Here is a 69575-nt window from a genome sequence, read left to right as displayed (position 1 = left end):
GGATTTTTTCGGATTTTTTGGGGATTTTTTTTTTAATTTTTTGGGAATTATTTTCAATTTTTTCGGGATTTTTTGAGGATTTTTTAGGGATTTTTTGAGGATTTTTTAGGGATTTTTTGGGGATTTTTTGAGGATTTTTTGGGGATTTTTTGGGGATTTTTTGATGATTTTTTGGGGATTTTTTGATGATATTTTGGGAATTTTTTGGGGATTTTTTGAGGATTTTTTTGGGATTTTTTGGGGATTTTTTGAGGATATTTTGGGAACTTTTTGAGGATTTTTTTTGGGTATTTGGGGTCTGGATCCTGCACAACGACACCGCCGCAGGCGTGGCCGCCAGCGCCCAGGTGAGTCCAGGGGGGACAGGTGAGACACGGGGGATACCTTTGGAGCAGGTTTGGGGCGATCTCTGGGGTTTAAAGGGAATTTTTGGGAATTTTTGGGGATTTTTTGGGGATTTTATGAGGATTTTTTGAGGATTTTTTGGGTGATTTTTTGAGGATTTTTTGAAGATTTTTAGGGATTTTTTGGGGATTTTTTGAGGATTTTTTGAGGATTTTTTGGGGATTTTTTGAGGATTTTTTGAGGATTTTTTTGAGGATTTTTTGAGGATTTTTGGGGATTTTTTGGGAATTATTTTCAATTTTTTCTGGATTTTTTGAGGATTTTTTGAGGATTTTTTGGGGATTTTTGGGGGATTTTTTGGGGATTTTTGGGGATTTTTTGGGGATTTTTTGGGGGTTTTTTTGAGCATTTTTTGAGGATTTTTTGGGGATTTTTTGAGGATTTTTTGAGGATTTTTTGAGGAGTTCTTGAGGATTTTTTTTTATTTTTTTGAGGATTTTTTGAGGATTTTTGAGGATTTTTTGGGGATTTTTTTGGAATTTTTGAAGGATTTTTTGGGGATTTTTTTAGGATTTTTTGGGGATTTTTTGAGGAGTTTTTGAGCATTTTTTGAGGATTTTTTTAGGATTTTTTGAGGATTTTTTGGAGATTTTTTGGGGATTTTTTGAGGATTTTTTTTATTTTTTAGAGGATTTTTTGAGGATTTTTTGGGGATTTTTTGGGGATTTTTTTGGAATTTTTGAAGGATTTTTTTGGGGATTTTTTGGGGCTTTTTTGAGGATTTTTTGAGGAATTTTTGAGGATTTTTTGGGGATTTTTTGGAATTTTTGAAGGATTTTTTGGGGGATTTTTTGGGATTTTTTGAGGATTTTTTGAGGATGTTTTGAGGATTTTTGGGGATTTTTAGAGGATTTTTTTGGGATTTTTTTGGGATTTTTTGAGGATTTCTTGAGGATTTCTTGGGGATTTTTGGGGGATTTTTTGAGGATTTTTTGAGGATTTTTTGGGATTTTTTGGGAATTATTTTCAAATTTTTTAGGGATTTTTTGAGGATTTTTTGAGGATTTTTTGAGGATTTTTTCAGGATTTTTTGGGGATTTTTTGGGGATTTTTTGCGGATTTTTTGGGGTATTCGGGGTCTGGAACCTGCACAACGACACCGCCGCAGGCGTGGCCGCCAGCGCCCAGGTGAGTCCAGGGGGGACAGGTGACACACGGGGGATACGTTTGGAGCAGGTTTGGGGCGATCTCTGGGGTCTAAAGGGAATTTTTGGGAATTTTTGGGGTTTTTTTGGAAATTTTTTGGGGATTTTTGGGGATTTTTTGGGGATTTTTTGAGGATTTTTGGAGGATTTTTTGAGCATTTTTTGGGGGATTTTTTGAGGATTTTTTGGGGATTTTTTGAGGATTTTATGGGGTTTTTTGGGGATTTTTTGAGCATTTTTTGAGGATTTTTTTAGGGATTTTTTGGAATTTTTGAAGGATTTTTTGGGATTTTTTTGGGATTTTTGAGGATTTTTTTGAGGATTTTTTGGGGTTTTTTTAAGGATTTTTGGGGGATTTTTTGAGGATTTTTTGGGATTTTTGAGGATTTTATGGGGTTTTTTAGGGATTTTTTGAGCATTTTTTGAGGATTTTTTTGGGATTTTTTGAGGATTTTTTGAGGATTTTTTGAGGATTTTTGGGGATTTTTTGGGGATTTTTTTTAGGATTTTTTCAGGATTTTTTCAGGATTTTTTGAGGATTTTTTGAGGATTTTTGAGGATTTTTTGGGGATTTTTTGAGGATTTTTTGAGGATTTTTTTGGGATTTTTTTGGGGATTTTTTGGGGGTTTTTTTGGGGATTTTTGTGGATTTTTTGGGGATTTTTTGAGGATTTTTTGGGGATTTTTTGAGGAATTATTGTTAATTTTTTGAAGATTTTTTGGGGATTTTTTGAAGATTTTTTGGGGATTTTTTGGGGATTTTTTGAGGATATTTTTGGGGATTTTTTGAGGATTTTTTTGGGGTATTTGGGGTGTGGAACCTGCACAACGACACCGCCGCAGGCGTGGCCGCCAGCGCCCAGGTGAGTCCAGGGGGGACAGGTGAGTCCAGGGGGGACAGGTGAGTCCAGGGGGGACAGGTGAGACACGGGGGATACCTTTGGAGCAGGTTCGGGGCGATTTCTGGGGTTTAAAGGGAATTTTTGGGGATTTTTGGGGATTTTTTGAGGATTTTTTGGGGGTTTTTTAAGGATTTTTTTGGGATTTTTTGAGGATTTTTAGGGATTTTTTTGGGGATTTTTTTGAGGTTTTTTGAGGCGTTTTTGAGAATTTTTTGGGATTTTTTGAGCATTTTTTGGGGATTTTTTGAGGATTTTTTGGAATTTTTTGAGGATTTTTTGGGAATTTTTTGGGGATTTTTTCAGGATTTTTTCAGGATTTTTTGAGGATTTTTAGGGATTTTTTTGGGGATTTTTTTGAGGTTTTTTGAGGCGTTTTTGAGAATTTTTTGGGATTTTTTGAGCATTTTTTGGGGATTTTTTGAGGATTTTTTGGAATTTTTTGAGGATTTTTTGGGAATTTTTTGGGGATTTTTTCAGGATTTTTTCAGGATTTTTTGAGGATTTTTTGAGGATTTTTTTGGGATTTTTGGGGGATTTTTTGGGATTTTTTGAGGATTTCTTGGGGATTTTTTGGGGATTTTTTGGGGATTTTTTGGAATTTTTGAAGGATTTTTTGAGAATTTTTTTGAGGATTTTTAGGGATTTTTTGGGGATTTTTTGTGATTTTTTTGGGATTTTTTGAGCATTTTTTGGGGATTTTTGAGGATTTTTTTGGGAATTTTTGGGGATTTTTAGGGGATTTTTTGAGAATTTTTTGAGAATTTTTTTAGGATTTTTTTGGGATTTTTAGATGATTTTTTAGGATTTTTTGATGATTTTGGGGGGATTTTTTGGGGATTTTTTCAGGATTTTTTCTGGATTTTTTGAGGGATTTTTTGAGGATTTTTTGGGGATTATTTGGGGATTTTTTGGGGTATTTGGGGTCTGGAACCTGCACAACGACACCGCCGCAGGCGTGGCCGCCAGCGCCCAGGTGAGTCCAGGGGGGACAGGTGAGACACGGGGGATACCTTTGGAGCAGGTTTGGGGCGATCTCTGGGGTTTAAAGGGAATTTTTGGGCATTTTTGGGGATTTTTGGGGTTTTTTTGAGGATTTTTTGGGGGATTTTTTGAGGATTTTTTGGGGAATTTTTTGGGGATTTTTTGGGATTTTTTAGGATTTTTGAGGATTTTTTTTAGGATTTTTTTGGTATTTTTTGGGGAATTTTTGAGGAACTTTTGGGGATTATTTGGGATTTTTTTTGAGGATTTTTAGAGGATTTTTTTGGGATTTTTTGAGCATTTTTTGGGGATTTTTGAGGATTTTTAAAGATTTTTTGGGATTTTTTTTAGGATTTTTTGGGGATTTTTTGAGGATTTTTTTAGGATTTTTTGGGGATTTTTTGAGGATTTTTTGAGGATTTTTTGGGGATTTTCTGAGGATTTTTTGGGGATTTTTTGAGGGTTTTTTGGGGATTTTTTGGAATTTTTGAAGGATTTTTTGAGGATTTTTTCGGGATTTTTTGAGGATTTTTTGAGGATTTTTTTGAGGATTTTTAGGGATTTTTTTGGGATTTTTGGGGATTTTTTGAGGATTTTTTGGGTATTTTTTGGGGATTTTTTTTTTTTTTAATTTTTTTGGAATTTTTTGAAGATTTTTTGAGAATTTTTTTGGGTTTTTTTTGGGGATTTTTTGGGATTTTTTTTAGGATATTTTGGGGATTTTTGGGGGATTTTTGGGGGGGTTTTTTGGGATTTTTTCGGGGAATTTGGGGGATTTTTTCGGGGAATTTTGGGGATTTTTTTGGGGATTTTTTTGGGATTTTTTTTGGATTTTTTGGGGATTTTTGGGGGATTTTTTGGGGGGTTTTTTGGGATTTTTTTGGGGAATTTTGGGGATTTTTTTTGGGATTTTTGGGATTTTTTGGGGATTTTTGGGGGATTTTTGGGGATTTGTGCTCAGGAACCTGCACAAGGATCCCGCCCAGGTGAGTCCAGGTGAGACAGGTGAGACAGGTGAGAAATTTGGAATAAATTTGGAGCAGTTTTGGGCTGATTTGGGGGGGTTCCAACGAGATTTTTGGGGGGATTTTTTGGGAATTAAAGTGAATTTTTATGGCGGAATTTTGGGTTAAATTTGGGCGATTTTGGGTTAAATTTGGGAGATTTGGGGTGAAATTTTGGGGGGATTTTGAGGATTTTGGGTTAAATTTGGGGATTTGGGGTTAAATTTTGGGGATTTTGGTGAATTTGGGGTTCAATTTGGGGAGTTTGGGTTCAATTTTGGGTTAAATTTGGGGCATTTCGGGGTTAAATTTTGAGTATTTTGGGGAATTTTGGGTCAATTTTTGGGTTTTGGGGTTAAATTTTGAGGATTTTGGGGAATTTTGGGTCAATTTTGGGGAATTTTGTGTTAAATTTGGGGATTTTTTTTAAAATTTGGGTTGGATTTGGGGGATTTGGGGTTAAATTTTGAGGATTTTGGGTTAAATTTTGAGGATTTTGGTGGATTTGGGGTTCAATTTGGGGATTTTGGGTGAAATTCTGGGTTAAATTTGGGGAATTTTGGGTGAAATTTGGGGGATTTTGGGGATTTGGGGTTAAATTTTGTAGATTTTAAGGTTTTGACGTTCAATTTGGGGGATTTTTTTGGATTTTGGGTTAAAATTGGGGGATTTTGGGTTTACATTTTGAGGATTTGGGGGAATTTTGGTTGAAATTTTGGGATTTTGGGTGAAATTTTGGGTTAAATTTGGGGGTTTGGGGGTAAATTTGGGGGATTTGGGGGATTTGGGGTAAAATTTTGTAGATTTTGAGGATTTGGGGTTCAATTTGGGGGATTTTTTTTTTATTTTGGGTTAAAATTGGGGGATTTGGGGGTTTAATTTTGAGGATTTGGGGAATTTTGGTTGAAATTTTGGGATTTTGGGTGAAATTTTGGGTTAAATTTGGGGAATTTTGGGGATTTGGGGTTAAATTTTGAGGATTTGGGGGAATTTTGGGGGAAATTTGGGGGATTTGGGGTTAAATTTTGTAGATTTTAAGGATTTAGGGTTCAATTTGGGGGATTTTTTTTTATTTTGGGTTAAAATTGGGGGATTTTGGGGTTAAATTTTGAGGATTTTGGTGAATTTGGGGTTCAATATTGGGGATTTTGGGTGAAATTCTGGGTTAAATTTGGGGAATTTTGGGTGAAATTTGGGGGATTTTGGGGATTTGGGGTAAAATTTTGTAGATTTTAAGGATTTGGGGTTCAATTTGGGGGATTTTTTTTGGATTTTGGGTTGAAATTGGGGGATTTGGGGGTTAAATTTGAGGATTTGGGGGAATTTTGGTTGAAATTTTGGGATTTTGGGTGAAATTTTGGGTTAAATTTGGGGGTAAATTTGGGGGATTTTGGGGATTTGGGGTTAAATTTTGTAGATTTTAAGGTTTTGGGGTTCAATTTGGGGGATTTTTTTTGGATTTTGGGTTAAAATTGGGGGATTTTGGGGTTAAATTTTGAGGATTTGGGGGAATTTTGGTTGAAATTTTGGGATTTTGGGTGAAATTTTGGGTTAAATTTGGAGAATTTTGTGTGAAATTTGGGGGATTTTGGGGATTTGGGGTTAAATTTTGTAGATTTTAAGGATTTGGGGTTCAATTTGGGGGATTTTTTTGGATTTTGGGTTAAATTTGGGGGATTTTGGGGTTAAATTTTGAGGATTTGTGGGAATTTTGGTTGAAATTTTGGGATTTTGGGTGAAATTTTGTGTGAAATTTGGGGGGTTTTGGGGATTTGGGGTTAAATTTTGTAGATTTTAAGGATTTGGGGTTCAATTCGGGGGATTTTTTTTGGATTCTGGGTTAAAATTGGGGGATTTTGAGGTTAAATTTTGAGGATTTGGGGGAATTTTGGTTGAAATTTTGGGATTTTGGGTGAAATTTTGGGTTAAATTTGGGGAATTTTGGGTGAAATTTGGGGGATTTGGGGTTAAATTTTGTAGATTTTAAGGATTTGGGGTTCAATTTGGGGGATTTTTTTTGGATTCTGGGTTAAAATTGGGGGATTTGGGGGTTAAATTTTGAGGATTTGGGGTATTTTGGGTGAAATTTTGGGGATTTTGGGTCAAATTTTGTAGATTTTAAGGTTTTGGGGTTCAATTTGGGGGATTTTTTTTTGATTTTGGGTTAAAATTGGGGGATTTGGGGGTTACATTTTGAGGATTTGGGGGAATTTTGGGTGAAATTTGGGGGATTTGGGGTTAAATTTTGAGGATTTGGGGGAATTTTGGTTGAAATTTTGGGATTTTGGGTGAAATTCTGGGTTAAATTTGGGGGATTTTGGGTGAAATTTGGGGGATTTTGGGGATTTGGGGTTAAATTTTGTAGATTTTAAGGTTTTGGGGTTCAATTTGGGGGATTTTTTGGGATTCTGGGTTAAAATTGGGGGATTTTGGGGTTAAATTTTGAGGATTTGGGGAATTTTGGTTGAAATTTTGGGATTTTGGGTGAAATTTTGGTTTAAATTTGGGGGTTTGGGGGTGAAATTTGGGGGATTTTGGGGATTTGGGGTTAAATTTTGTAGATTTTAAGGTTTTGGGGTTCAATTTGGGGGATTTTTTTTGGATTTTGGGTTAAAATTGGGGGATTTTGGGGTTAAATTTTGAGGATTTGGGGGAATTTTGGTTGAAATTTTGGGATTTTGGGTGAAATTTTGGGTTAAATTTGGAGAATTTTGTGTGAAATTTGGGGGATTTTGGGGATTTGGGGTTAAATTTTGTAGATTTTAAGGTTTTGGGGTTCAATTTGGGGGATTTTTTTTGGATTTTGGGTTAAAATTGGGGGATTTTGGGGTTAAATTTTGAGGATTTGGGGGAATTTTGGTTGAAATTTTGGGATTTTGGGTGAAATTTTGGGTTAAATTTGGAGAATTTTGTGTGAAATTTGGGGGATTTTGGGGATTTGGGGTCAAATTTTGTAGATTTTAAGGATTTGGGGTTCAATTTGGGGGATTTTTTTTGGATTTTGGGTTAAAATTGGGGGATTTGGGGGTTAAATTTTGAGGATTTGGGGGAATTTTGGTTGAAATTTTGGGATTTTGGGTGAAATTTTGGGTTAAATTTGGGGGATTTTGCGTGAAATTTGGGGGATTTTGGGGATTTGGGGTTAAATTTTGTAGATTTTAAGGATTTGGGGTTCAATTTGGTGGATTTTTTTGGATTCTGGGTTAAAATTGGGGGATTTTGGGGTTAAATTTTGAGGATTTTGGGGAATTTTGGTTGAAATTTGGGGGATTTGGGGTTAAATTTTGTACATTTTAAGGTTTTGGGGTTCAATTTGGGGGATTTTTTTTGGATTTTGGGTTAACATTGAGGGATTTGGGGGTTAAATTTTGAGGATTTGGGGGAATTTTGGTTGAAATTTTGGGATTTTAGGTGAAATTTTGGGTTAAATTTGGGGGATTTTGGGGATTTGGGGTTAAATTTTGTAGATTTTAAGGATTTGGGGTTCAATTTGGGGGATTTTTTTTGGATTCTGGGTTAAAATTGGGGGATTTTGGTGTTAAATTTTGAGGATTTGGGGGAATTTTGGTTGAAATTTTGGGATTTTGAGTGAAATTTTGGGTTAAATTTGGGGAATTTTGGGTGAAATTTGGGGGATTTGGGGTCAAATTTTGTAGATTTTACGGATTTGGGGTTCAATTTGGGGGATTTTTTTTGGATTTTGGGTTAAAATTGGGGGATTTTGGGTTAAATTTTGAGGATTTGGGGGAATTTTGGGTGAAATTTGGGGGATTTGGGGTCAAATTTTGTAGATTTTAAGGTTTTGGGGTTCAATTTGGGGTTTTTTTTTGGATTTTGGGTTGGATTTGGGGGATTTGGGGGATAGATGTTGAGGATTTGGGGGAATTTTGGTTGAAATTTTGGGATTTTGGGTGAAATTTTGGGTTAAATTTGGGGGATTTGGGGGATTTGGGGTCAAATTTTGTAGATTTTAAGGATTTGGGGTTCAATTTGGGTTTTTTTTTGATTTTGGGTTAAAATTGGGGGATTTGGGGGTTAAATTTTGAGGATTTGGGGGAATTTTGGTTGAAATTTTGGGATTTTGGGTGAAATTTTGGGTTAAATTTGGGGGTTTGGGGGTAAATTTGGGGGATTTTGGGGATTTGGGGTCAAATTTTGTAGATTTTAAGGATTTGGGGTTCAATTTGGGGGATTTTTTTTGGATTTTGGTTAAAATTGGGGGATTTTGGGGGTTAAATTTTGAGGATTTGGGGGAATTTTGGGTGAAATTTGGGGGATTTGGGGTTAAATGTTGAGGATTTGGGGGAATTTTGGGGGAAATTTGGGGGATTTGGGGTTAAATTTTGTAGATTTTAAGGATTTGGGGTTCAATTTGGGGGATTTTTTTTGGATTTTGGGTTAAAATTGGGGGATTTTGGGGTTAAATTTTGAGGATTTGGGGGAATTTTGGTTGAAATTTTGGGATTTTGGGTGAAATTTTGGGTTAAATTTGGGGGTAAATTTGGGGGATTTTGGGGATTTGGGGTTAAATTTTGTAGATTTTAAGGATTTGGGGTTCAATTTGGGGGATTTTTTTTGGATTTTGGGTTAAAATTGGGGGATTTGGGGGTTAAATTTTGAGGATTGGGGGAATTTTGGTTGAAATTTTGGGATTTTGGGTGAAAATTTGGGTTAAATTTGGGGAATTTTGGGGATTTGGGGTTAAATTTTGTAGATTTTAAGGTTTTGGGGTTCAATTTGGGGGATTTTTTTTGGATTTTGGGTTAAAATTGGGGGATTTTGGGGTTAAATTTTGAGGATTTGGGGGAATTTTGGTTGAAATTTTGGGATTTTGGGTGAAATTTTGGGTTAAATTTGGGGAATTTTGGGTGAAATTTGGGGGATTTGGGGTTAAATTTTGTAGATTTTAAGGTTTTGGGGTTCAATTTGGGAGTTTTTTTTTGGATTTTGGGTTAAAATTGGGGGATTTGGGTTTAAATTTTGCGGATTTGGGGGAATTTTGGTTGAAATTTGGGGGATTTTGGGGGTTTGGGGTTAAATTTGGGGTGAAATTTGGAGGATTTGGGTGTCTCTGAGCCCGCCCCTCCCCCCAGGTGATCGACATCCTGCGGGGAAAAGCCTCGAGACCCCCCCAGGACCCCCCAAAATCCCCCCGGGACCCCCCCCACGGTGAGACCCCGGGTTGGGGGGGGGGGTCCTGGCTGGGAATTCCCAAATTTTGGGGGGAAAATTCCCAAATTTTGGGGGGAAAATTCACAAATTTTGGGGGGTCCTGGGTGAAAATTCCCAAATTTTGGGGGGGGAAAATTCCCAAATTTTGAGGTCCTTGGGGAAAATTTGGGGGATCCAGGGTGAAAATTCCCAAATTTGGGGGAGTCCTTGGTGGGAATTCCCAAATTTTGGGGTAAAAATCCCAAATTTGGGGGGCCTGGGGGGATTTTGGGGGGTCCTGGGGGGGAAATTCCCAAATTTTGGGGTGAAAATCCCAAATTTTGGGTTCCCTGAGGGGTTTTGGGGGGTCCTGGGTGGGATTTCCCATATTTGGGGGGAAAATTTCTCAAATTTTGGGGGAAAATTCCCAAATTTTGGGGGGTCCTGGGAGGGAAATTCCCAAAATTTTGGGGGTCCTGGGGGGAAAATCCCCAAATTTTGGGACCCTGGGGGTAAAATTCCCAAATTTTGGGGCCCTGGGGGGAAAAATTCCCAAATTTTGGGGGGATATTCCCAAATTTTGGGGTCCTGGGGAGGATTTTGGGGGGTTCTGGGGGGAAATTCCCCAATTTTGGGGTGAAATTCCCCAATTTTGGGGCTCCCGGCTGGGAAAAAAAAACCCAATTTTGGTTTCTCTGGCCCCGCCCCCTTTTTCAGGCAGTTCCTCCGAAGCCCCGCCCACTTCCGCATCCGCAGCCAATAGGCTGGAAGGGGCGGGGCTTTCCGGCACATTGATGGGTGCGCAGGGAAGCTCCGCCCAGCAGCAGAGCAGGGACCAATCAGAGGCGGCGACGGGGAGGCCCCGCCCCGCGGCCCCTCAGAGGCTCCGCCCACGAGAGGGGCGGGGCCAGGGTAGCATTAATGGCGCGCCGCCAGGGGGCGCCAACAGCGAATAAACCAATCGGAATCGGTGCAAAATGGACTGGGAGGGACTGGGACAGACTGGGAGGGACTGGGATCAAACTGGGAGGGACTGGGATCAAACTGGGAGGGACTGAGAGGGACTGGGATCAAACTGGGAGGGACTGGGAGGGACTGGGAGGGACTGGGATCAAACTGGGAGGGACTGGGAGGGACTGGGAGGGACTGGGATCAAACTGGGAGGGACTGGGACAAACTGGGAAGGACTGGGATCAAACTGGGAGGGACTGGGAGGGACTGGGATGAAACTGGGAGGGACTGGGATGAAACTGGGAGGGACTGGGATCAAACTGGGAGGGACTACGATCAAACTGGGAAGGACTGAGACAAACTGGGGGGGACTGGGGTGGGCTGAGATCAAACTGGGAGGGACAGGGATCAAACTGGGAGGGACTGGGACAAACTGGGAGGGACTGGGGGGGACTGGGACAAACTGGGATCAAACTGGGAGGGACTGGGATCAAACTGGGAGGGACTGGGGGGGACTGGGACAAACTGGGATCAAACTGGAAGGGACTGGGAGGGACTGGGATCAAACTGGGAGGGACTGGGGAGGACTGGGATCAAACTGGGAGGGACTAGGAGGGACTGGGATCAAACTGGGAGGGACTAGGAGGGACTCGGATCAAACTGGGAGGGACTGGGATCAAACTGGGAGGGACTGGGATCAAACTGGGAGGGACTGGGACAAACTGGGAGGGACTGGGATCAAACTGGGAGGGACTGGGGGGGACTGGGATGAAACTGGGAGGGACTGGGAGCCGCTGGCGAGCACTGGGAAGGCTCCATGCCCATATAAGGCAGAAAGTGGGCGTGGCTTGCTCCGAAGTGGGCGTGGCTTAGCCGAAATGGACACTTTTAGCCCCAAAATGGTGGAATTTTCCCGTTTTTTTTTCCGGAATTTCGGGAATTTTTGGGGGGGAGGGACGGGGGACTGGGAGGGAACTGGGACAAACTGGGAGGGACTGGGAAGGGATTGGGGGGGGGAACTGGGGGGGACTGGAATCATACTGGGAGTTACTGGGATCATGCTGGGATGGACTGGGATTGAACTGGGAGCACTGAGTCGGCACTGGGCGGAACTGGGATTGAACTGGGAGCACTGAGTGGGCACTGGGCCGAACTGGGATTGAACTGGGAGTTACTGGGACGAACTGGGAGCTCCGGCAAGGCCCCGCAAGCCGCGCATGCGCAGAGTCGCGCATTGACGTCACCGCTCCGGCGCACGCCCGCTGGCGCTGACGCGCTGACGTCACTTCCGTGGCGCCCCGTCACGATGGAGGAGCTGGGGCTGCTCGGGGAGAAGCCGCAGGTGAGGGGGGGAGGGGCCCGGGGGGGTCCCCAAAACCCCCGGGGGGTCCCCAAAACCTCGGGGGGGGGGAGGGGAAGGGGGGGAGCACCCAAAGGACCCCGAAAAGGGCGCGCGGGAGGGGGGGAGGGGCCCCGGGGGGGGGGTCTTGGGGGGGGGGTCCCCGCTTTGCCGGGCCCCGCCCACTTCCGGGTTTGGCCACGCCTATTTTTTGGGTGATACCAATTTGGGGGGGGGGAGAGCGAGGCCAAAATGGTGGTGGGACCTCCCCAGGGACCCCCCAAATTTGGGGATTTCCCCCCAAAAAATTTGGGAATTTCCCCTCAAAATTTGGGAATTCTCACCCAAAACCCACCAAAATTTGGGAATTCTCACCCAAAATCCTCCAAAATTTGGGAATTTCCACCCAAAATTTGGGAATTCTCACCCAAAACCCTCCAAAATTTGGGATTTTCCGCCCAAAATTTGGGAATTCTCACCCAAAACCCACCAAAATTTGGGAATTTGGGAATTTCTGCCCAAAATTCGGGAATTTCACCCCAAAATTTGGGAATTCTCACCCAAGGCCCTCCAAAATTTGGGAATTTCCCCCCAAAATTTGGGAGTTCTCACCCAAAACCCACCAAAATTTGGGAATTTCCCCCCAAAATTTGGGAATTTCCCTCCAAAATTTGGGAATTCTCACCCAAGGCCCTCCAAAATTTGGGAATTTCTCTCCAAAATTTGTGAATTCTCACCCAAAACCCTCCAAAATTTGGGAAATTCCCCCCAAAATTTGGGAATTCTTATTTAAAACCCTCCAAAATTTAGGATTTTCCACCCAAAATTGGGAATTCTCATCCAAAACCCTCCAAAATTTGGAAATTTCCCCCCAAAATTTGGGAATTTCCCCCCAAAATTTGGGAATTCTCATCCAAAACCCTCCAAAATTTGGGAATTTCCCGCCAAAATTTGGGAATTTCCCCCCAAAATTTGGGAATTCTCACCCCAAACCCTCCAAAATTTGGGAAGTTCCATCCAAAATTTGGGGATTCTCACCCAAAACCCTCCAAAATTTGGGAATTTCCCCCCAAAATTTGGGAATTCTCACCCAAAACCCTCCAAAATTTGGGAATTTCCCCCCAAAATTTGGGAGTTCTCGCCCAAAACCCTCCAAAATTTGGGAATTTCTGCCCAAAATTTGGGAATTTCCCCCCAAAATTTGGGAATTTCCCCCAAAATTTGGGAATTCTCACCCAAAACCTTTCAAAATTTGGGAATTTCCGCCCAAAATTTGTGAATTTCCCCCCAAAATTTGGGAATTCTCACCCAAAACCCTCCAAAATTTGGGAATTTCCCCCCAAAATTTGGGAATTTCCCCCCAAAATTTGGGAATTTTCCCCCCAAAATTTGGGAATTCTCACCCAAAATTTGGGAATTTCCCCCCAAAATTTGGGAATTTCCCCCCAAAATTTGGGAATTCTCGCCCAAAACCCTCCAAAATTTGGGAATTTCCCCCCAAAATTTGGGAATTTTCACCCAAAACCCTCCAAAATTTGGGAATTTCCCCCCAAAATTTGGGAATTTCCCCCCAGGTGTTCCCCCCCCCTTCCCAGGTGTCCCCCCCAAGGCCCCTCCCCCATTTTTGGAACACCTCCCCCTTACCTGTGGGTGCCCCTCCCCCATTTTCGGGTGCCTGTCTCACCTGTCCCCATCCCTCACCTGTGTCTCACCTGTCCTACCTCTCTCACCTGGCCCTCCCATGTCTCACCTGTCCCATCTCACCTGTCTCTCACCTGTGTCTCACCTGTCTGTCACCTGTCTGTGTCTCACCTGTCTCTCACCTGTCTGTCTCTCACCTGTCTCTCACCTGTCACTCACCTGTCTCTCACCTGTCACTCACCTGTCTCTCACCTGTCACTCACCTGTCTCTCACCTGTCTACACCTGTCTATATCTCACCTGTCTGTCTGACCTGTCACTCACCTGTCCCATCTCACCTGTCTCTCACCTGTCTCTCACCTGTCTGTATCTCACCTGTCTCACCTCTCACCTGTCTGTCTGACCTGTCTCTCACCTGTCTGTGTCTCGCCTGTCTCTCACCTGTCTCTATCTCACCTGTCTCTCACCTGTCTCTATCTCACCTGTCTCACCTCTCACCTGTCTCACCTGTCACTCACCTGTCTGTCTCTCACCTGTGTCTCACCTGTGTGACCTGTCACTCACCTGTCTCTCACCTCACCTGTCTCACCTGTCACTCACCTGTCTCTCACCTCACTTGTCACTCACCTGTCACTCACCTGTCTGTATCTCACCTGTGTCTCACCTGTCTGAGCTGTCACTCACTTGTCACTCACCTGTCTCACCTGTCACTCACCTGTCTGTCTCTCACCTGTCTGTCTCTCACCTGTGTCTCACCTGTCTGACCTGTCACTCACTTGTCACTCACCTGTCTCTCACCTGTCTGACCTGTCACTCACTTGTCACTCACCTGTCTCTCACCTGTCTGACCTGTCACTCACTTGTCACTCACCTGTCTCTCACCTGTCTCTCTCACCTGTCTGTCTCTCACCTGTCTGTCTCTCACCTGTCTGTCACTCACCTGTGTCTCACCTGTCTCACCTGTCTCTCACCTGTCCAGGACGATGTCCCGGCCTTGGCCGCCCCCCGGCCCCTCCCCGGCCTCTCCTTCCTGGTGCCGGAGCCCGAGGACCTGGAGGACCTGTACAGCAGGTACAAGGTGAGTGACACACCTGGGGACACACCTGGGACAGGTGAGAGGGGTACAGGGAGCTGTACAGCAGGTACAAGGTGAGTGACACACCTGGGGACACACCTGGGGACAGGTGAGAGGGGTACAGGGACCTGTACAGCAGGTACAAGGTGAGTGACACACCTGGGGACACACCTGGGGACAGGTGAGAGGGGTACAGAGACCAGTACAGCAGGTACAAGGTGAGTGACACACCTGGGGACACACCTGGGACAGGTGAGAGGGGTACAGGGACCCGTACAGCAGGTACAAGGTGAGTGACACACCTGGGGACACACCTGGGACAGGTGAGAGGGGTACAGGGACACAGGTACAAGGTGAGTGACACACCTGGGGACACACCTGGGGACAGGTGAGAGGGGTACAGGGACACAGGTACAAGGTGAGTGACACACCTGGGGACACACCTGGGACAGGTGAGAGGGGTACAGGGACCTGTACAGCAGGTACAAGGTGAGTGACACACCTGGGGACACACCTGGGACAGGTGAGAGGGGTACAGGGACCTGTGCAGCAGGTACAAGGTGAGTGACACACCTGGGGACACACCTGGGACAGGTGAGAGGGGTACAGGGACCTGTACGGCAGGTACAAGGTGAGTGACACACCTGGGGACACACCTGGGGACAGGTGAGAGGGGTACAGGGACCTGTACAGCAGGTACAAGGTGAGTGACACACCTGGGGACACACCTGGGGACAGGTGAGAAGGGTACAGGGAGCTGTACAGCAGGTACAAGGTGAGTGACACACCTGGGGACACACCTGGGGACAGGTGAGAGGGGTACAGAGACCAGTACAGCAGGTACAAGGTGAGTGACACACCTGGGGACACACCTGGGACAGGTGAGAGGGGTACAGGGACCTGTACAGCAGGTACAAGGTGAGTGACACACCTGGGGACACACCTGGGGACAGGTGAGAGGGGCACAGGGAGCTGTACAGCAGGTACAAGGTGAGTGACACACCAGGGGACACACCTGGGGACAGGTGAGAGGGGTACAGGGACCTGTACAGCAGGTACAAGGTGAGTGACACACCTGGGGACACACCTGGGACAGGTGAGAGGGGTACAGGGACCTGTATGGCAGGTACAAGGTGAGTGACACACCTGGGGACACACCTGGGGACAGGTGAGAGGGGTACAGGGAGCTGTACAGCAGGTACAAGGTGAGTGACACACCTGGGGACACACCTGGGACAGGTGAGAGGGGTACAGGGACACAGGTACAAGGTGAGTGACACACCTGGGGACACACCTGGGACAGGTGAGAGAGGTACAGGGACACAGGTACAAGGTGAGTGACACACCTGGGGACACACCTGGGGACAGGTGAGAGGGGCACAGGGACCTGTACAGCAGGTACAAGGTGAGTGACACACCTGGGGACACACCTGGGGACAGGTGAGAGGGGCACAGGGACCTGTACAGCAGGTACAAGGTGAGTGACACACCTGGGGACACACCTGGGACAGGTGAGATGGGTACAGGGAGCTGTACAGCAGGTACAAGGTGAGTGACACACCTGGGGACACACCTGGGACAGGTGAGAGGGGTACAGGGACCTGTACAGCAGGTACAAGGTGAGTGACGCACCTGGGGACACACCTGGGGACAGGTGAGAGGGGTACAGGGACACAGGTACAAGGTGAGTGACACACCTGGGGACACACCTGGGACAGGTGAGAGGGGTACAGGGAGCTGTACGGCAGGTACAAGGTGAGTGACACACCTGGGGACACACCTGGGGACAGGTGAGAGGGGTACAGGGACCTGTACAGCAGGTACAAGGTGAGTGACACACCTGGGGACACACCTGGGGACAGGTGAGAGGGGTACAGGGAGCTGTACAGCAGGTACAAGGTGAGTGACACACCTGGGGACACACCTGGGGACAGGTGAGAGGGGTACAGGGAGCTGTACAGCAGGTACAAGGTGAGTGACACACCTGGGGACACACCTGGGACAGGTGAGAGGGGTACAGGGACACAGGTACAAGGTGAGTGACACACCTGGGGACACACCTGGGGACAGGTGAGAGGGGTACAGGGACCTGTACAGCAGGTACAAGGTGAGTGACACACCTGGGGACACACCTGGGGACAGGTGAGAGGGGTACAGGGAGCTGTACAGCAGGTACAAGGTGAGTGACACACCTGGGGACACACCTGGGGACAGGTGAGAGGGGTACAGGGAGCTGTACAGCAGGTACAAGGTGAGTGACACACCTGGGGACACACCTGGGACAGGTGAGAGGGGTACAGGGACCTGTACAGCAGGTACAAGGTGAGTGACACACCTGGGGACACACCTGGGGACAGGTGAGAGGGGTACAGGGACCTGTATGGCAGGTACAAGGTGAGTGACACACCTGGGGACACACCTGGGGACAGGTGAGAGGGGTACAGGGACCTGTATGGCAGGTACAAGGTGAGTGACACACCTGGGGACACACCTGGGGACAGGTGAGAGGGGTACAGGGACCTGTACTGCAGGTACAAGGTGAGTGACACACCTGGGGACACACCTGGGGACAGGTGAGAGGGGTACAGGGACCTGTATGGCAGGTACAAGGTGAGTGACACACCTGGGGACACACCTGGGGACAGGTGAGAGGGGTACAGGGACCTGTATGGCAGGTACAAGGTGAGTGACACACCTGGGGACACACCTGGGGACAGGTGAGAGGGGTACAGGGACCTGTACGGCAGGTACAAGGTGAGTGACACACCTGGGACAGGTGAGAGGGGTACAGGGACACAGGTACAAGGTGAGTGACACACCTGGGGACACACCTGGGGACAGGTGAGAGGGGTACAGGGACCTGTACAGCAGGTACAAGGTGAGTGACACACCTGGGGACAGGTGAGAGGGGTACAGGGAGCTGTACAGCAGGTACAAGGTGAGTGACACACCTGGGGACACACCTGGGACAGGTGAGAGGGGTACAGGGACACAGGTACAAGGTGAGTGACACACCTGGGACAGGTGAGAGGGGTACAGGGACACAGGTACAAGGTGAGTGACACACCTGGGGACACACCTGGGGACAGGTGAGAGGGGTACAGGGACCTGTACAGCAGGTACAAGGTGAGTGACACACCTGGGGACACACCTGGGACAGGTGAGAGGGGTACAGGGACACAGGTACAAGGTGAGTGACACACCTGGGACAGGTGAGAGGGGTACAGGGAGCTGTACAGCAGGTACAAGGTGAGTGACACACCTGGGGACACACCTGGGACAGGTGAGAGGGGTACAGGGACACAGGTACAAGGTGAGTGACACACCTGGGACAGGTGAGAGGGGTACAGGGAGCTGTACAGCAGGTACAAGGTGAGTGACACACCTGGGGACACACCTGGGGACAGGTGAGAGGGGTACAGGGAGCTGTACAGCAGGTACAAGGTGAGTGACACACCTGGGGACACACCTGGGACAGGTGAGAGGGGTACAGGGACACAGGTACAAGGTGAGTGACACACCTGGGGACAGGTGAGAGGGGTACAGGGACCTGTACAGCAGGTACAAGGTGAGTGACACACCTGGGGACACACCTGGGACAGGTGAGAGGTTATAGGGACACAGGTACAAGGTGAGAACACACCTGTGTGGCAATGTCCCCTGGCCCAGGTGTCCCTCAGGGGTATCTCAGGTGTTTCAGGTGTATCTCAGGTGTCCCTCAGGTGTGTCTCACCTGGCTCAGGTGTGTCTCTCACCTGCAGAAGCTGCAGCAGGAGCTGGAGTTCCTGGAGGTGCAGGAGGAGCTCAGCCCTGCCCTGTGCCCTGGCCCAGGTGTCCCTCAGGTGTTTTAGCTGTCCCTCAGGTGTGTCTCACCTGGCTCAGGTGTGTCTCTCACCTGCAGAAGCTGCAGCAGGAGCTGGAGTTCCTGGAGGTGCAGGAGGAGCTCAGCCCTGCCCTGTGCCCTGGCCCAGGTGTCCCTCAGGTGTTTTAGGTGTCCCTCAGGTGTGTCTCACCTGGCTCAGGTGTGTCTCTCACCTGCAGAAGCTGCAGCAGGAGCTGGAGTTCCTGGAGGTGCAGGAGGAGCTCAGCCCTGCCCTGTGCCCTGGCCCAGGTGTCCCTCAGGTGTCCCTCAGGTGTTTTAGGTGTCCCTCAGGTGTGTCTCAGGTGTGTCTCTCACCTGTCCCACCTGCAGAAGCTGCAGCAGGAGCTGGAGTTCCTGGAGGTGCAGGAGGAGCTCAGCCCTGCCCTGTGCCCTGGCCCAGGTGTCCCTCAGGTGTCCCTCAGGTGTTTTAGGTGTCCCTCAGGTGTGTCTCACCTGGCTCAGGTGTGTCTCTCACCTGTTTCAGAAGCTGCAGCAGGAGCTGGAGTTCCTGGAGGTGCAGGAGGAGCTCAGCCCTGCCCTGTGCCCTGGCCCAGGTGTCCCTCAGGTGTGCCCCTCAGGTGTTTTAGGTGTCCCTCAGGTGTGTCTCACCTGGCTCAGGTGTGTCTCTCACCTGCAGAAGCTGCAGCAGGAGCTGGAGTTCCTGGAGGTGCAGGAGGAGCTCAGCCCTGCCCTGTGCCCTGGCCCAGGTGTCCCTCAGGTGTTTTAGGTGTCCCTCAGGTGTGTCTCACCTGGCTCAGGTGTGTCTCAGGTGTGTCTCTCACCTGTCTCACCTGCAGAAGCTGCAGCAGGAGCTGGAGTTCCTGGAGGTGCAGGAGGAGCTCAGCCCTGCCCTGTGCCCTGGCCCAGGTGTCCCTCAGGTGTCCCTCAGGTGTATCTCAGGTGTCCCTCAGGTGTGTCTCACCTGGCTCAGGTGTGTCTCTCACCTGCAGAAGCTGCAGCAGGAGCTGGAGTTCCTGGAGGTGCAGGAGGAGCTGAGCCCTGCCCTGTGCCCTGGCCCAGGTGTCCCTCAGGTGTATCTCAGGTGTTTTAGCTGTCCCTCCGGTGTGTCTCACCTGGCTCAGGTGTGTCTCTCACCTGCAGAAGCTGCAGCAGGAGCTGGAGTTCCTGGAGGTGCAGGAGGAGCTCAGCCCTGCCCTGTGCCCTGGCCCAGGTGTCCCTCAGGTGTCCCTCAGGTGTTTTAGGTGTCCCTCAGGTGTGTCTCACCTGGCTCAGGTGTGTCTCTCACCTGTCCCACCTGCAGAAGCTGCAGCAGGAGCTGGAGTTCCTGGAGGTGCAGGAGGAGCTCAGCCCTGCCCTGTGCCCTGGCCCAGGTGTCCCTCAGGTGTCCCTCAGGTGTTTTAGCTGTCCCTCAGGTGTGTCTCACCTGGCTCAGGTGTGTCTCTCACCTGCAGAAGCTGCAGCAGGAGCTGGAGTTCCTGGAGGTGCAGGAGGAGCTCAGCCCTGCCCTGTGCCCTGGCCCAGGTGTCCCTCAGGTGTCCCTCAGGTGTTTTAGGTGTCCCTCAGGTGTGTCTCACCTGGCTCAGGTGTGTCTCTCACCTGTCCCACCTGCAGAAGCTGCAGCAGGAGCTGGAGTTCCTGGAGGTGCAGGAGGAGCTCAGCCCTGCCCTGTGCCCTGGCCCAGGTGTCCCTCAGGTGTCCCTCAGGTGTGTCTCACCTGGCTCAGGTGTGTCTCTCACCTGCAGAAGCTGCAGCAGGAGCTGGAGTTCCTGGAGGTGCAGGAGGAGCTCAGCCCTGCCCTGTGCCCTGGCCCAGGTGTCCCTCAGGTGTCCCTCAGGTGTTTTAGCTGTCCCTCAGGTGTGTCTCACCTGGCTCAGGTGTCCCTCAGGTGTCCCTCAGGTGTATCTCAGCTGTCCCTCAGGTGTGTCTCACCTGGCTCAGGTGTGTCTCTCGCCTGTCTCACCTGCAGAAGCTGCAGCAGGAGCTGGAGTTCCTGGAGGTGCAGGAGGAGCTCAGCCCTGCCCTGTGCCCTGGCCCAGGTGTCCCTCAGGTGTCCCTCAGGTGTTTTAGCTGTCCCTCAGGTGTGTCTCACCTGGCTCAGGTGTGTCTGTCACCTGCAGAAGCTGCAGCAGGAGCTGGAGTTCCTGGAGGTGCAGGAGGAGCTCAGCCCTGCCCTGTGCCCTGGCCCAGGTGTTCCTCAGGTGTCCCTCAGGTGTTTTAGGTGTCCCTCAGGTGTGTCTCACCTGGCTCAGGTGTGTCTCTCACCTGTCCCACCTGCAGAAGCTGCAGCAGGAGCTGGAGTTCCTGGAGGTGCAGGAGGAGCTCAGCCCTGCCCTGTGCCCTGGCCCAGGTGTCCCTCAGGTGTTTTAGGTGTCCCTCAGGTGTGTCTCACCTGGCTCAGGTGTGTCTCTCACCTGCAGAAGCTGCAGCAGGAGCTGGAGTTCCTGGAGGTGCAGGAGGAGTACATCAAGGACGAGCAGCGGAACCTGAAGAAGGAGTTCCTGCACGCGCAGGAGGAGGTGAAGCGCATCCAGAGCATCCCATTGGTCATCGGGCAGTTCCTGGAGGCCGTGGACCAGAACACGGCCATCGTGGGCTCCACCACAGGTGAGACACACCTGGGCACACACCTGGGAATAGCTGCACACACCTGGGATGGGCGGGGCCATGGGCTGGGCGTGTCCTCCTGGTCATTGGGCAGTTCTTGGAGGCCGTGGACCAGAACACGGCCATCGTGGGCTCCACCACAGGTGAGCACACCTGGGCACACCTGGGCACACACCTGGGAATAGCTCCATACACCTGGGGTAGGTGAGGGACACAGGGGATGGGGCTGGGAGTGTCCAGTTGGTCATTGGAGGGCATGGACCAGAACACGGCCATCGTGGGCTCCACCACAGGTGAGACACACCTGGGCACACACCTGGGAATAGCTGCACACACCTGGGATGGGCGGGGCCATGGGCTGGGCGTGTCCTCCTCGTCATTGGGCAGTTCTTGGAGGCCGTGGACCAGAACACGGCCATCGTGGGCTCCACCACAGGTGAGCACACCTGGGCACACACCTGGGCACACCTGGGCACAGGTAGATACACCTGGGATAGGTGAGGCACACAGGGGATGGGGCTGGCAGTGTCCAGTTGGTCATTGGAGGGCATGGACCAGAACACGGCCATCGTGGGCTCCACCACAGGTGAGACACACCTGAGCACACCTGGGCACGCACCTGGTTACAGGTAGATACACCTGGGATGGGTGGGGCCATGGGCTGGGCGTGTCCCGCTGGTCATCGGGCAGTTCCTGGAGGCCGTGGACCAGAACACGGCCATCGTGGGCTCCACCACAGGTGAGACACACCTGGGCACACACCTGGGCACACCTGGGCACAGGTAGATACACCTGGGATGGGTGGGGCCATGGGCTGGGCGTGTCCCGCTGGTCATCGGGCAGTTCCTGGAGGCCATGGACCAGAACACGGCCATCGTGGGCTCCACCACAGGTGAGCACACCTGGGCACACCTGGGCACACACCTGGGTACAGGTAGATACACCTGGGGTGGGTGAGGGACACAGGGGATGGGGCTGGCAGTGTCCAGTTGGTCATTGGAGGCCGTGGACCAGAACACGGCCATCGTGGGCTCCACCACAGGTGAGACACCTGGGCACACCTGGGCACACACCTGGGAATAGCTGGACACACCTGGGATGGGTGGGGCCATGGGCTGGGCGTGTCCCGCTGGTCATCGGGCAGTTCCTGGAGGCCGTGGACCAGAACACGGCCATCGTGGGCTCCACCACGGGTGAGACACACCTGGGCACACCTGGGCACACCTGGGTACAGGTAGATACACCTGGGATGGATGAGGGACACGGGATGGGGCTTGGAGTGTCCAGTTGGTCATTGGAGGGCATGGACCAGAACACGGCCATCGTGGGCTCCACCACAGGTGAGCACACCTGGCCACACCTGGGCACACACCTGGCCACACCTGAGAACACACCTGAGATACCTGGGGGAGGTGGGGATGTGGGTTGAGAAGGTCCCCATGGGCCACCTCAGTGGGTGGAGCAGACCATGGTCCTTGTGAGGACCACCCCAGGTAAGAACACACCTGGCCACACCTGGCCACACCTGAGGGCTCACCTGGGCACACCTGAGAACACACCTGAGGTACCTGGGGGAGGTGGGGGTGTGGGTTGAGAAGGTCCCCATGGGCCACCTCAGTGGGTGGAGCAGACCGTGGTCCTTGTGAGGACCACCCCAGGTGAGAACACACCTGGCCACACCTGAGGGCTCACCTGGGCACACCTGAGGGCTCACCTGGGCACACCTGAGAACACACCTGAGATACCTGAGGGAGGTGGGGATGTGGGTTGAGAAGGTCCCCTTGGCCACCTCAGTGGGTGCAGCAGACCATGGTCCTTGTGAGGACCACCCCAGGTGAGAACACACCTGGCCACACCTGAGGGCGCACCTGGGCACACCTGGGCACACACCTGGGCACACCTGAGAACACACCTGAGATACCTGAGGGAGGTGGGGATGTGGGTTGAGAAGGTCCCCTTGGCCACCTCAGTGGGTGGAGCAAACCATGGTCCTTGTGAGAACCACCCCAGGTGAGAACACACCTGGCCACACCTGAGGGCTCACCTGGGCACACCTGAGAACACACCTGAGATACCTGAGGGAGGTGGGGATGTGGGTTGAGAAGGTCCCCATGTGCCACCTCAGTGGGTGGAGCAGACCATGGTCCTTGTGAGGACCACCCCAGGTGAGAACACACCTGGGCACACCTGGGCACACCTGGGCACACCTGAGAACACACCTGAGATACCTGAGGGAGGTGGGGGTGTGGGTTGAGAAGGTCCCCTTGGCCACCTCAGTGGGTGGAGCAGACCATGGTCCTTGTGGGGACCACCCCAGGTGAGAACACACCTGGGCACACCTGAGGGCTCACCTGGGCACACCTGAGGGCGCACCTGGGCACACCTGAGGGCTCACCTGGGCACACCTGAGGGCTCACCTGGGCACACCTGAGAACACACCTGAGATACCTGGGGGAGGTGGAGGTGTGGGTTGAGAAGGTCCCCTTGGCCACCTCAGTGGGTGGAGCAGACCATGGTCCTTGTGGGGACCACCCGAGGTGAGAACACACCTGGCCACACCTGAGGGCTCACCTGGGCACACCTGAGGGCTCACCTGGGCACACCTGAGAACACACCTGAGATACCTGGGGGAGGTGGGGGTGTGGGTTGAGAAGGTCCCCTTGGCCACCACAGTGGGTGGAGCAGACCATGGTCATTGTGAGGACCACCCCAGGTGAGAACACACCTGGGCCACACCTGGCCACACCTGACCACACCTGAGAACACACCTGAGATACCTGGGGGAGGTGGGGGTGTGGGTTGAGAAGGTCCCCTTGGCCACCACAGTGGGTGGAGCAAACCATGGTCCTTGTGAGGACCACCCCAGGTGAGAACACACCTGGCCACACCTGAGGGCTCACCTGGGCACACCTGAGAACACACCTGAGATACCTGGGGGAGGTGGGGATGTGGGTTGAGAAGGTCCCCATGGGCCACCTCAGTGGGTGGAGCAGACCGTGGTCCTTGTGGGGACCACCCCAGGTGAGAACACACCTGGGCACACCTGGGCACACCTGGGCACACCTGAGAACACACCTGAGATACCTGGGGGAGGTGGGGGTGTGGGTTGAGAAGGTCCCCTTGGCCACCTCAGTGGGTGGAGCAGACCATGGTCCTTGTGGGGACCACCCCAGGTGAGAACACACCTGGCCACACCTGAGGGCTCACCTGGGCACACCTGAGGGCTCACCTGGGCACACCTGAGAACACACCTGAGATACCTGGGGGAGGTGGGGATGTGGGTTGAGAAGGTCCCCTTGGCCACCTCAGTGGGTGGAGCAAACCATGGTCCTTGTGAGGACCACCCCAGGTGAGAACACACCTGGCCACACCTGAGGGCTCACCTGGGCACACCTGAGAACACACCTGAGATACCTGGGGGAGGTCGGGATGTGGGTTGAGAAGGTCCCCATGGGCCACCTCAGTGGGTGGAGCAGACCATGGTCCTTGTGGGGACCACCCCAGGTGAGAACACACCTGGGCACACTTGAGGGCTCACCTGGGCACACCTGAGGGCTCACCTGGGCACACCTGAGGGCTCACCTGGGCACACCTGAGAACACACCTGAGATACCTGGGGGAGGTGGGGATGTGGGTTGAGAAGGTCCCCTTGGCCACCTCAGTGGGTGGAGCAGACCGTGGTCCTTGTGAGGACCACCCCAGGTGAGAACACACCTGGGCCACACCTGAGGGCTCACCTGGCCACACCTGAGAACACACCTGAGATACCTGGGGGAGGTGGGGATGTGGGTTGAGAAGGTCCCCTTGGCCACCACAGTGGGTGGAGCAGACCATGGTCCTTGTGAGGACCACCCCAGGTGAGAACACACCTGGCCACACCTGAGGGCTCACCTGGGCACACCTGAGAACACACCTGAGATACCTGGGGGAGGTGGGGGTGTGGGTTGAGAAGGTCCCCTTGGCCACCTCAGTGGGTGGAGCAGACTGTGGTCATTGTGAGGACCACCCCAGGTGAGAACACACCTGGGCACACCTGAGGGCTCACCTGGGCACACCTGAGAACACACCTGAGATACCTGAGGGAGGTGGGGATGTGGGTTGAGAAGGTCCCCGTGGGCCACCTCAGTGGGTGGAGCAAACCATGGTCCTTGTGAGGACCACCCCAGGTGAGAACACACCTGGCCACACCTGGCCACACCTGACCAGGTTGAGGACATGAGAGACAAACCTGGAGACAACCTCACCTCCCCGCCTCCACTCCGGCCGTGCCCGGAGCGCATCCCAGCGTCCCACCTGCTCCAGGTGAGGAGCTCCAGGTGAGGAGCTCCAGGTGAGGAGCTCCAGGTGAGCTGCAGCCAGGTGTGTCCGGCAGGTTCCAACTACTACGTGCGCATCCTGAGCACCATCGACCGCGAGCTGCTCAAGCCCAACGCCTCGGTGGCGCTGCACAAGCACAGCAACGCCCTGGTGGACGTCCTGCCGCCCGAGGCCGACAGCAGCATCATGATGCTCACCTCAGGTGGGCACACCTGGGCACACCTGGGCACACCTGGGCACACCTGGGAGCCATAAAGTGTCGTTTTGGGGTGAAAAAATGGGGTTTGGGGTGAAAAAATGGGGTTTGGGGTCATCTTGGGGTCATGAGATGTTGGGTGGAGCCATCTTGGGGTCAGCAGGGCTCACCTGGGCTCACCTGGGCACACCTGGGCACACCTGGGCACACCTGGGCACACCTGGGCACACCTGGGAGCCATAAAGTGAAGTTTTGGGGTGAAAAAATGGGGTTTGGGGTCATCAGAAGTCAGCTGGGGTCGTCTTGGGGTCATGAGATGTTGGGTGGAGCCATCTTGGGGTCAGCAGGGCTCACCTGGGCACACCTGGGCACACCTGGGAGCCATAAAGTGAAGTTTTGGGATGAAAAAATGGGGTTTGGGGTCATCAGAAGTCAGCTGGGGTCATCTTGGGTCATGAGATGTTGGGTGGAGCCATCTTGGGGTCAGCAGGGCTCACCTGGGCACACCTGGGCTCACCTGGGCACACCTGGCACACCTGGGAGCCATGAAGTGAAGTTTTGGGGGGGGAAATGGGGTTTGGGGTGAAAAAATGGAATTTGGGGTCATCAGAAGTCAGCTGGGGTCATCTTGGGTCATGAGATGTTGGGTGGAGCCATCTTGGGGTCAGCAGGGCTCACCTGGGCACACCTGTCCACACCTGGGCACACCTGTCCACACCTGGGCACACCTGGGCACACCTGGGCACACCTGGGATCCATAAAGTGAAGTTTTGGGGTGAAAAAATGGGGTTTGGGGTCATCTTGGGGTTGTTTGTGACGCCCTGGTGGACGTCCTGCCGCCCGAGGCCGACAGCAGCATCATGGTGCTCACCTCAGGTGGGCACACCTGGGCACACCTGGGCACACCTGGGAGCCATAAAGTGAAGTTTTGGGGTGGAAAAATGGGGTTTGGGGTGAAAGAAATGGAGTTTGGGGTCATCTTGGGGTCATGAGATGTTGGGTGGAGCCATGCTGGGGTCATCAGGGCTCACCTGGGCACACCTGGGCACACCTGGGCACACCTGCGCTCACCTGGGAGCCATAAAGTGAAGTTTTGGGGGGGGGAAATGGGGTTTGGGGTGAAAAAATGGGGTTTGGGGTCATCTTGGGTCATGAGATGTTGGGTGGAGCCATCTTGGGGTCACCTGGCTCACCTGGGCACACCTGGGATCCATAAAGTGAAGCTTTGGGGTGAAAAAATGGGGTTTGGGGTCATCTTGGGGTTGTTCGTGAGGCCCTGGTGGACGTCCTGCCGCCCGAGGCCGACAGCAGCATCATGGTGCTCACCTCAGGTGGGCACACCTGGGCACACCTGGGCACACCTGGGATCCATAAAGTGAAGTTTTGGGGTGAAAAAATGGAGTTTGGGGTCATCTTGGGGTCATGAGATGTTGGGTGGAGCCATCTTGGGGTCAGCAGGGCTCACCTGGGCACACCTGGGCTCACCTGGGCACACCTGGGCACACCTGGGCACACCTGGGAGCCATAACGTGTCGTTTTGGGGTGAAAAAAATGGGGTTTGGGGTGAAAAATGGGGTTTGGGGTGAAAAATGGGGTTTGGGGTCATCTTGGGTCATGAGATGTTGGGTGGAGCCATGCTGGGCACACCTGGGCACACCTGGGCTCACCTGGGCACACCTGGGCACACCTGGGCACACCTGGGCTCACCTGGGCACACCTGGGCACACCTGGGCTGGTTCCCAGGCCATCCCAGTTTGTCCCAGTTGCCCCAAACTGGTCCCAGTTCCCTCCAAGTCCCCCCCAGTTCCCTCCCAGTCCCTCCCAATCCCTCCCAGCCCCTCCCAGTCCCTCCCAGTCCTTCCCAGTCCCTCCCAGTCCCACCCAGTCCTCATCCCAGTCCCTCCCAGTCCCCCCCCAATCCCCCCCCAGTCCCTCCCAGTCCCCCCCAGTCCCCCCCAGTCTCTCCCAGTTTGTCCCAGTCCCTCCCAGTTTGTCCCAATCCCTCCCAGTTTGTCCCAGTCCTCATCCCAGTCCCTCCCAGTCCCCTCCCAATCCCCTCCCAGTTTGTCCCAGTCCCTCCCAGCCCCCCCCAATCCCCTCCCAGTTTGTCCCAGTCCCTCCCAGTCCCCCCCAATCCCCTCCCAGTCCCCTCCCAGTCCCTCCCAGTCCATCCCAATCCCCTCCCAGTCCCTCCCAGTCCCTCCCAGTCCCTCCCAGTCCCTCCCAGTCCCCTCCCAGTTCCCTTCCAGTCCCTCCCAGTCACTCCCAGTCCCTCCCAGTCCCTCCCAGTCCCCCCCAGTCCCCCTCCAATCCCCTCCCAGTTTGTCCCAGTCCCTCCCAGTCCCTCCCAGTCCCTCCCAGTCCCTCCCAGTTCCCTCCCAGTCCCTCCCAGTCCCTCCCAGTCCCCTCCCAGTTCCCTTCCAGTCCCTCCCAGTCACTCCCAGTCCCTCCCAGTCCCCTCCCAGTCCCTCCCAGTTTATCCCAGTCCCTCCCAGTCCCTCCCAGTCCCCCCCAGTCCCTCCCAGCCCCCCCCAATCCCCTCCCAGCCCCTCCCAGTCCCTCCCAGTCCCCCCCAGTCCATCCCAGTCCCCTCCCACTCCCTCCCAGCCCCTCCCAGTCCGTCCCAGTCCCTCCCAGTCCCTCCCAGTATATCCCAGTCCCCCCCAGTCCCCTCCCAGTTTGTCCCAGTCTCTCCCAGTCCCCCCCAATCCCCTCCCAGTCCCTCCCAGTTTGTCCCAGTCCCCCCCAGTCCCTCCCAGTCCGTCCCAGTCCCCCCCAGTCCCTCCCAGTCCCTCCCAGTCCCCCCCAGTCCCCCCCAGTCACTCCCAGTTCCCCCCAGACCAGAAGCCGGACGTGGTCTACGCCGACATCGGCGGCATGGACATCCAGAAGCAGGAGGTGCGCGAGGCCGTGGAGCTGCCCCTCACCCACTTCGAGCTCTACAAACAGGTGAGAGCCCAGGTGGCCTCCGGGGGGGACCTCAGGTGGTCTCCAGGTGAGACCTCAGGTGAGAGCTCAGGTGGCCTTCGGGGGGACCTCCGGGGGGACCACCAGGGGAGACCTCAGGTGAGACCACCAGGTGAGACCACCAGGGGAGACCACCAGGTGAGACCTCAGGTGATCTCCAGGTGAGAGCTCAGGTGAGACCTCAGGGGAGACCTTAGGGGAGAGCTCAGGTGGCCTCCGGGGGGACCATCAGGGGGGACCACCAGGTGAGAGCTCAGGTGAGACCTCAGGTGGCTTCTGGGGGGACCACCAGGGGGGACCACCAGGGGGGACCACCAGGTGAGACCACCAGGTGAGACCACCAGGGGAGACCTCAGGTGAGAGCTCAGGGGAGACCTCAGGGGAGAGCTCAGGGGACACCTCAGGTGAGAGCTCAGGGGATACCTCAGGGGACACCTCAGGTGAGACCTCAGGTGAGACCTCAGGGGACACCTCAGGTGAGAGCTCAGGGGACACCTCAGGTGAGACCTCAGGTGAGACCTCAGGGGACACCTCAGGTGAGAGCTCAGGTGAGAGCTCAGGTGGCTTCCAGGGGGGACCACCAGGGGAGACCACCAGGTGAGACCTTAGGTGAGACCACCAGGGGAGACCACCAGGTGAGACCTCAGGTGATCTCCAGGTGAGAGCTCAGGTGGTCTCCAGGTGAGAGCTCAGGTGGTCTCCAGGTGAGAGCTCAGGTGGCCTCCAGGGGGGACCACCAGGGGGGACCACCAGGGGAGACCACCAGGTGAGACCTCAGGTGAGAGCTCAGGGGAGACCTTAGGGGAGACCTTAGGGGAGACCTTAGGGGAGAGCTCAGGTGAGAGCTCAGGTGGCCTCCAGGGTGACCTCAGGTGAGAGCTCAGGTGAGACCACCAGGTGAGAGCTCAGGGGAGAGCTCAGGGGAGAGCTCAGGTGAGAGCTCAGGGGACACCTCAGGGGAGACCTCAGGTGAGACCTCAGGGGACACCTCAGGTGAGAGCTCAGGTGAGAGCTCAGGTGAGAGCTCAGGTGAGAGCTCAGGTGAGAGCTCAGGTGACCTCCAGGTGAGAGCTCAGGGGAGAGCTCAGGTGAGAGCTCAGGTGAGAGCTCAGGTGAGAGCTCAGGGGAGAGCTCAGGTGAGAGCTCAGGGGAGAGCTCAGGGGAGACCACCAGGGGAGACCTCAGGGGAGAGCTCAGGTGAGAGCTCAGGTGAGAGCTCAGGGGAGAGCTCAGGTGAGAGCTCAGGTGAGAGCTCAGGTGAGAGCTCAGGGGAGAGCTCAGGGGAGAGCTCAGGTGAGAGCTCAGGTGAGAGCTCAGGGGAGAGCTCAGGTGAGAGCTCAGGTGAGAGCTCAGGTGACCTCCAGGTGAGAGCTCAGGTGGCCTCCAGGTGAGAGCTCAGGTGAGAGCTCAGGTGAGAGCTCAGGGGAGAGCTCAGGTGAGAGCTCAGGTGAGAGCTCAGGTGACCTCCAGGTGAGAGCTCAGGTGGCCTCCAGGTGAGAGCTCAGGTGACCTCCAGGTGAGAGCTCAGGGGAGAGCTCAGGTGAGAGCTCAGGTGAGAGCTCAGGTGAGAGCTCAGGTGAGAGCTCAGGGGAGAGCTCAGGGGAGACCACCAGGGGAGACCTCAGGGGAGAGCTCAGGTGAGAGCTCAGGTGAGAGCTCAGGGGAGAGCTCAGGGGAGAGCTCAGGTGAGAGCTCAGGTGAGAGCTCAGGTGAGAGCTCAGGTGAGAACTCAGGGGAGAGCTCAGGGGAGAGCTCAGGTGAGAGCTCAGGGGAGAGCTCAGGTGAGAGCTCAGGTGACCTCCAGGTGAGAGCTCAGGTGGCCTCCAGGTGAGAGCTCAGGTGAGAGCTCAGGTGAGAGCTCAGGGGAGAGCTCAGGTGAGAGCTCAGGTGAGAGCTCAGGTGACCTCCAGGTGAGAGCTCAGGTGGCCTCCAGGTGAGAGCTCAGGTGAGAGCTCAGGTGAGAGCTCAGGGGAGACCTCAGGTGAGAGCTCAGGTGAGAGCTCAGGTGAGAGCTCAGGTGGCCTCCAGGTGAGAGCTCAGATGGTCTCCAGGTGAGACCCCCAGGTCATGCTCAGGTGACCTCCAGGGGATCTCCAGGTCATGCTCAGGTGACCTCCAGGTCATCTCCAGGTGACCTCGAAGAGCCTTAGGTGACCTTAAGGCCTCTTAGGTGACCTTGAGCACCCTCAGGTGATCTCCAGGGCACCTTTAGGACCTCCAGGGCACCTTCAGGTGACCTCCAGGGCACCTTGAGCACCCTCAGGTGACCTCCAGGTCATTTTCAAGTGACCTTGGGGGCCTTCAGGTGACCTAGAGGCCACCTTGGAGACCTCCAGGTGATCTCCAGGGCACCTTTAGGACTTCCAGGGCACCTTGGGCACCCTCAGGTGATCTCCAGGGCACCTTGAGCACCCTCAGGTGAGCTCCAGGACACCTTCAGGTGGCTTTGGGGAATGCTCAGGTGACCTTGGGGATGCTCAGGTGACCTCCAGGTCATCTCCAGGTGACCTTGAGGAGCCTTAGGTGACCTTAGGGCCTCTCAGGTGACCTTGAGCACCCTCAGGTGACCTCCAGGGCACCTTGAGGACCTTCAGGTGACCTCCAGGTCATTTTCAAGTGACCTTGGGGGCCTTCAGGTGACCTAGAGGCCACCTTGGAGACCTCCAGGTGACCTCCAGGGCACCTTGAGCACCCTCAGGTGACCTCCAGGGCACCTTCAGGTGGCTTTGGGGGATGCTCAGGTGACCTTGGGGATGCTCAGGTGACCTCCAGGTCATTTCCAGGTGACCTTGAGGGCCTTCAGGTGACCTAGAGGGCACCTTGAGCACCCTCAGGTGACCTCCAGGGCCCCTTGAGGACCTCCAGGGCACCTTGAGGACCCTCAGGTGACCTCCAGGTCATCTCCAGGTGACCTTGAGGGCCTTCAGGTGACCTAGAGGCCACCTTGGAGACCTCCAGGTGACCTCCAGGGCTCCTTGAGCACCCTCACGTGATCTCCAGGGCACCTTGAGGATCTTCAGGTGACCTCGAGGGCACCTTGAGCACCCTCAGGTGACCTCCAGGGCACCTTGAGGACCTTCAGGTGACCTCCAGGTCATCTCCAGGTGACCTTGAGGGCCTTCAGGTGACCTAGAGGCCACCTTGGAGACCTCCAGGTGACCTCCAGGGCCCCTTTAGGACTTCCAGGGCACCTTGAGCACCCTCAGGTGATCTCCAGGGCACCTTGAGAACCTCCAGGTGACCTCCAGGGCACCTTCAGGTGGCTTTGGGGGATGCTCAGGTGACCTTGGGGATGCTCAGGTGACCTCCAGGTCATTTCCAGGTGACCTTGAGGGCCTTCAGGTGACCTAGAGGGCACCTTGAGCACCCTCAGGTGACCTCCAGGGCCCCTTGAGGACCTCCAGGGCACCTTGAGGACCCTCAGGTGACCTCCAGGTCATCTCCAGGTGACCTTGAGGGCCTTCAGGTGACCTAGAGGCCACCTTGGAGACCTCCAGGTGACCTCCAGGGCCCCTTGAGCACCCTCAGGTGACGTCCAGGGCACCTTGAGGACCTTCAGGGGACTTCCAGGGCACCTTGAGGACCTCCAGGGCACCTTGGGCACCCTCAGGTGACCTCCAGGGCTCCTTGAGCACCCTCAGGTGACCTCCAGGGCACCTTGGAGACCTCCAGGTGACCTCCAGGGCACCTTGAGCACCCTCAGGTGACCTCCAGGGCACCTTGAGGACCTCCAGGGCACCTTGAGCACCTCCAGGTGACCTCCAGGGCACCTTGGGGACCTCCAGGGCACCTTGAGGACCTCCAGGGCACCTTGAGCACCCTCAGGTGACCTCCAGGTGATCTCCAGGTGACCTTCAGGGCCTTCAGGTGGCCTAGAGGCCACCTTGGAGACCTCCAGGTGACCTCCAGGGCACTTTGGAGACCTCCAGGTGACCTCCAGGGCACCTTGAGAACCTCCAGGGCACCTTGAGCACCCTCAGGTGACCTTGAGGACCCCTCAGGTGACCTCGAGGCCGCGGCGCTGAGCTCCAGGTGAGCTCACCTGTGTCTTCTCCTGGCGCAGATCGGCATTGACCCCCCGCGGGGGGTGCTCATGTACGGCCCCCCCGGCTGCGGGAAGACCATGCTGGCCAAGGCCGTGGCCCACCACACCACAGGTGAGCTCCTGGGGACACCTGCGGGGGCTGGGGACACCTGGGGGGGGTTTGGGGACACCTGGGGGGGGTTTGGGGTCACCTGGGTGGGGTTTGGGGACACCTGGGTGGGGTTTGGGGACACCTGGAGGGGGTTTGGGGACACCTGGGTGGGGTTTGGAGACACTTGGGTGGGATCTGGAGACACCTGGGTGGGGTTTGGGGACACCTGGGTGGGGTTTGGGGACACCTGGAGGGGTCTGGGGAGGTTCTGGGTGGGGTTTGGGGGTGAGGAACCTTCTGGAGAACTTCGGGATGGAGCTCAAGAACACCTGGGTGGGGTTTGGGGACACCTGGGTGGGGTTTGGGGACACCTGGGTGGGGTTTGGGGACACCTGGGTGGGGTTTGGAGACACCTGGGTGGGATCTGGGGACACCTGGAGAGATTTGGTGACACCTGGGTGGGGTTTGGTGGTGAGGAACCTTCTGGAGAACTTCGGGATGGAGCTGAAGAACACCTGGGTGGGGTCTGGGGACACCTGGGTGGGGTTTGGGGACACCTGGGTGGGGTTTGGGGACACCTGGGTAGGGTTTGGAGACACCTGGGTGGGGTTTGGAGACACCTGGGTGGGGTTTGGAGAGGTTCTGGGTGGGGTTTGGGGACACCTGGGTGGGGTTTGGGGACACCTGGGGGGGGTTTGGAGACACCTGGGTGGGGTTTGGGGACACCTGGGTGGGGTTTGGGGTCACCTGGGTGGGGTTTGGGGACACCTGGGTGGGGTTTGGGGTCACCTGGGTGGAGTTTGGGGTCACCTGGGTGGGGTTTGGAGACACCTGGGTGGGGTTTGGTGACACCTGGGTGGGGTCTGGAGACACCTGGGTGGCGTTTGGAGACACCTGGGTGGGGTTTGGGAACACCTGGGTGGGGTTTGGGGGTGAGGAACCTTCTGGAGAACTTCGGGATGGAGCTCAAGAACACCTGGGTGGTGTTTGGTGACACCTGGGTGGTGTTTGGGGACACCTGGGTGGGGTTTGGGGACACCTGGGTGGGGTTTGGGGAAGTTCTGGGTGGGTTTTGGGGGTGAGGAACCTTCTGGAGAACTTCGGGATGGAGCTCAGGAACACCTGGATGGGGTTTGGTGACACCTGGGCGGGATCTGGGGACACCTGGGTGGGGTTTGGTGACACCTGGGTGGGGTCTGGGGACACCTGGGTGGGGTTTGGGGAAGTTCTGGGTGGGTTTTGGGGGTGAGGAACTTTCTGGAGAACTTCGGGATGGAGCTGAACAACACCTGGGTGGAGTTTGGGGACACCTGGAGGGGGTTTGGGGACACCTGGAGGGGTTTGGTGACACCTGGAGAAATTTGGTGACACCTGGGTGGGGTTTGGGGACACCTGGGTGGGGTTTGGGGAGGTTCTGGGTGGGGTTTGGGGGTGAGGAACCTTCTGGAGAACTTCGGGATGGAGCTCAGGAACACCTGGGTGGGGTTTGGAGACACCTGGGTGGGGTTTGGGGTCACCTGTGTGGGGTTTGGGGACACCTGGGTGGGGTTTGGGGTCACCTGGGTGGGGTTTGGAGACACCTGGAGGGGTTTGGGGACACCTGGGGGGGGTTTGGGGACACCTGGGGGGGGTTTGGGGACACCTGGGTGGGGTTTGGGGACACCTGGAGGGGTTTGGGGACACCTGGGTGGGGTTTGGGGACACCTGGGGGGGGTTTGGGGACACCTGGAGGGGTTTGGGGACACCTGGGGGGGGTTTGGGGACACCTGGGTGTGGTTTGGAGACACCTGGAGGGGTTTGGGGTCACCTGGAGGGGTCTGGGGACACCTGGGGGGGGTTTGGGGACACCTGGGTGGGATTGGGAACACCTGGATGGGGTTTGTTGACACCTGGGTGGGGTTTGGGGACACCTGGGGGGGGTTTGGGGTCACCTGGGTGGGGTTTGGGGACACCTGGGTGGGGTCTGGAGACACCTGTAGGGGTTTGGAGACACCTGGGTGGGGTTTGGTGACACCTGGGTGGGATTGGGGACACCTGGGTGGGGTTTGGGGATACCTGGGTGGGGTTTGGGGTCACCTGGAGGGGTTTGGAGACACCTGGAGAAATTTGGTGACACCTGGAGGGGTTTGGGGAAGTTCTGGGTGGGGTTTGGGGGTGAGGAACCTTCTGGAGAACTTTGGGATGGAGCTCAGGAACACCTGGGGGGAGGGGATTTGGGGGTCACCTGGATTCCTGGAGGTGTTTTGGGTTCCTGGTGTTCTCCATGGGGTTCTGGAGGTCTCCATGGGTTCCTGGTGCTCTCCATGGGTTCTTGGTGTTCTCCATGGGGTTTCTGGAGGTGTTTTGGGTTCCTGGTGTTCTCCGTGGGTTCCTGGTGTTCTCCATGGGGTTCTGGAGGTGTTTTGGGTTCCTGGTGGTCTCCATGGGTTCCTGGTGGTGTCCATGGGTTCCTGGTGTTCTCCCTGTGGGGTTTTTGGGGTTTCTGGAGGTGTTTTGGGTTCCTGGTGTTCTCCGTGGGTTCCTGGTGTTCTCCATGGGAATTCTGGAGGTGTTTTGGGTTCTTGGTGGTCTCCATGGTTTCCTGGTGGTCTCCATGGATTCCTGGTGTTCTCCATGGGTTCCTGGCGTTCTCCATGGAGTCCTGGAGGTGTTTTGGGTTCCTGGTGTTCTCCATGGGTTCCTGGTGGGATTTTTGGGGTTCCTGGTGTTCTCCATGGGTTCCTGGTGTTCTCCATGGGGGTTCTGGAGGTGTTTTGGGTTCCTGGTGGACTCCATAGGTCCCTGGTGGGATTTTTGGGGTTCCTGGTGTTCTCCATGGGTTCCTGGTGGTCTCCATGGGGGGGTTTTGGGGTTTCTGGAGGTGTTTTGGGTTCCTGGTGGTCTCCATGGGTTCCTGGTGTTCTCCATGGGGTTCCTGGAGGTGTTTTGGGTTCCTGGTGCTCTCCATGGGGTCTCTGGAGGTGTTTTGGGTTCCTGGTGCTCTCCATGGGGTTTCTGGAGGTCTCCATGGGTTCCTGGTGTTCTCCATGGGTTCCTGGTGCTCTCCATGGGGTCCTGGAGGTGTTTTGGGTTCCTGGTGTTCTCCATGGATTCCTGGTGTTCTCTGTGGGGTTCTGGAGGTCTCCATGGGTTCCTGGTGTTCTCCATGGGGTTGCTGGAGGTCTCCATGGGTTCCTGGTGTTCTCCATGGATTCCTGGTGTTCTCCACGGGTTCCTGGTGGTCTCCATGGGGTTTCTGGAGGTGTTTTGGGTTCCTGGTGTTCTCCATGGGTTCCTGGTGGTGTCCATGGGTTCCTGGTGTTCTCCCTGTGGGGTTTTTGGGGTTTCTGGAGGTGTTTTGGGTTCCTGGTGTTCTCCATGGGTTCCTGGTGTTCTCCATGGAGTTTCTGGAGGTGTTTTGGGTTCCTGGTGGTGTCCATGGGTTCCTGGTGTTCTCCCTGTGGGGTTTTTGGGGTTTCTGGAGGTGTTTTGGGTTCCTGGTGGTCTCCATGGGTTCCTGGAGGTGTTTTGGGTTCCTGGTGTTCTCCATGGGTTCCTGGTGTTCTCCATGGGTTCCTGGCATTCTCCATGGAGTCCTGGAGGTGTTTTGGGTTCCTGGTGTTCTCCATGGGGTTCTGGAGGTCTCCATGGGTTCCTGGTGGTCTCCATGGGTTCCTGGTGTTCTCCATGGAGTTTCTGGAGGTCTCCATGGAGTTTCTGGAGGTCTCCATGGGTTCCTGGTTGTCTCCATGGGGGGGTTTTGGGGTTTCTGGAGGTGTTTTGGGTTCCTGGTGTTCTCCATGGGTTTCTGGAGGTCTCCATGGGTTCCTGGTGCTCTCCATGGGTTCCCGGTGGGATTGTTGGCATTTTGGACATCCCGCATTTGGGTTTTCCTGGCCTTTCCCAGCCGCCTTCATCCGCGTGGTGGGCTCGGAGTTCGTGCAGAAGTACCTGGGCGAGGGCCCGCGGATGGTGCGCGACGTCTTCCGCCTGGCCAAGGAGAACGCGCCCGCCATCATCTTCATCGACGAGATCGACGCCATCGCCACCAAGCGCTTCGACGCCCAGACCGGCGGTGAGGACCTCACCTGGCCGGGGGGCTCCGTTGGGGAGGGGTCTGGGTGGTCCTGGGTGGAGTCTGGGTGGTCCCAGGTGGATTGGGGGTGGTTTTTGGGGTGAGGAACCTTCTGGAGAACTTCTGGATGAAGGTCAGGAGAGCCTCAAGGTGGGGTTTGAGGACCTGAGAACAAGGCTGAGGGGTTGGGACCCCCAAACTGGGGAGGGGTCTTCATTGGGGTGGGGTCTGGGTGGTCCTGGGTGGAGTCTGGGTGGTCCTGGGTGGATTTGGGTGGTTTTGGGTGGGATTTGAGCTTGAGGAACCTTCTGGAGAACATCAAGGTGAGGTCTGGGGACACCTGGGTGGGGTTTGAGGACTCCAGACCCCCAAATTGGGGAGGGGTCTCCTTTGGGGTGGGATCTGGGTGGTCCTGGGTGGAGTCTGGGTGGTCCCAGGTGGATTTGGGTGGTTTTGGGGGGTGAGGAACCTTCTGGAAAACTTGTGGATGAAGGTCAGGAGAACCTCAAGGTGGGGTTTGAGGACCTGAGAACAAGGCTGAGGGGTTGGGACCCCCAAACTGGGGAGGGGTCTCCTTTGGGGTGGGGTTTGGGTGGTCCTGGGTGGAGTCTGGGTGGTCCCAGGTGGATTTGGGGTGGTTTTGGGTGGGATTTGAGCTTGAGGAACCTTCTGGAGAACATCAGGGTGAGGTCTGGGGACACCTGGGTGGGGTTTGAGGCCCCCAGACCCCCAAATTGGGGAGGGGTCTCCTTTGGGGTGGGGTTTGGGTGGTCCTGGGTGGATTTTGGGTGGTCCTGGGTGGAATTTTGGGGCTTTTTGGTGGAGTTTGGGCTTGAGGAACCTTCTGGAGAACATCAAGGTGAGGTCTGGGGACACCTGGGTGGGGTTTGAGGCCCCCAGACCCCCAAATTGGGGAGGGGTCTTCATTGGGGTGGGGTTTGGGTGGTCCTGGGTGGAGTCTGGGTGGTCCTGGGTGGATTTGGGGTGGTTTTGGGGGGTGAGGAACCTTCTGGAGAACTTGTGGATGAAGGTCAGGAGAACCTCAAGGTGGGGTTTGAGGACCTGAGAACAAGGCTGAGGGGTTGGGACCCCCAAATTGGGGAGGGGTCTCCTTTGGGGTGGGGTTTGGGTGGTCCTGGGTGGAGTTTGGGTGGTCCTGGGTGGATTTGGGGTGGATTTGGGTGGGATTTGAGCTTGAGGAACCTCTTGGAGAACATCAAGGTGAGGTCTGGGGACACCTGGGTGGGGTTTGAGGCCCCCAGACCCCCAAATTGGGGAGGGGTCTCCTTTGGGGTGGGGTCTGGGTGGTCCTGGGTGGATTTTGGGTGGTCCCAGGTGGATTGGGGGTGGTTTTGGGGGGTGAGGAACCTTCTGGAGAACTTCTGGATGAAGGTCAGGAGAACCTCAAGGTGGGGTTTGAGGACCTGAGAACAAGGCTGAGGGGTTGGGACCCCCAAATTGGGGAGGGGTCTCCTTTGGGGTGGAGTTTGGGTGGTCCTGGGTGGGGTTTGGTGGTCCCAGGTGGAATTTTGGGGCTTTTGGGTGGGATTTGAGCTTGAGGAACCTTCTGGAGAACATCAAGGTGAGGTCTGGGAACACCTGGGTGGGGTTTGAGGCCCCCAGACCCCCAAATTGGGGAGGGTCTCCTTTGGGGTGGGGTCTGGGTGGTCTTGGGTGGAGTCTGGGTGGTCCCAGGTGAATTTGGGTGGTTTTTGGGGTGAGGAACCTTCTGGAGAACTTCTGGATGAAGGTCAGGAGAACCTCCAGGTGGGGTTTGAGGACCTGGGGGGGAGAACAAGGCTGAGGGGTTGGGACCCCAAATTGGGGAGGGGTCTTCTTTGGGGTGGGGTTTGGGTGGTCCTGGGTGGAGTCTGGGTGGTCCTGGGTGGAATTTTGGGGCTTTTTGGTGGAGTTTGAGCTTGAGGAACCTTCTGGAGAACATCAAGGTGAGGTCTGGGGACGCCTGGGTGGGGTTTGAGGACTCCAGACCCCCAAATTGGGGAGGGGTCTCCTTTGGGGTGGGGTTTGGGTGGTCCCAGGTGGAGTCTGGGTGGTTCTGGGTGGATTTGGGTGGATTTGGGTGGGATTTGAGCTTGAGGAACCTTCTGGAGAACTTCTGGATGAAGGTCAGGAGAACCTCAAGGTGGGGTTTGAGGACCTGAGAACAAGGCTGAGGGGTTGGGACCCCAAATTGGGGAGGGGTCTCCTTTGGGGTGGGGTCTGGGTGGTCCTGGGTGGAGTCTGGGTGGTCCCAGGTGGAATTTTGGGGTGGTTTTGGGTGGGATTTGAGCTTGAGGAACCTTCTGGAGAACATCAAGGTGAGGTCTGAGGACACCTGGGTGGGGTTTGAGGCCCCCAGACCCCCAAATTGGGGAGGGGTCTTCATTGGGGTGGGGTTTGGGTGGTCCTGGATGGAGTTTGGGTGGTCCTGGGTGGAGTCTGGGTGGTCCCAGGTGGATTTGGGGTGGATTTGGGTGGGATTTGAGCTTGAGGAACCTTCTGGAGAACATCAAGGTGAGGTCTGGGGACACCTGGGTGGGGTTTGAGGCCCCCAGACGCCCAAATTGGGGAGGGGTCTCCTTTGGGGTGGGGTTTTGGGTGGTCCTGGGTGGAGTCTGGGTGGTCCCAGGTGAATTTGGGGTGGTTTTTGGGGTGAGGAACCTTCTGGAGAACTTCTGGATGAAGGTCAGGAGAACCTCCAGGTGGGGTTTGAGGACCTAAGAACAAGGCTGAGGGGTTGGGACCCCCAAATTGGGGAGGGGTCTCCTTTGAGGTGGGGTTTGGGTGGTCCTGGGTGGAGTCTGGGTGGTCCCAGGTGGATTTGGGGTGGTTTTGGGTGGGATTTGAGCTTGAGGAACCTTCTGGAGAACATCAAGGTGAGGTCTGGGGACACCTGGGTGGGGTTTGAGGCCCCCAGACCCCCAAATTGGGGAGGGGTCTTCATTGGGGTGGGGTCTGGGTGGTCCTGGGTGGAGTTTAGGTGGTCCCAGGTGGATTTGGGGTGGTTTTTGGGGGGTGAGGAACCTTCTGGAGAACTTCTGGATGAAGGTCAGGAGAACCTCAAGGTGGGGTTTGAGGACCTGAGAACAAGGCTGAGGGGTTGGGACCCCCAAATTGGGGAGGGGTCTCCTTTGGGGTGGGGTCTGGGGGGTCCTGGGTGGAGTTTGGGTGGTCCTGGGTGGAATTTTGGGGCTTTTGGGTGGGATTTGAGCTTGAGGAACCTTCTGGAGAACATCAAGGTGAGGTCTGGGGACACCTGGATGGGGTTTGAGGACTCCAGACCTCCAAATTGGGGAGGGGTCTCCTTTGGGGTGGGGTTTGGGTGGTCCCAGGTGGAGTCTGGGTGGTCCTGGGTGGAGTCTGGGTGGTCCCAGGTGGATTTGGGGTGGATTTGGGTGGGATTTGAGCTTGAGGAACCTCTTGGAGAACATCAAGGTGAGGTCTGGGAACACCTGGGTGGGGTTTGAGGCCCCCAGACCCCCAAATTGGGGAGGGGTCTTTGTTGGGGTGGGGTCTGGGTGGTCCTGGGTGGAGTTTGGGTGGTCCCAGGTGGATTGGGGGTGGTTTTGGGGGGTGAGGAACCTTCTGGAGAACTTCTGGATGAAGGTCAGGAGAACCTCAAGGTGGGGTTTGAGGACCTGAGAACAAGGCTGAGGGGTTGGGACCCCCAAATTGGGGAGGGGTCTCCTTTGGGGTGGGGTTTGGGTGGTCCTGGGTGGAGTTTGGGTGGTCCCGGGTGGATTTGGGGTGGTTTTGGGGGGTGAGGAACCTTCTGGAGAACTTCTGGATGAAGGTCAGGAGAACCTCAAGGTGGGGTTTGAGGACCTGAGAACAAGGCTGAGGGGTTGGGACCCCCAAACTGGGGAGGGGTCTCCTTTGGGGTGGGGTCTGGGTGGTCCTGGATGGAGTTTGGGTGGTCCTGGGTGGAGTTTAGGTGGTCCCAGGTGGATTTGGGGTGGTTTTGGGTGGGATTTGAGCTTGAGGAACCTTCTGGAGAACATCAAGGTGAGGTCTGGGGACACCTGGGTGGGGTTTGAGGCCCCCAGACCCCCAAATTGGGAAGGGGTCTTCTTTGGGGTGGGGTCTGGGTGGTCCTGGGTGGAATTTTGGGGTGGTTTTGGGTGGGATTTGAGCTTGAGGAACCTTCTGGAGAACATCAAGGTGAGGTCTGGGGAGACCTGGGTGGGGTTTGACGACTCCAGACCCCCAAATTGGGGAGGGGTCTCCTTTGGGGTGGGGTTTGGGTGGTCCTGGGTGGAGTCTGGGTGGTCCTGGGTGGATTTGGGGTGGATTTGGGTGGGATTTGAGCTTGAGGAACCTTCTGGAGAACATCAAGGTGAGGTCTGAGGACACCTGGGTGGGGTTTGAGGCCCCCAGACCCCCAAATTTGGGAGGGGTCTTCTTTGGGGTGGGGTTTGGGTGGTCCTAGGTGGAGTCTGGGTGGTCCCAGGTGGATTTGGGGTGGTTTTGGGGGGTGAGGAACCTTCTGGAGAACCTCGGGATGAAACTCAGCAACACCTGGGTGGGATTTGGGGTCACCTGGGTGGGATTTTGGGGTTTTGGGTGGATTTTGGGGTCACCTGGATGCAATTTGGGGTCACCTGGATGGAATTTTGGGTCACCTGGGTGGAATTTGGGGTCACCTGGATGGAATTTGGGGTCACCTGGACGGAATTTTGGGGTTTTGAGTGGATTTTGGGGTCACCTGGGTGGGATTTGGGGTCACCTGGGTGGAATTTGGGGTCACCTGGGTGGGATTTGGGGTCACCTGGATGGAATTATGGGGTCACCTGGGTGGGATTTTGGGGTTTTGGGTGGAATTTGGGGTCACCTGGACGGAATTTGGGGTCACCTGGACGGAATTTGGGGTCACCTGGGTGGGATTTGGGGTTGAGGAACCTTCTGGAGAACCTTGGGATGAAACTCAGCAACACCTGGGTGGGATTTGGGGTCACCTGGGTGGAATTTGGGGTCACCTGGGTGGAATTTGGGGTCACCTGGGTGGGATTTGGGGTCACCTGGATGGAATTTGGGGTTTTGGGTGGATTTTGGGGTCACCTGGATGGAATTTGGGGTCACCTGGACGGAATTTGGGTCACCTGGGTGGGATTTGGGGTCACCTGGGTGGGATTTGGGGCTGAGGAACCTTCTGGAGAACCTTGGGATGAAACTCAGCAACACCTGGGTGGGATTTGGGGTCACCTGGGTGGGATTTGGGGTCACCTGGGTGGAATTTGGGGTCACCTGGGTGGAATTTGGGGTCACCTGGGTGGGATTTTGGGGTTTTGGGTGGAATTTGGGGTCACCTGGGTGGGATTTGGGGTCACCTGGATGGAATTTGGGGTCACCTGGGTGGAATTTGGGGTCACCTGGGTGGGATTTGGGGTCACCTGGGTGGAATTTGGGGCCACCTGGGTGGATTTTGGGGTTTGGGGTGGAACCCCCGAACTCCGGAGGTCCCAAAATTGCCGTTTTTCGCCCCAAGCCGACCGCGAGGTCCAGCGCATCCTCCTGGAGCTCCTGAACCAGATGGACGGCTTCGACCAGAACGTCAACGTCAAGGTGCGCCCAGGTGTGCCCAGGTGGGGCCCAGGTGGGCCCAGGTGACCACGGCCACCAACCTGGGCACACCTGGAGCAGCAGTTCCGGGGGGTCGATGGGGTTCTGTGGGGTTTGAAGGATCTCAGGTGTGTCCCTCACCTGTCACCTGTGTCCAGGTGACCATGGCCACCAACCCTGGGCACACCTGGGCACACCTGGATCAGGAACTATGGGGTTTTTATGGGGTGTTTTGAGGTTCTGTGGGGTTGTAAGGATCTCAGGTGTGCCCAGGTGTGTCCCTCACCTGTCACCTGTCCTCAGGTGATCACGGCCACCAACCCTGGGCACACCTGGGCACACCTGGATCAGGAACTACGGGGTTTTTATGGGGTTTTATGGGGTTTGAAGGATCTCAGGTGTGCCCAGGTGTGTCCTGACCCCTCACCTGTCCTCAGGTGATCATGGCCACCAACCCTGGGCACACCTGGGCACACCTGGATCAGCAATTCTGGGGTTTTTATGGGGTGTTATGAGGTTCTATGGGGTTTGAAGGATCTCAGGTGTGCCCAGGAGTGTCCCTCACCTGTCACCTGTGCCCAGGTGATCATGGCCACCAACCCTGGGCACACCTGGGCACACCTGGATCAGCAATTCTGGGGTTTTTATGGAGTTTTTATGGGGTGTTATGGGGTTCTATGGGGTTGTAAGGATCTCAGGTGTGCCCAGGTGTGTCCCTCACCTGTCACCTGTGCCCAGGTGATCATGGCCACCAACCGGGCGGACACGCTGGACCCGGCGCTGCTGCGGCCCGGCCGCCTGGACCGCAAGATCGAGTTCCCGCTGCCCGACCGGCGCCAGAAGCGCCTGATCTTCTCCACCATCACCGGCAAGATGAACCTGTCCGAGGAGGTGGACCTGGAGGATTGTATCCGCACACCTGGGCACACCTGGGCACACCTGGGCACACCTGGGCACACCTGGGAATACACCTGGGGGGGCTGGGAATGCACCTGGGCACTCCTGGGCACACCTGGGCACACACCTGGGGGGGCTGGGAATACACCTGGGCACACCTGGGGGGGCTGGGAATGCACCTGGGCACTCCTGGGCACACCTGGGGGGGCTGGGAATGCACCTGGGCACTCCTGGGCACACCTGGGGGGGCTGGGAATACACCTGGGCACACCTGGGAATGCACCTGGGCACACCTGGGGGGGCTGGGAATGCACCTGGGCACTCCTGGGCACACCTGGGGGGGCTGGGAATACACCTGGGCACACCTGGGAATGCACCTGGGCACACCTGGGGGGGCTGGGAATGCACCTGGGCACTCCTGGGCACACCTGGGGGGGCTGGGAATACACCTGGGCACACCTGGGCACACCTGGGCACACCTGGGGGGGGCTGGGAATACACCTGGGCACACCTGGGGGGGCTGGGAATACACCTGGGCACACCTGGCCATTTCAAGGACATGCCCTGGGCACACCTGGACATGCTCAGGACACACCTGGGCACACCTGGACATGCTCAGGGCACACCTAGGCAAACCCTGGACATGCTCAGGGCACGCCTGGGCACACCTGGGCACACCTGGGGGGGCTGGGAATATACCTGGGCACACCTGGGGGGGCTGGGAATACACCTGGGCACACCTGGGGGGGCTGGGAATACACCTGGGCACACCTGGGCACACCTGGGGGGGCTGGGAATATACCTGGGCACACCTGGGGGGGGCTGGGAATACACCTGGGCACACCTGGGGGGGGCTGGGAATACACCTGGGCACACCTGGCCATTTCAAGGACATGCCCTGGGCACACCTGGACATACTCAGGACACACCTGGGCACACCTGGACATGCTCAGGACACACCTGGGCACACCTGGACATGCCCAGGGCACACCTGGGCACACCTGCACATGCTCAGGGCACACCTGGGCACACCTGGACATGCTCAGGGCACACCTGGGCACACCTGGGGGGTGGTACAAGCACACCTGGGCACACCTGGACATGCTCAGGGCACACCTGGGCACACCTGCGCTGTTTCCTTGACCCCTGACCCAGACGTGGCGCGGCCGGACAAGATCTCGGGGGCCGACATCAACTCCATCTGCCAGGAGGTGAGGGCACACCTGGGCACACCTGGGCACACCTGGGACAGGTGTGGGGCACACCTGGGCACACCTGGGACAGGTGTGGGACACACCTGGGCACACCTGGGACAGGTGTGGGACACACCTGGGCACACCTGGGACAGGTGTGGGGCACACCTGGGACAGGCGTGGGGCACACCTGGGCACACCTGGGCACACCTGGGACAGGCATGGAACACACCTGGGCACACCTGGGACAGGTGTGGGGCACACCTGGGCACAGCTGGGACAGGCGTGGGACAGACTTGGGCACACCTGGGACAGGCGTGGGGCACACCTGGGACAGGTGTGGGGCACACGTGGGCACACCTGGGACAGGCGTGGGACACACCTGGGCACACCTGGGACAGGCGTGGGACACACCTGGGCACACCTGGGACAGGTGTGGGACACACCTGGGCACACCTGGGCACACCTGGGACAGGTGTGGGACACACCTGGGCACACCTGGGACAGGTGTGGCAGTAGGTGACCCAGGTGACACTGTCCCCATGTCCCCAGGGTGGCATGCTGGCCGTCAGGGAGAACAGGTACCCAGTGCTGGCACAGGTGACCCAGGTGTGGCTGTAGCTCAGTGTAGGTGACACAGGTGACCCAGGTGACACCCAGGTGACCCAGGTGACACTGTCCCCATGTCCCCAGGGTGGCATGCTGGCCGTCAGGGAGAACAGGTACCCAGTGCTGGCACAGGTGACACAGGTGTGGCTGTAGGTGACACAGGTGTGGCTGTAGCTCAGTGTAGGTGACCCAGGTGACACCCAGGTGACCCAGGTGACACTGTCCCCATGTCCCCAGGGTGGCATGCTGGCCGTCAGGGAGAACAGGTACCCAGTGCTGGCACAGGTGACACAGGTGTGGCTGTAGGTGACACAGGTGTGGCTGTAGCTCAGTGTAGGTGACACAGGTGACACAGGTGACACCCAGGTGACACTGTCCCCATGTCCCCAGGGTGGCATGCTGGCCGTCAGGGAGAACAGGTACCCAGTGCTGGCACAGGTGACACAGGTGTGGCTGTAGCACAGTGTAGGTGACACAGGTGACCCAGGTGACACCCAGGTGACACCCAGGTGACACTGTCCCCATGTCCCCAGGGTGGCATGCTGGCCGTCAGGGAGAACAGGTACACGGTGCTGGCACAGGTGACCCAGGTGTGGCTGTAGCTCAGTGTAGGTGACACAGGTGACACAGGTGACACCCAGGTGACCCAGGTGACACTGTCCCCATGTCCCCAGGGTGGCATGCTGGCCGTCAGGGAGAACAGGTACCCGGTGCTGGCACAGGTGACACAGGTGTGGCTGTAGCTCAGTAGGTGACCCAGGTGTGGCTGTAGCTCAGTGCAGGTGACCCAGGTGACACAGGTGACCCAGGTGACACTGTCCCCATGTCCCCAGGGTGGCATGCTGGCCGTCAGGGAGAACAGGTACCCAGTGCTGGCACAGGTGACACAGGTGTGGCTGTAGGTGACACAGGTGTGGCTGTAGCTCAGTGTAGGTGACCCAGGTGTGGCTGTAGCTCAGTGTAGGTGACACAGGTGACACCCAGGTGACCCAGGTGACCCAGGTGACCCAGGTGACACTGTCCCCATGTCCCCAGGGTGGCATGCTGGCCGTCAGGGAGAACAGGTACCCGGTGCTGGCACAGGTGACACAGGTGTGGCTGTAGGTGACACAGGTGTGGCTGTAGCTCAGTGTAGGTGACACAGGTGACACCCAGGTGACACCCAGGTGACACTGTCGCCATGTCCCCAGGGTGGCATGCTGGCCGTCAGGGAGAACAGGTACCCAGTGCTGGCACAGGTGACACAGGTGTGGCTGTAGCTCAGTGCAGGTGACACAGGTGACCCAGGTGACACCCAGGTGACCCAGGTGACACTGTCCCCATGTCCCCAGGGTGGCATGCTGGCCGTCAGGGAAAACAGGTACCCAGTGCTGGCACAGGTGACACAGGTGTGGCTGTAGGTGACACAGGTGTGGCTGTAGCTCAGTGCAGGTGACCCAGGTGACACAGGTGACACCCAGGTGACCCCGGTGACACTGTCCCCATGTCCCCAGGGTGGCATGCTGGCCGTCAGGGAGAACAGGTACCCAGTGCTGGCACAGGTGACACAGGTGTGGCTGTAGCTCAGTGCAGGTGACACAGGTGTGGCTGTAGCTCCGTGCAGGTGACACAGGTGACCCAGGTGACACCCAGGTGTCACTGTCGCCATGTCCCCAGGGTGGCATGCTGGCCGTCAGGGAGAACAGGTACACGGTGCTGGCACAGGTGACACAGGTGTGGCTGTAGCTCAGTGCAGGTGACACAGGTGTGGCTGTAGCTCAGTGTAGGTGACCCAGGTGACACCCAGGTGACCCAGGTGACACTGTCCCCATGTCCCCAGAGTGGCATGCTGGCCGTCAGGGAGAACAGGTACACGGTATTGGCACAGGTGACCCAGGTGTGGCTGTAGCTCAGTGTAGGTGACACAGGTGACACCCAGGTGACCCAGGTGACCCAGGTGACACTGTCCCCATGTCCCCAGGGTGGCATGCTGGCCGTCAGGGAGAACAGGTACATCGTGCTGGCACAGGTGACACAGGTGTGGCTGTAGGTGACACAGGTGTGGCTGTAGCTCAGTGTAGGTGACACAGGTGACACCCAGGTGACCCAGGTGACACTGTCCCCATGTCCCCAGGGTGGCATGCTGGCCGTCAGGGAGAACAGGTACACGGTGCTGGCACAGGTGACACAGGTGTGGCTGCAGCTCAGTGCAGGTGACCCAGGTGTGGCTGTAGCTCATTGTAGGTGACCCAGGTGACCCAGGTGAGCCAGGTGACACTGTCCCCATGTCCCCAGGGTGGCATGCTGGCTGTCAGGGAGAACAGGTACCCAGTGCTGGCACAGGTGACACAGGTGTGGCTGTAGGTGACACAGGTGTGGCTGCAGCTCAGTGTAGGTGACCCAGGTGACCCAGGTGACACTGTCCCCATGTCCCCAGGGTGGCATGCTGGCCGTCAGTGAGAACAGGTACCCAGTGCTGGCACAGGTGACACAGGTGTGGCTGTAGGTGACACAGGTGTGGCTGTAGCTCAGTGTAGGTGACACAGGTGTGGCTGTAGCTCAGTGCAGGTGACACAGGTGACCCAGGTGAGCCAGGTGACACTGTCCCCATGTCCCCAGGGTGGCATGCTGGCCGTCAGGGAGAACAGGTACCCAGTGCTGGCACAGGTGACACAGGTGTGGCTGTAGCTCAGTGTAGGTGACCCAGGTGACACCCAGGTGACACCCAGGTGACACTGTCCCCATGTCCCCAGGGTGGCATGCTGGCCGTCAGGGAGAACAGGTACCCAGTGCTGGCACAGGTGACACAGGTGTGGCTGTAGGTGACCCAGGTGTGGCTGTAGCTCAGTGTAGGTGACACAGGTGACCCAGGTGACCCAGGTGACACTGTCCCCATGTCCCCAGGGTGGCATGCTGGCCGTCAGGGAGAACAGGTACACGGTGCTGGCACAGGTGACACAGGTGTGGCTGTAGGTGGCACAGGTGTGGCTGTAGCTCAGTGCAGGTGACACAGGTGACCCAGGTGGCCCAGGTGACACTGTCGCCATGTCCCCAGGGTGGCATGCTGGCCGTCAGGGAGAACAGGTACCCAGTGCTGGCACAGGTGACACAGGTGTGGCTGTAGGTGACACAGGTGTGGCTGTAGCTCAGTGTAGGTGACACCCAGGTGACCCAGGTGAGCCAGGTGACACTGTCCCCATGTCCCCAGGGTGGCATGCTGGCCGTCAGGGAGAACAGGTACATCGTGCTGGCACAGGTGACACAGGTGTGGCTGTAGCTCAGTGCAGGTGACCCAGGTGTGGCTGTAGCTCAGTGTAGGTGACACAGGTGACACAGGTGACACCCAGGTGACCCAGGTGACACTGTCCCCATGTCCCCAGGGTGGCATGCTGGCCGTCAGGGAGAACAGGTACATCGTGCTGGCCAAGGACTTTGAGAAGGCGTACAAAACCGTCATCAAGAAGGACGAGCAGGAGCACGAGTTCTACAAGTGACACCTGGGGACACCTGGGGACACCCCTGGGGACACCTCAGGGACACCTGGGGACACCTGGGGACGTTCAAATAAAGCTGAGACCGAAGCGAGAGCATTGGAGATTTTTTGGGGACACCGGGAGGGACCTGGGGACACCGGGAGAGACCTGGGGACACCCTTGGGGACACTGGGAGGGACCTGAGGACATCCTTGGGGACCTGGGGACACCGGGAGGGACGTGGGGACACCGGGAGGGACCTGGCGACATCCCTGGGGACACCGGGAGGGATCTGGGGACATCCCTGGGGACACCCTTGGGGACACCGGGAGGGACCTGGGGACATCCTTGGGGACCTGGGGACACTGGGAGGGACCTGGGGACATCCTTGGGGACCTGGGGACACCGGGAGGGACGTGGGGACACCGGGAGGGACCTGGGGACACCCCTGGGGACACCCTTGGGGACACCGGGAGGGACCTGGGGACATCCTTGGGGACCTGGGGATACCGGGAGGGACGTGGGGACACCGGGAGGGACCTGGCGACATCCCTGGGGACCTGGGGACACCGGGATGGGCTTGGGGACATCCCTGGGGACACCAGGAGGGATCTGGGGACACCGGGAGGGACCTGGGGACACCCCTGGGGACACCCTTGGGGACACTGGGACACTGCTGGGGACACCGGGAGGGACCTGGGGGCACCGGGATGGTCTTGGGGACATCCCTGGGGACACTGGGATGGGCTTGGGGACACCCCTGGGGACACTGGGACACTGCTGGGGACACTGGGGACATCCCTGGGGACACCGGGATGGACCTGGGGACACCCCTGGGGACACCGGGATGGGCTTGGGGACACCCCTGGGGACACTGGGACACTAATGGGGACACTGGGATGGGCTTGGGGACACTGGGAGGGACCTGGGGACATTTTGGGGACACCCTTGGGGACCTGAGGACACCCCCGGGGACACTGGGATGGGCTTGGGGACACCAGGAGGGACCTGGGGACACCCTTGGGGACACTGGGAGAGGCTTGGAGACAGTTTGGGGACACTGGGACACTCTTGGGGACACCGGGAGGGACCTGGGGACAGCCTTGGGGACACTGGGAGGGACCCTGGGACACCCTCGGGGACACTGGGACATGGTTGGGGACACCCTTGGGGACACCTCGGGGACACCTCGGGGACACCTCGGGGACACCTCGGGGACACCCGGACGCTCCTTGGGGCCCCCAGGACACTGCGCCACCCTCGGGGACACCTCGGGGGGGCCTTGGGGACATCGCGACCCTTTCGGGGACATCGGGGACATCGGGGCCGAGTCTGCCGCGAAGCCACGCCCACTTTGATGACGTCAATCTGTCCGTCCCGCCCCCCCCTCGGGCGCCGCAGTGCGCCGGGACCGAGCGAAGCCGAAAAGAGCCGGAAAGAGCCGAAGCGGAGCCGAACGGCGGCGAAGCGGGAGGCGGAAAGAGCCGAAGGCCGGGGAGCGAAAGAAGCCGAAGCGGAGCCGAACCGGACCCGCCTGAGGGTCCGGCCATGCCTTGAAGCGGCTCCTCCGACCCGTCCCGGGCTCTTCCTCCTCATCCTCCTCCTCCTCCTCCTCCTCCTGCGGCGGGGGAGGGGCCCATGGGCCGGGCAGGGGGCTGAGGGGGCCGGAGACGCTGAACTGGGCCCAAACTGGGCCGAACTGGGCTCAACTGGGCCCAACTAGGCCGGAGAAATCAGAGCCGGGCCGGAAAGAGGCGAAGTTATCCGGAAAGAGCCGAAGCGGGAGCGGAATAAGCGAAGTAAGGACGGAGCTGTACGGAAAGAACCGAACTGGGCCGGAAAGAAGCGAAGTGGGACGGAAAGAACCGAACTGGGCCGGAAGTAAGCGAAGCGGGCCGGAAGTAGACGAAGGGAGAGCGGGGAGGCTCGGAAAGAGCCGAACGGAGCCCGAAGCGGGTCGGAAAGAGCCGAAGGTGTCCGGAAATTGCCGAAGTGCCGCCATGTTGCTGTCGCTGCTCCTCGGGCTCCTCGAGGGTGAGTTCGGGACCCCCCGAATGTCACCTGGGACCCCCAAAATGTCCCCAAATGTCCCCAAAAGGTCCCCAAATGTCACCTGGGACCCCCAAAATGTCCCCAAATGTCCTTAAATGTCTGCAAAATGTCACCTGAGACCCCCCCCAAATGTCCCCAAATGTTCCCAAAATGTCACCTGGGACCCCCCCAAATGTCCCCAGATGTCACCTGGGACCTCCAAAATGCCCCCAGATGTCACCTGGGACCCCCAAAATGTCCCCAAATGTCACCTGGTACCTCCAAAATGTCCCCAAATGTCACCTGGGAACCCCAAAATGCCCCCAGATGTCACCTGGGACCCCCCAAATATCCCAAAATGACCCCAAAATGTCCCCAAATGTCCCCAAAATGTCACCTGGGACCCCCAAAATTCCCCAGATGTCCCCAAAATGTCCCCAAATGTCCCTAGATGTCACCTGGGGACCCCAAAATGTCCAAATAAACCAATTTTAGGCCAATTTTGGGGGGTTTGGGCCGGATTTTGACGAATTTTGGCCAATTTTGGGGAGATTTGGAGATTTTTTTTTTTTTTTTGGGAATTCTGGAATCCCCGATCCCCCCCATCTCAAATTTTTTGGGGTTCCAGGGGGGAATTTTGGGACCATTTTGGGGGATTTTGGGTCCATTTTAGGGGGGATTTTGATGAGGTCACTTTCGGTGAGATTTTTTTTGGAAATTTTCTGAGGATTTTGGGCAAATTTTGGGGAATTTTGGGGCTCCCCATTTTTGGGGTCCTGGGGGTGAATTTTTGGGTCTTTTGGGTCTTTTTGGGGCTGGATTTTGGCGCCTTTTTGGGCAAATTTTGATGATTTTTGAACCAAATTTTGGGCGAATTCCAACGGAATTTTTTGGGGGGAATTTTTAGGAATTTTGGGAAAATTCGGGAATTCCCTCCTGACCCCCTTTTCTCCCCCTCCCTGAAATTTTGGGGTCCTGGGGGTGGATTCTGTGTCCATTTCGGGGCCGTTTTAACCACTTTGGGGTGGTTTTTTTTGGCCACATTTCCGTCAAATCTCAACGGAATTTCACGGAATTTTGGGGGAATTTCGGGAAAATTCGGGAATTGTCCCCTGACCCCCCCTTTTTGTCCCTTTCCCCGCAGTTTCGGGGGCCCTGGGGGGCTGCGTGGAGGTGGCCTCGGGCACCGAGGCCGTGCTGGGGGCGCCGTTCCGGCTGCTCTGCATCGCCTGCAAGCGCCGCAGCGAGACCCCGGCCGAGGCCGAGAGCGAGTGGTTCTTCCGGCCTGAGGGGGCCCCCCAGTTCGAGAAGGTCACTGGGAGGCACTGGGAGGGACTGGGAGGGGATTGGGATAAACTGGGAAGGGATTGGGATAAACTGGAAGGGACTGGGAGTTACTGGGAGGACGCTGCAGTTCCCAAAGCCGCCAGCAGGGGGAGCTGGGGAGACACTGGGAGGGACTGGGATAAACTGGGAGGCACTGGGAGGGACTGGGATAAACTGGGAGGGACTGGGAGGGACTGGGACGGACTGGGAGGAAGCTGCAGTTCCCAAAGCCGCCACCAGGGGGAGCTGTGGAAACACTGGGAGTTCAGTGAGGGGGACTAGGATCAAACTGGGATGGACTGGAAATCGGTTGGAATGGACTGGGAGGGGCTGGGAGAGGATTGGGAGGGACTGGGATGAACTGGGAGGCACTGGGAGGGACTGGGAGGGGATTGAGGCAAACTGGGAGGGACTGGGATGAACTGGGAGGCACTGGGAGGGACTGGGAGGGGATTGGGATAAACTGGGAGGGACTGGGAGTTACTGGGAGGATGCTGCAGTTCCCAAAGCCGCCAGCAGGGGGAGCTGCGGAGACACTGGGAGTTCAGTTAAGGGGACTGGGATCAAACTGGGAGGCACTGGGAGGGACTGGGAGGGGATTGGGAGGGACTGGGAGGGGATTGGGATAAACTGGGAGGGACTGGGATGAACTGGGAGGCACTGGGAGGGACTGGGAGGGGATTGGGGCAAACTGGGAGGGACTGGGATGAACTGGGAGTTACTGGGAGGGGATTGGGACAAACTGGGATCAACTGGGAGTTACTGGGAGGACGCTGCACTTCCCAAAGCCGCCACCAGGGGGAGCTTTGGAAACACTGGGAGTTCATTGGGGGGACTGGGATCAAACTGGGAGGGACTGGGAATGGGTTGGAATGGACTGGGAGGGGCTGGGAGAGGATTGGGAGGGACTGGGATGAACTGGGAGGCACTGGGAGGGACTGGGAGGGGATTGGGGCAAACTGGGAGGGACTGGGATGGACTGGGAGGCACTGGGAGGGGATTGGGGCAAACTGGGAGGGACTGGGAAGAACTGGGAGGCACTGGGAGGGACTGGGAGGGGATTGGGATAAACTGGGAGGGACTGGGAGTTACTGGGAGGATGCTGCAGTTCCCAAAGCCGCCAGCAGGGGGAGCTGCGGAGACACTGGGAGTTCAGTTAAGGGGACTGGGATCAAACTGGGAGGCACTGGGAGGGACTGGGAGGGGATTGGGAGGGACTGGGAGGGGATTGGGATAAACTGGGAGGGACTGGGATGAACTGGGAGGCACTGGGAGGGACTGGGAGGGGATTGGGGCAAACTGGGAGGGACTGGGATGAACTGGGAGTTACTGGGAGGGGATTGGGACAAACTGGGATCAACTGGGAGTTACTGGGAGGACGCTGCACTTCCCAAAGCCGCCACCAGGGGGAGCTTTGGAAACACTGGGAGTTCATTGGGGGGACTGGGATCAAACTGGGAGGGACTGGGAATGGGTTGGAATGGACTGGGAGGGGCTGGGAGAGGATTGGGAGGGACTGGGATGAACTGGGAGGCACTGGGAGGGACTGGGAGGGGATTGGGGCAAACTGGGAGGGACTGGGATGGACTGGGAGGCACTGGGAGGGGATTGGGGCAAACTGGGAGGGACTGGGAAGAACTGGGAGGCACTGGGAGGGACTGGGAGGGGATTGGGATAAACTGGGAGGGACTGGGATGGACTGGGAGTTACTGGGAGGAAGCTGCAGTTCCCAAAGCCGCCAGCAGGGGGAGCTGTGGAAACACTGGGAGTTCAGTTAGGGGGACTGGGAGGAACTGGGATGAACTGGGAGGGACTGGTAGGGGATTGGGGCAAACTGGGAGGAACCGGGAGGGGATTGGGGCAAACTGGGAGGCGCTGGGAGGGGATTTGGGCAAACTGGGAGGGACTGGGATGAACTGGGAGGCACTGGGAGGGACTGGGAGGGTATTGGGATAAACTGGGATAAACTGGGAGTTACTGGGAGGACGCTGCAGTTCCCAAAGCTGCCACCAGGGGGAGCTGGGGAGACACTGGGAGTTCAGAGAGGGGGACTGGGAGGAACTGGAAAGGACTGGGAATGGGTTGGAATGGACTGGGAGGGACTGGGAGGGGATTTGGGTAAACTGGGATAAACTGGGAGTTACTGGGAGGACGCTGCACTTCCCAAAGCTGCCACCAGGGGGAGCTGGGGAGACACTGGGAGTTCAGTGAGGGGGACTGGGAGGGACTGGGAGGGACTGGGAGAGGATTGGGATGAACTGGGAAGTGATTGGGAGGGACTGGGATGAACTGGGAGGGACTAGGAGGGGATTGGGGCAAACTGGGATGGACTGGGAGGGACTGGGAGGGGATTGGGATAAACTGGGAGGGACTGGGATGGACTGGGAGTTACTGGGAGGAAGCTGCAGTTCCCAAAGCCACCAGCAGGGGGAGCTGGGGAGACACTGGGAGTTCATAGAGGGGGACTGGGATCAAACTGGGAAGGACTGGGAATGGTTTGGAATGGACTGGGAGGGGCTGGGAGAGGATTGGGAGGGACTAGGATGAACTGGGAGGCACTGGGAGGGACTGGGAGGGGATTGGGATAAACTGGGAAGGGATTGGGAGGGACTGGGAGGGGATTGGGGCAAACTGGGAGGGACTGGGAGGGGATTGGGGCGAACTGGGAGGCGCTGGGACGGACTGGGAGGGGATTGGGGCAAACTGGGAGGGACTGGGATGGACTGGGAGTTACTGGGAGGATGCTGCAGTTCCCAAAGCCGCCAGCAGGGGGAGCTGTGGAAACACTGGGAGTTCAGTTAGGGGGACTGGGAGGAACTGGGATGAACTGGGAGGGACTGGTAGGGGATTGGGGCAAACTGGGAGGAACCGGGAGGGGATTGGGGCAAACTGGGAGGCGCTGGGAGGGGATTTGGGCAAACTGGGATGGACTGGGATGAACTGGGAGGCACTGGGAGGGACTGGGAGGGTATTGGGATAAACTGGGATAAACTGGGAGTTACTGGGAGGACGCTGCAGTTCCCAAAGCTGCCACCAGGGGGAGCTGGGGAGACACTGGGAGTTCAGAGAGGGGGACTGGGAGGAACTGGAAAGGACTGGGAATGGGTTGGAATGGACTGGGAGGGACTGGGAGGGGATTTGGGTAAACTGGGATAAACTGGGAGTTACTGGGAGGACGCTGCACTTCCCAAAGCTGCCACCAGGGGGAGCTGGGGAGACACTGGGAGTTCAGTGAGGGGGACTGGGAGGGACTGGGAGGGGATTGGGAGGGACTGGGATGAACTGGGAGGCACTGGGAGGAACTGGGAGGCGATTGGGGCAAACTGGGAGAGACTGGGATGAACTGGGAGTTACTGGGAGGATGCTGCAGTTCCCAAAGCCGCCACCAGGGGGAGCTGGGGAGACACTGGGAGTTCATTGAGGGGGACTGGGATCAAACTGGGAGGGACTGGGAATGGGTTGGAATGGACTGGGAGGGACTGGGAGGGGATTGGGATAAACTGGGAGGGACTGGGAGTTACTGGGAGGACGCTGCAGTTCCCAAAGCCGCCACCAGGGGGAGCTGTGGAAACACTGGGAGTTCAGTGAGGGGGACTGGGAGGAACTGGGATGAACTGGGATGAACTGGGAGGGGCTGGGAGAGGATTGGGATGAACTGGGAAGTGATTGGGAGGGACTGGGATGAACTGGGAAGAACTGGGAGGGGATTGAGGCCTACTGGAACCTACTGGGGAGACACTTAGGATGTCTTGGGAGGCACTGGGAGCTACTGGGAAGACCCTAAAGAGCCACTGGGCCATACTGGGAGTCACTGGGCCGAACTGGGCTAAACTGGGAGCCACTGGGAATTACTGGGGGCCACTGGGAATCGCGGCGAGGATTGCAATACCGAACTGCACCACCAGAGGGCGCCACTGAGCCAACTCCATTCCCAATCCCTTCCCGCCAACCCTTACTGGTTCTTACTGGTTCTTACTGGTTTTTTCTGGTGCAGATCCTGCACTACAGCCCCGAGGAGGGCGAGTGGGTGGCTCCTGGGCCGTTTTTTGGGGTGATGGCCTGGAACGGCTCGCGGGGCACGCGGGACCTGCAGGACCTGTCGGTGTGGCTGCGCGAGGTCAAGCACGGCCACGCCGGGCAGTACGTGTGCCGCCTGAAACGCAACCTCACCTTCGAGGGCTACACCTACAGCCTGGCCAGGAACCAGACCCTGCGGCTGGCCGTGGTGGAGAAAGGTGCTGGGAGGCACTGGGAGGAACTGGGAGGAGATTGGGAGGCACTGGGAGGAACTGGGAGTTACTGGGAGGAGCTGGGAGTTACGGGTATAGAGTTGGAGGGGAGTAAAAGGGAGGTAGGAGGGATTAAAGGGGAACTGGGATGGACTGGGAGGTGGTTGGGAGGGACTGGGAGGAACTGGGAATTACTGGGATGAACTGGGAATTACTGGGAGTTACTGGGAGGACACTGCACTTCCCAAAGCTGCCACCAGGGGGAGCTGGGGAGACACTGGGAGTTCATTGAGGGGGACTGGGAGGGAACTGGGATGGACTGGGAGGGGCTGGGATGGACTGGGAGGGAACTGGGATGGACTGGGAAGGAGCTGGGATGGACTGGGATGGACTGGGATGGACTGGGAGGTGGTTGGGAGAGATTGGGAGGCACTGGGATCGACTGGGAGGAACTGGGAGGGGATTGGGCTACACCTACAGCCTGGCCAGGAACCAGACCCTGCGGCTGGCCGTGGTGGAGAAAGGTGCTGGGAGGAACTGGGAGGAACTGGGAGAAACTGGGAGAAACTGGGAGGCACTGGGAGAAACTGGGAGGCACTGGGAAAAACTGGGAGTTATGGGTATAGAGTTGGAGGGGATTAAAGGGGAGTTAGGAGGGGTTAAAGGGGAACTGGGATGGACTGGGAGGGACTGGGATGGACTGGGAGGTGGTTGGGAGGGACTGGGAGGAACTGGGAATTACTGGGATGAACTGGGAATTACTGGGAGTTACTGGGAGGACACTGCACTTCCCAAAGCCGCCAGCAGGGGGAGCTGGGGAGACACTGGGAGTTCAGTGAGGGGGACTGGGAGGGAACTGGGATGGGCTGGGAGAGGATTGGGAGGGACTGGGATGAACTGGGAAGTGATTGGGAGTTACTGGGAGGGGATTGGGACAAACTGGGATGGACTGGGAGTTACTGGGAGGACGCTGCAGTTCCCAAAGCTGCCACCAGGAGGAGCTGGGGAGACACTGGGAGTTCAGTGAGGGGCACTGGGATCAAACTGGGAGGGAGCTGGGATGGACTGGGAGGGAGCTGGGATAAACTGGGATGGACTGGGAGGGACTGGGAGGGGATTGGGCTACACCTACAGCCTGGCCAGGAACCAGACCCTGCGGCTGGCCGTGGTGGAGAAAGGTGCTGGGAGGCACTGGGAGTTACTGGGAGGCACTGGGAGAAACTGGGAGGAGATTGGGAGGAGCTGGGAGTTACGGGTATAGAGTTGGAGGGGAGTAAAAGGGAGGTAGGAGGGATTAAAGGGGAACTGGGATGGACTGGGATGGACTGGGAGGTGGTTGGGAGGGACTGGGAGTTACTGGGAGGGGATTGGGACAAACTGGGAGAGACTGGGAGTTACTGGGAGGACGCTGCAGTTCCCAAAGCTGCCACCAGGGGGAGCTGGGGAGACACTGGGAGTTCAGTGAGGGGCACTGGGATCAAACTGGGAGGGACTGGGATCAAACTGGGATCAAACTGGGAGCACTGGGATCAAACTGGGAGGGACTGGGAAGGACTGGGATCAAACTGGGAGGGACTAGGATCAAACTGGGAGAATTGGGAGAGCACTGGGATCAAACTGGGAGGGACTGGGATCAAATTGGGAGTACTGGGATCAAACTGGGAGCACTGGGAAGGACTGGGATCAAACTGGGGTCAAACTGGGAGGGACTGGGAAGGACTGGGATCAAACTGGGAGCACTGGGATCAAACTGGGAGGGACTAGGATCAAACTGGGAGAATTGGGAGAGCACTGGGATCAAACTGGGAGGGACTGGGATCAAACTGGGAGCACTGGGATCAAACTGGGAGGGACTAGGATCAAACTGGGAGAATTGGGAGAGCACTGGGATCAAACTGGGAGGGACTGGGATCAAACTGGGAGCACTGGGATCAAACTGGGAGCACTGGGAAGGACTGGGATCAAACTGGGATCAAACTGGGAGCACTGGGAAGGACTGGGATCAAACTAGGAGCACTGGGATCAAACTGGGAGGGACTGGGAAGGACTGGGATCAAACTGGGAGCACTGGGAAGGACTGGGATCAAACTGGGATCAAACTGGGAGCACTGGGATCAAACTGGGAGGGACTGGGAAGGACTGGGATCAAAGTGGGAGCACTGGGATCAAACTGGGAGAATTGGGAGAGCACTGGGATCAAACTGGGAGCACTGGGAAGGACTGGGATCAAACTGGGATCAAACTGGGAGCACTGGGATCAAACTGGGAGGGACTGGGAAGGACTGGGATCAAAGTGGGAGCACTGGGATCAAACTGGGAGAATTGGGAGAGCACTGGGATCAAACTGGGAGCACTGGGAAGGACTGGGATCAAACTGGGATCAAACTGGGAGCACTGGGATCAAACTGGGACTCACTGGGAGCCGCTGGCGAGCCCTGGGAAGGCTCCATGCCCATATAAGGCAGAAAGTGGGCGTGGCTTGCTCTGGAATGGGCGTGGCTTGGCCCCCAAATTGGCCAATGAGGCCCCAAAAATGGCGGAATTTTCCCGGGTTTTTTTGGGGGGGGATTTCGGGAATTTTGGGGGGAGGGGCGACCCCAGACCACCTCCCCTCCCCCACCCCCAAATCCTCAGAGTGGGCGGGGCTTAAGAAAGTGGGCGTGGCTTCACCCAAACCCGCCAAAACTCCGCCCTGAAATTTGAATTTTTTTAGGATTTTTTTGGGGAATTTTTGGGGATTTTAGGGGGATTTTGGGGGAATTTTTGGGGATTTTTAGGGGGATTTTTTTTGGGATTTTTGGAAACTTTTTGATAGATTTTTTTGGGATTTTTGGGGGGAATTTTTTGGGAATTATTTTGATTATTTTTTTAAATTTTGTGGGGAATTTTTGGGGGAATTTTGGAGGGATTTTTTTGGAATTTTTTGGGTAATTTTTGAAGATTTTTGGGGGGAATTTTTTGGGGAATTTTTGAGAATTTTTGGGGGGTTTTTTTGGGAGTTTTTTTGGGAATTTTTGTAGATTTTGGGGGGATTTTTTTGAGAATTTTTGGGGATTTTTTTGGGGATTTTTGGAAACTTTTGGATAGATTTTTGGGGATTTTTTGGGAGAAAGTTTTTGGGGAATTATTTTGATTTTTTTTTTTTTTTTTGCGGGGAATTTTTGAGGATTTTTGGGGAAATTTTTTTGGGAATTTTTGAGGAATTTTGGGGGGATTTTTGTGGATTTTGGGGGGGATTTTTTTGGGAATTTTTGGGGAATTTTTGAGGATTTTTGGAAACTTTTGGATAGATTTTTGGAGATTTTTTGGGAGAAAATTTTTTTGGGAATTACTTTGATTTTTTTTTAATTTTGTGGGGAATTTTTGTGGGAATTTTTAAGGATTTTTTGGGGGGATTTTATTTGGGAATTTTTGGGCATTTTTTGGGGAATTTTTGGGGATTTCTTTTTGGGATTTTTGTAAAATTTTTGATCGATTTTTGAGGATTTTTTGGGAGAAATTTATTTTGAATTATTTTGATTTTTAAATTTTGTGGGGAATTTTTGGGGGGTATTTTTGAGGATTTTTGGGGGGATTTTTTTTTTTGAATTTTCGAGGATTTTTTGGGAATTTTTGGGGAATTTTGGGGGGAATTTTTGGGGAATTTTTAAGGATTTTTGGGGAGATATTTTTGAGGAGTTTTTGGGGGGATTTTTGTGGATTTTGGAGGGGATTTTTTTGGGAATTTTTGGGGATTTTTTGGGGGATTTTTGGAAACTTTTGGATAGATTTTTTGGAGATTTTTTGGGAGAAAATTTTTTTGGGAATTATTTTGATTTTTTTTTAATTTTGTGGGGAATTTTTGTGGGAATTTTTAAGGATTTTTTGGGGGGATTTTATTTGGGAATTTTTGGGAATTTTTGAGGATTTTGGGGGGGATTTTTTGGGGAATTTTGGGGAATTTTTGATGATTTTGGGGGGATTTTTTGGGGATTTTTGAGGATTTTTTGGGGGATTTTTTTGGGAATTTTTGAGGATTTTTGGGGGGATTATTTTGATTTTTTTTTAAATTTTGTGGGGAAATTTTTGGGGGAATTTTTAAGGATTTTTGGGGGGATTATTTTGGGATTTTTTTGGGCATTTTGAGGATTTTTGGGGGGATTTTTTTGGGAATTTTTGGGGAATATTTGAGGATTTTTGGGGGGATTTTTTGGGGAATTTTTGAGGATTTTTGGAAACTTTTGGATAGATTTTTTTGGGAATTTTTGGGGAATTTTTGGGGGATATTGGGGAATTTTTGAGGATTTTTGGAGGGATTTTTTTTTTTAATTTTTGGGCAATTTTTGAGGATTTTTGGATAGATTACTTTGGGATTTTTTTTTATTTTTCGGGCGATTTCGGGGTCGATTTTGGTGGGGATTTTTTTGGGGGAAGTTTTGGGGAATTTTGGGGAGTTTTTGAGGATTTTTGGGGGGAATTTTGGGGGAATTTTTGAGGATTTTTGGGGGGAATTTTTGAGGATTTTTGGAAACCTTTAGATAGATTTTTTTGGGGATTTTTTTTTGGGGAATTTTTGGGGGATTTTGGGGAATTTTTGAGGATTTTTGGGGGGATTTTTTTTGGATTTTTTTTTATTTTTCGGGCGATTTCGGGGTCGATTTTGGTGGGGATTTTTTTGGGGGAAGTTTTGGGGAATTTGGGGGAGTTTTTGAGGATTTTTGGGGGGAATTTTTGGGGAATTTTTGAGGATTTTTGGGGGGAATTTTTGAGGATTTTTGGAAACCTTTGGATAGATTTTTTGGGGATTTTTTTTTGGGGAATTTTTGGGGGATATTGGGGAATTTTTGAGGATTTTTGGGGGGATTATTTTGGGATTTTTTTTTATTTTTCGGGCGATTTTGGGGTCGATTTTGGTGGGGATTTTTTTGGGGGAAGTTTTGGGGAATTTTGGGGAGTTTTTGAGGATTTTTGGGCGGAATTTTGGGGGAATTTTTGAGGATTTTTGGGGGGAATTTTTGAGGATTTTTGGAAACCTTTAGATAGATTTTTTGGGGAATTTTTGGGGGATTTTGGGGAATTTTTGAGGATTTTTGGGGGGATTTTTTTGGGATTTTTTTTAATATTTCGGGCTCGATTTTGGTGGGGATTTTTTTGGGGCTGTTCCCGGCGATTTTGGTGAATTTTTTGGCGCCCCCAGCGCGGCGGGACCTGGCGTCCATCGTCTCCGAGATCCTGATGTACGTGCTGATCGTGGTGCTGACGCTCTGGCTCGCCGCCGAGATGCTCTACTGCTACCGCAAGGTGGCGGCCGCGGCCCCGCCCCCCGACAGCGCGTGAGTGGGCGGGGCCTCGCAGGGCGGGGCCCCAAGGGGCGGGGCTGAACCACCACGCAAAATTCCGGGGGGAAAATGCAAAAAACTGGGCAAAAACGGGGCGGGAAATGAGGAAATTAGGGGTTAAAATAGCGGGAGGGGGCGTGGCTTATGAAATGGGTGTGGCCTAAGGGGCGTGGTTTAACTTTGGAGGGGTTGGGGTTGGAATTTGGGAGGAAAATGCAAAAAACTGGGCGAAAATCGGGCCAAAAATGAGGAAATTAGGAGGGAAACGGAATTTTAAAATGGCGGGAGGGGGCGTGGCTTGAATTGAGGGCGTGGCTTTGGGAGTGGGTGTGGCTCAAGGGGCGTGGTTAAAGTTTTTGGGGCGGGGAAGTGAAAATTGGGGTAAAAAATGGAAGAATTGGGGCAGAAATGGGAAAACGGGGAGGGAAATGGAAGTTTAAAATGGCGGGAGGGGGCGTGGCTCGGAGCAGGGGGCGTGGCTGTCAGAGTGGGCGTGGCCTAAGGGGGTGTGGCTGAATTTCCGGGAGAAAAATGTGAAAATTTGGGTTAAAAAATGCAAAAATTGGGGCGAAAAAAGGTTTCAAAATGGCGGGAAGGGGCGTGGCCTAAGAGTGAGGGTGTGGCTTTGGGTGGGTGTGGCCTAAGGGGGCGTGGTTGGATTTTGGTGGGGAAAAAAAATAAAAATTGGGGCAAAAATGGGAAAATTTGGGTCCAATTGGGGGATGAAAGAGTTAAGGGGGCGTGGTTTGGTTGGGGGGTGTGGCTTTGGAGGTGGGCGTGGTCTAAAGGGGGCGTGGCTTCAGTTGGGAGGGGTTCGGGTTGGGGAATTTGGGGAAAATTTGAGCAAAAATGGGAAAATTTGGGGGATTTTGGGGCATTTTTGGGTGGGGTTTTTTAATTTTTGGGGTGAAATTTTGGGATTTTTTAATTTTTGGGGTGAAATTTTGGGATTTTTTAATTTTTGGGGTGAAATTTTGGGGTTTTTTTGGATTTTGAGGTGAAATTTTGGGGTTTTGGGGAAAAATCTTGGGAATTTGGGGTGGATTTTTTATTGGATTTTGAGGCGGTTTTGGGTGGGATTTTTGGGAATTTTGGGGCATTTTTGGGGTGGAATTTTGTGGATTTTGGGGTGGAATTTTGGGCAATTTTGGGTGGAATTTTTGGGAATTTTGGGTGGAATTTTTGGGAATTTTGAGGAGGAATTTTTGGGATTTTTGTGGTGGAATTTTGGGGCATTTTCAGGTGGAATTTTTGGGAATTTTGGGGAGGAATTTTTGGGATTTTTGGGGTGAAATTTGGGGCATTTTTGGGTGGAATTTTGGGCATTTTGGGTGGAATTTTTGGATTTTTGGGGCATTTTTGGGTGGATTTTTGGGGCATTTTCGGGTGGAATTTTTGGGATTTTGGGATGAAATTTTGGGGATTTTTGGGTGGAATTTTTGGGATTTTGGGGAGGAATTTTTGAGATTTTGGGGTGGAATTTTGGGGCATTTTTGGGTGGAATTTTGGGATTTTGGGGTGGAATTTTTGGATTTTTGGGGCATTTTTGGGTGGAATTTTGGGGCAATTCTGGGTGGAATTTTTGGGATTTTGGGGTGGAATTTTGGGGATTTTCCAGGGGGAATTTTGGGGGGAATTTTTGGGATTTTTGGGTGGAATTTTTTGGAATTTTGGGGAGGAATTTTTGAGATTTTGGGGCATTTTTGGGGTGGGATTTTGGGGCATTTTTGGGTGGAATTTTTGGGATTTTGGGGTGGAATTTTTGGGATTTTCCAGGGGGAATTTTGTGGCATTTTTGGGATTTTTGGGCTGGGATTTTGGGGCATTTTTGGGATGGAATTTTTGGCATTTTCAGGGGGGAATTTTGGGGCATTTTTAGGGCAATTTTGGGATTTTTGGGGTGGAATTTTGGGGCATTTTGGGTGGAAGTTTTGGGATTTTGGGGTGGAATGTTGCGGATTTTAAGGGAAGATTTTTTGATGGAATTTTTTGGCATTTTTGGGGTAAAATCTTTGGAATTTGGGGTGGATTTTTTTTGGATTTTGAGGCATTTTGGGGATAGAATTTTTGGGATTTTGGGGTGGAATTTTGGGGCATTTTTGGGGTGGAATTTTGGGGTGGGATTTTTTTTTATTTTTATGGGGGGAAGTTTTGGGGATTTTGGGGCTTTTTTGGGGGCGTCCAGGAGGATTTTTGGGTGGAATTTTGGGAATTCTGGGGCTCCCCCAAATGTTGGGGACCCTCCCCCACCCCGAATTTCGCCCCTCCCCCTCCCCAGGTCGGAGTACCTGGCCATCACCTCGGAGAGCAAAGAGAACTGCGGCGGCGTCCAGGTGGCCGAGTGACCCCGAGTGACCCCTGAGTGACCCTGAGTGACCCCGAGTGACCACTGAGTGACCCCTGAGTGACCCTGAGTGACCCCTGAGTGACCCCTGAGTGACCCCTGAGTGATCCTGAGTGACCCCTGAGTGACCCTGAGTGACCCCTGAGTGACCTTGAGTGACCCCTGAGTGACCCGGAGTGACCCCTGAGTGACCCCTGAGTGATCCTGAGTGACCCCTGAGTGACCCTGAGTGACCCCTGAGTGACCTTGAGTGACCCCTGAGTGACCCGGAGTGACCCCTGAGTGACCCTGAGTGACCCCTGAGTGACCCTGAGTGACCTCTGAGTGACCCCTGAGTGACCCTGAGTGACCCTGAGTGACCCCTGAGTGACCCGGAGTGACCCCTGAGTGACCCTGAGTGATCCTGAGTGACCCCTGAGTGACCCCTGAGTGACCCTGAGTGACCCCTGAGTGACCCTGAGTGACCCTGAGTGACCCCTGAGTGACCCCTGAGTGACACTGAGTGACCCCTGAGTGACCCTGAGTGACCACTGAGTGACCCCTGAGTGACCCCTGAGTGACCCTGAGTGACCCCTGAGTGACCCTGAGTGACCCCTGAGTGACCCCTGAGTGACCCTGAGTGACCCCTGAGTGACCCTGAGTGACCTCTGAGTGACCCTGAGTGACCCCTGAGTGACCCCTGAGTGACCCCTGGGTGACCCCTGAGTGACCTTTCCCCCCCCAGGCCCCCCCCTGCAATAACCCCCCCGGGGGGGACCCCCCGACCCCTCCCCCACCCCTGACCCCGCATGGCCCCTCCCCCCTTGACCCCAAAAATTGGGAAAAAAAAAATCCCAAAAATTTGGGGAAAAAATCCCAAAAATTGGGGAAAAAAAAATCTCAAAAATTTGGGGAAAAAAATCCCAAAAATTTGGGGAAAAAAATCCCAAAAATTTGGGGGAAAAAATCCCAAAAATTTGGGGAAAAAAATCCCAAAAATTTGGGGGAAAAAATCCCAAAAATTTGGGGAAAAAATCCCAAAAAATTGGAAAAAAAAACCACAAGAATTTGGGGAAAAAAATCCCAAAATATGGGGAAAAAAATCCCAAAAATTTGGGGAAAAAAATCCCAAAAATTTGGGGAAAAAATCCCAAAAATTGGGAAAAAAAATCTCTAAAATTTGGGAAAAAAATCCCTAAAATTGGGAAAAAAAATCTCAAATATTTGGGGAAAAATTCCCAAAATATGGGGAAAAAATCCCAAAAATTTGGGGAAAAAAAATCCCAAAATATGGGGAAAAAATCCCAAAAATTTGGGGGAAAAAAATCCCAAAATATGGGGAAAAAATCCCAAAAATTGGGAAAAAAAATCTCAAATATTTGGGGAAAAAATCCCAAAAATTGGGAAAAAAAATCTCTAATATTTGGGGAAAAAATCCCCAAAATTGGGAAAAAAAAATCTCAAATATTTGGGGAAAAAATCCCAAAAATTGGGGAAAAAATCCCAAAAATTTAGGGAAAAAAATCCCAAAATATGGGGAAAAAAATCTCAAAAATTTGGGGAAAAAATCCCCAAAATTTGGGGGTGAAAATCTCAAAATTAGGGGTAAAAAATTTCCAAAATTCCAAAATTCGAGGGGAAAAAGTCTCAAAATTGAGGGGAAAATTCCCAAAATTTTTGGGGTAAAATCTCAAAATTTGGCGAAAAAAAAATCTCGAAATTTGGGGAAAATTTTTTAAAATAGAGAGAAAAAAATCTCAAAATTTTGGGGGAAAAAAATTTGCAAAAATTAGGGGAAAAAATCCCAGAACTGAAGCATAAAAAAAATCCCCAAAATTTGAGGGAAAAAGTCACAAAATTTGGAGCAAAAAAATGTTTCAATTTCAGGGAAAAAATCCTAAAATTGGGGGGAAAAAATTGCAAAAATTGGAGGAAAAAAATCCCAAAAACTGGGGAAAAATCCCAAAAATTTGGGGGAAAACATCACGAAATTTGGAGAAAAAAATCCCAAAACTTGGGGGGAAATTTGCCAAAATTTAGGGAAAAAATTCCCAAAGTTTTGGGGGGAAATTCCCGAGAATTTGGAAAAAAAAATCGTTCAGAATTTGGGGGAGAAAATTTTAAAATTTCTTCCAAATGATCCAGAAATTTTGAGGGAATTTCCTCCAAGTTTGGGTCAAAATTCCCCAAAATTTAGGGAAAAAAAAAATCCCAAAATTTTTTAGGAAAATCCCCCAAAATTTGGGAATAAAAATGCTCAAAATTTGAGGGGAAAAATCCAAAATTTGGGGCAAAAAAATCCCGAAAATTCGAAAATTTTGGGGTGAAATTCCCCAAATTTGGGGTCGATCCCCCCCCCCCCCCCCCCCGAGTGAGCGAGTGTGCGCATGGAAATGAGCCGTATGCAAATGAGCCGTATGCAAATGAGCGACATTTTAAAGAGCAATATGTAAATGAGAAAAGAGGACAAGACCTCAACAGCACTTTATGCAAATGAGGGGGTGTGGCAATGCAAACGATGGGTTTATGCAAATGAGGGATGTGTAAATATATGTAAATGAGACGGTATGCAAATGGGATCGTTGCCATGTTGTTGATATGCAAATGAGATGGAGAATTGTAACCGCGGGTTAATTAATATGTAAATGAGCTGTACATAAACAAGCATTATGCAAATGAGCGCCGACACAGCCGCACAAATGCACATCTCACCTAATTGCGATATGCAAATGAACCTGCAAATGAGGCGGGGCATGCAAATGAGCACCGAGCACCGTATGCAAATGAGCACCGCCGCGTCAACACATCGCTGTATGCAAATGAACGCCCGTATGCAAATGAGTGCCATAAATAACGGATTAATTGTGCCAAGCCCCGATATGCAAATGAACATGCAAATGAACATGCAAATGAGCTGGACTGCCGAGCCTCGAGTCCTTGCTGTGGGAGGGTCTCTGATATGCAAATAAGGCTTATGCTAATGAGGGGCGTGCAAACAGAAGTACCAGGGGAGGTGGGGTATGCAAATGAGCTGTATGCAAATGAGCCATGTGACGTCATCGCGGGGTTGGGGGTTCCTGGGCGGTCGATGACGTCATGGGGGGGAGGGGCGAGTCGGGGCAGAATTCCCAAATTTGGGCATCGATGACGTCATGGGGGGGAGGGGCGAGTCAGGGCAGAATTCCCAGATTTGGGCATCGATGACGTCATCGGGGGGGGAGGGGCGAGTCGGGGCAGAATTCCCAGATTTGGGCATCGATGACGTCACTGGGAGGGGTCGAGGGGGAATTTTGGGGCTGCAATCCCAAATTTTGGGATCCAGTTCCTCAATTTCGGGGCCCAATTCCCAAATTTTGGGGTTCCCGGGCGGATTTTTGGGGTTAAATTCCCAAATTTTGGTGTTAAATTCCCAAATTTTTGGGTTAAATTCCCGAATTTCGGGCCCATTCCCAAATTTCGGGGTCCAATTCTCAAATTTTGGGGTTCCTGGTAGGATTTTTGGGGTTAAAATCCCAAATTTTGGGGTCCAGTTCCCAAATTTCGCCATCCCGATCCCAAATTTGGGGTGAAATCCCCAAATTTTGGGGTCCAATTCCCAAATTTCGGGTCCCATTCCCAAATTTCGGGGCCCAATTCCCAAATTTTGGGGTCAAATTCCCAAATTTTGGGGTTCCCGGGTGGATTTTTGGGGTTAAATTCCCAAATTTTGGGGTTAAAATCCCAAATTTTGGGGTCCAGTTCCCAAATTTCGCCATCCCGATCCCAAATTTGGGGTGAAATCCCCAAATTTTGGGGTCCAATCCCCGAATTTCGGGTCCCATTCCCGAATTTCGGGGCCCAATTCCCAAATTTTGGGATTCCCGGGCGGATTTTTGGGGTTAAATTCCCAAATTTTGGGGTCTGGATGCCAAGTTTGGGGTTCAATCCCCAAATTTGGGGTTCAAATTCCCAAAATTTGGGGTCCGGATCCCAAATTTTGGGGTCCAATCCCCGAATTCCAGGTCTTCCTCCCGAATTTTGGGGTCACATCCCCGAATTTTGGGGTGAAATTCCCAAATTTTGGGGTCCAATCCCCAAATTTCAGGTCCTCTTCCCGAATTTTGGGGTCCAATCCCCGAATTTTGGGGTCCAATCCCCAAATTTCGGGTCCTGTTCCCGAATTTTGGGGTCAAATATCCGAATTTTGGGGTGAAATCCCCAAATTTTGGGGTCCAATCCCCGAATTTTGGGGTGAAATTCCCAAATTTTAGGGTCCAATCCCCAAATTTTGGGGCCCAATCCCCAAATTTCGGGGTTCCCGGGCGGATTTTTGGGGTTAAATTCCCAAATTTTGAGGTCAAATCCCCGAATTTTGGGGTGAAATCCCCAAATTTCGGGGTCCAATCCCCGATTTTCGGGTCCTGTTCCCGAATTTTGGGGTTAAATTCCCGAATTTTGGGGTGAAATCCCCAAATTTTGGGGCCAAATCCCCAAATTCCGGGTCCTGTTCCCGAATTTTGGGGTCCAATCCCCGAATTTTGGGGTGAAATCCCCAAATTTTGGGGTCCAATCCCTGAATTCCAGGTCCCGTTCCCGAATTTTGGGGTCAAATCCCCGAATTTTGGGATCCAATCCCAAATTTTGGGATCCAATCCCCAAATTTTGGGGTGAAATCCCCAAATTTTGGGGTCCAGATCCCAAATTCCAGGTCCTGTTCCCAAATTTTGGGGTCAAATCCCCGAATTTTGGGGTGAAATCCCCAAATTTCGGGGTCCTATCCCCGAATTCCTGGTCCCGTTCCCGAATTTTGGGGTCCAATCCCCGAATTTTGGGGTGAAATCCCCAAATTTTGGGCCCAATCCCCAAATTTTGGGGTTCCCGGGCGGATTTTTGGGGTGAAATCCCCAAATTTTGGGGTCAAATCCCCGAATTTCGGGGTGAAATCCCCAAATTTCGGGGTGCAATCCCCGAATTCCAGGTCCCGTTCCCGAATTTTGGGGTCAAATCCCCGAATTTTGGGGTCAAATTCCCAAATTTTGGGGTCCAATCCCCGAATTTCGGGTCCTGTTCCCGAATTTTGGGGTCAAATATCCAAATTTTGGGGTTAAATTCCCGAATTTTGGGGCCCAATCCCCAAATTTCGGGGTTCCCGGGCGGATTTTTGGGGTTAAATTCCCAAATTTTGGGGTCAAATCCCCGAATTTTGGGGTCAAATCCCCGAATTTTGGGGTCCAATCCCCGAATTTCGCTCCCGTCCCGAATCCCCGCCCAATCCCCGCCCCCAATGACGTCATCGCCTCCCTCCGCCCTTCCTCCTCCCCTCCCCCCTCCCCAGATTTGGGGTTTTGACCTCAATTTTTGGGACGCCCGGAGCCATTTTGGGCTGCCGTGACCTCGATGACGTCATCAAGCTCCCGAGCCGGTTTTTGGGGTGCCCGGACCGGTTTTGGGGTTTTTTTTAGGATCGACCTCATTTTTGGGCTTTAATTAAAGACTCCGGGCTTTTAATTAAAGCGTTTGGGGCGCTGATGACGTCATAAGGGTGGGGGTGAAGGGCTTCGCCGTGATGACGTCACCGCACACCCAAAAATGCGGCCCCGCCCCCTCCCAAAATCCCAGAGCGGCCGCGGCCGAATTTGGGGTGAAAGCGCTCGAGATCAGGCAAGGGGGAAATGGGGGAAAATTGGGAATTTCGGGGGGGATTTTGGGGGGGTTTGGGGATTTTGGGGTGCGGGGGAGGGGTTTGGGGGGGATTTGGGGAGAATTTGGGGGATTTGGGGGGGGATTTGGGGGGATTTTGGGGGGATTTTGTGGGGGTTTTGGGGGATTTGGGGTTTTTTTTTAAAGCGATTTTTGGGGTTTTAGGGGAAAATTGGGGGGATTTGGGGGAATTTTTGGGGGGAAGTTTGGGGAATTTGGGAGAATTTTGGAATTTTTGGGGTTTGGGAGGGATTTGGGGGGGATTTGGG

General features: G+C 54.4%; 2 protein-coding genes across 6 annotated transcripts; both read left to right on the top strand.

Annotated features, from left to right (window-relative positions):
* Nucleotides 1–11664: 11664 nt before the first annotated feature.
* On the top strand, nucleotides 11665–48508 carry PSMC4 (proteasome 26S subunit, ATPase 4). 5 transcript variants are annotated; one of them, XM_059872868.1, is made up of 11 exons: nucleotides 11665–11881; nucleotides 14498–14596; nucleotides 20834–21020; nucleotides 25393–25539; nucleotides 28373–28482; nucleotides 32564–32657; nucleotides 36523–36690; nucleotides 42176–42252; nucleotides 42988–43156; nucleotides 44302–44357; nucleotides 45482–45565. In XM_059872868.1, the coding sequence occupies exons 1-11, from the start codon at nucleotides 11846–11848 to the stop codon at nucleotides 45548–45550; spliced, it is 1212 nt and encodes a 403-aa protein (XP_059728851.1). In that variant the 5' UTR covers nucleotides 11665–11845; the 3' UTR covers nucleotides 45551–45565. The 5 variants fall into 5 exon arrangements, with proteins under 5 accessions (XP_059728851.1, XP_059728850.1, XP_059728849.1 ...); XM_059872867.1 differs by lacking the exon at nucleotides 45482–45565 and adding an exon at nucleotides 46909–46992 and having other exon boundaries at nucleotides 11667–11881; XM_059872866.1 differs by lacking the exon at nucleotides 45482–45565 and adding an exon at nucleotides 44892–44994 and having other exon boundaries at nucleotides 11676–11881.
* Nucleotides 48509–49793: 1285 nt separating this feature from the next.
* Nucleotides 49794–63756, top strand: SCN1B (sodium voltage-gated channel beta subunit 1). The gene is made up of 5 exons (XM_059872860.1): nucleotides 49794–50434; nucleotides 51576–51742; nucleotides 55752–55992; nucleotides 61163–61298; nucleotides 63583–63756. The coding sequence occupies exons 1-5, from the start codon at nucleotides 50401–50403 to the stop codon at nucleotides 63647–63649; spliced, it is 645 nt and encodes a 214-aa protein (XP_059728843.1). The 5' UTR covers nucleotides 49794–50400; the 3' UTR covers nucleotides 63650–63756.
* Nucleotides 63757–69575: the final 5819 nt, after the last annotated feature.

This window comes from Haemorhous mexicanus, chromosome 39 (assembly GCF_027477595.1).
Source record: "Haemorhous mexicanus isolate bHaeMex1 chromosome 39, bHaeMex1.pri, whole genome shotgun sequence".
Classification (NCBI taxonomy): Eukaryota; Metazoa; Chordata; class Aves; order Passeriformes; family Fringillidae; genus Haemorhous; species Haemorhous mexicanus.
This window is presented reverse-complemented; position numbering and strand designations above follow the sequence as displayed.

Bases quoted from the DNA above. Each gene is read 5' to 3' on its own strand.
- PSMC4 (XM_059872865.1), top strand. From the start codon at position 11,846: ATGGAGGAGCTGGGGCTGCTCGGGGAGAAGCCGCAG. The intron at 32,658-36,522 runs GTGAGCTCCTGG...GGCCTTTCCCAG, and splicing joins CGTGGCCCACCACACCACAG to CCGCCTTCATCCGCGTGGTG. The intron at 43,157-44,301 runs GTATCCGCACAC...CCCCTGACCCAG, and splicing joins GGAGGTGGACCTGGAGGATT to ACGTGGCGCGGCCGGACAAG.
- SCN1B (XM_059872860.1), top strand. From the start codon at position 50,401: ATGTTGCTGTCGCTGCTCCTCGGGCTCCTCGAGG. The intron at 51,743-55,751 runs GTCACTGGGAGG...TTTCTGGTGCAG, and splicing joins GGGCCCCCCAGTTCGAGAAG to ATCCTGCACTACAGCCCCGA. The intron at 61,299-63,582 runs GTGAGTGGGCGG...CCCCCTCCCCAG, and splicing joins GCCCCGCCCCCCGACAGCGC to GTCGGAGTACCTGGCCATCA.